A 60,948-nucleotide genomic window follows, 5' to 3' on the forward strand; every position below is an offset into this window, starting at 1 on the left:
CCAATGGGTTATGCCAATAGCACTCATTGCACTCATTATTCCTAGCCTATAATTCAATAAATCACTATATGGCAAGTATTAGCTAAATTAGATGTTTTTTTTTTTGTGGGGTTTAGTGAAAATGGCCAGATGGACAGAGCTGTCCTCTGCAACCAAGGAGGATATTGGTAAAATGGCTGAATTTGGTCAGTCGGTTTTGGGTATTGCTCATGTGCAGACACGGATGTGAATTGTCCAAAATACATCCACTTTTAAGCGTATCTTTTATAGCACTTTATCTATGTGCGTCTGTAGATTTAAATGACAGTATATACTCACTTAAAAATGTTAGGTTAAAATAACCCAAATGTGGGTTATTTTAACCAAATGCATATATCTTTTAAAGGCTGTTTTCAAAATGTGTTTTTTCAGTAGCATTTACATACATCAAACTTAACAGTTTTATTCCTATCTATATTCTGAAAGATTTTACATGGTGGTTTGTTTGTTCATACATCATTTGCCTGATTTTATAGAACATTTTATTACAAAAAAAATTTGAAAATATATATTTTTTCTTCTTTTTTTTATTTTTTCTGATTTATGGAGTGATAAAAAAGAGAGAGCCAAAATCCCCTCTGTAAAAACCTTTGACTCTAATATGTATTAAAAAAAGAAATGATGTTCAGATTTTTGTTCTAGAAATCTATGCAAAATAGTGCATATTTAATTAGATACCTAATTTGCATATTTTAACATAACATTTTAGAAAACTTGTAATACAAAAAAAATGTTTGCAAATATTAATGTAATCAATCAACGGGGGAAGTATGGTGATTGTATTAGTTATTTGCTGGGGTGTCTTGCCTTAAGGAGGATTGGAACAAAGTTAACCACAAAATATTAATAACTGCCCTAGTGAAAAATAAATATATTTATTTCATGCTAAGTATACTACAAATATTTACATATGTATGTACTTAATGTAAATACCCTGGAATTGTACTTTTGGTATACTAAATTGGTGTGCTTAAAGTCTGCTAAATTGTAACAAGTATTTAGTTATCCAGAAATAATGCTGAGGTCCAACTAAAGATAAACTTATATATTTGATTGTGCTAAAAAAGGAACTATTGCAGGTACACTTTCAATATCTTGCATTTAAAGACTGATATTATACAGTGATCTTACTATCCTTAATAATAGTGATATTAAAACACATCTTAAGCTTAATATGAATAAATGTGCATTGTGCAATAAAGAAGTACTCACATAAAGTTTAATTATAATAGTCTCATGCGATATGTCAGTAAATATGTTATTGGATTTGTAGTATACTTAGTGTGAAATAAATGTATTTTAAATACATTTTGGTATAGGATTTTGTCACTATAAGGGGAATACATTGCAGTCAATGTATGCTTTATTTCCTGCATGTAAGCTTTTTGGATTTCAATGCCTTTTTTATTTTTTTATATATAAATAATAAACCCCATATTTAATTATATGCTGGAATTTGCCTTTCTTGCCAAATAATGTTGTCATTTTAATACCTTTCTTCTTTCCAATATAACATACTCCTCTTTTTTTGATAATTATAATAGAACCTGAAAAGCAAATATTGTGCAAAAATCCCGTGCAGACATTTTGTTGATTCGTATTTAAATGTACAGTTTTCTATTTAGTATAGCCTATGTTCTAGCAAGTGTTTTATCACAAAAACCCTCCTCCACAGGCGTGTAGGTTTATCATTGCCTACCGGTTGTCTCTCACCGTCAACCTACACAGAAAGCGTGGAGAGATTTCTGCAAGAACTAAGACGTTTCTTATTTTATCTTGCGTCTTGGGAGCATAAATTGTTGTCTTCGTTGTGCTAGTCATATCTGTGGCAAGCAGTGACCCAATTAAGCCCCTCAGAGGTGCGCAGTTGCACAGACAGACTCGAACTTATGCATTTATATCCCTCATTAGCCCAGCAGGGTTCATCAGCGCTAACGTACATCACCTATGAAAGACTTTTGAGATAGACTTCCATGTACAGCAGCACCAAAGCTAATTACAGATAGAAGCAAGAATTCATGGATAATTAGGAAGAAAAAAATTCACACTGGAAAGATAAGGAAAGCATGACCTATGTGCAGGTTGCCTTGTAAGTACTGTAATTTGTCATAAGAATGGCTTGGGCCTCAGCAATATACTGTAAAAAACATATTTATTAAAGCATATGCTCATGAACATAAAGAAAGGAAACAACAACTGCAGAAATGCAGAACATATCATATGTACCATAAAATTGATAAAAACAAATCACTGTACACCCTACAGTGCTTTAAAATCACAGCTTTGCATTGCAACTTTCTTAATTTATTTCTTTATCTTATGTACATATACTCATAAAACACTGATGTTAAAAGTTATTCCTTATATTACGAACGATCTCTAGGATAATTTATCAGCTTCATTTGTTAGAAATATTACAACAGCAAGAAACAAAAAACAACATACAAAACTATTACAATCATTTTCAGTGTTTCCAGTGAAACCAGTTTAAATTGAGTGACATGAAACTGGATGGATATTTTGGTATGTCAAAAACAAACGCAGGCATTCCCACTTAAGGAAATGTTATACTCTTTAAATAAAGAAAAGGGGGAGCAAAATTAAATCAGATTTTAGTTTTTTATATATATATATATAAATATAATTGAATACCAATGATGATGTCTTCTTGGAAGCCTGCCATTTTCTTTCACAGTAAGATAAGAAAGCATTTTCTTGCTACAGCGTAGTACAGTCTGCTTTTTAAATTGCACTTCTTAAAACACAAACAAGTAGCTGAGAAGAAAAGTGTTAGAAATGTACATTAATTGGATTAATCAATTGTTTTTGTCACTTTTGTACTATTTTGTCAAAATACATGTTGCAACATTCAAACAAATATATCAAAGCCATAAAAAGGTAGCTTATAAAGTTTTGAACATTATTGCTGATAAAAGGACATATTCTCATGGACCACAGTTAGTCTGATTTGGTTTTGTCTTAGCAACAGTATTTAAGGTCAGATTTGTACATTAAAGACTAGCATTAGTTACTGACCATACAAAAAGGAATTGATATAGTATTCAGTTGATATATTTTCATACACAAAGTCATTTGGGGGAAAACGAGGACAAAGTGATTTTCTGCTGTGGCTCAGATTGCTGACTTTTGTTTTATACTCTTCCTGTGGGCCAGACCTCGCTTTGACGTGACAGCTACTCTCTGTATCAGCACAAGCCTTCATGTATCCGAGACGCACTAGCTTTGAATTGATTAGACTGCGTCACACTGACTGATTCTGTATCCTAGCTGTTTTTATGGAGTCAGCCCTATAAAAAGTACAGATTTCCAGCTGAATTCATGCTGTTCACTTCAGCACCACCGCACAGACAGAAACCTGTTGTGAAGTCGAAGGAAACAAGAGGGACAGCTCTGTTTGTGTAGATCTACGGCTCATGCATTCCTGAGGCCTGTGTGCAGCCAGAAAGCTGTTTGCTCAGATTGCAAATCAAAACGATTTACTCTTACACGTTTGTTGTGACAGATGTTCTGCCATTTTGTCAGTCTGCAACAGCATTTTAGAATATTGCGTCTGTAGAAATGTGGTACTTCAGTCATTTTGATGTCATACAAATCTATAAACAATGTACAGTGGTCCCACAAAGTATTTGGACACTTAAGCAGGTCAAATTATGATACATCTAAAAAATCTAAACATTTCACAAAAGTTTTAGATTATTAAAGAAAAAATCATATCATTTTCAGCATCATTACTCCAGTCTTCGATCCTTTAGAGATCGTTCTAACGTGCTGATTTGCTCCTCAAAAAACATTTCTGATTATCAATGTTGAATACAGTTGTGTCATTTTTTTTTCAGGGATCTTTGATGAATAGAAAGTAAAAGAAAAAAAAAAACAGTATGTATCTGAAATAGAAAGTTCCTCCCTTCAGATCCATCTTGAATACATGATACAGACAAAAATCTTTTTTCCAGTATTTTCTGGAATCTAGTGGAAACAGCCCAAACTGTCTGCAGGGTGCTAGAGCACACAGGGCCTGAGTTACACACTTTAGAAAAATCAAAAAGCGCCTTTTTTGGGGTGTTATCACAGCTTAGACAACAAATACTTACATGTTTATCACTTTTAGCAGTGGTTTATGTAACTTCAAAGTGTTTCCTGTAAAATGACACCAAAATTGTGTATTTAGACTACTGTAGCTATGTGGGTATGGGAAGCTTTTTAGTTTGGGTAGGCCAAATCCAGGCGGAAATCCCAAAATAATGGTCCCAGAGCTTAAGTGGATTCAGCAAGGATGCATAGGATCAAAAGTGACAGTAAAGACATTTATAAAGATACAAAAGCTTTCTATTTTATGTGTAAGCTTTCTATTACAAATGCTGTTCTTTTGAACTTTCTGTTTATGAAAGAACCCTGAAAATTTGTACACAACGGTTTTCAACGTTGATAATAATCTGAAAATGTTTCTTGAGCAGCAAATCAGCATATTATGATTTCTGAACGATCATATGACACTGAATACTGTATGATAAATTACATTTTAATATCTTGAAATATTGCACAATATTACTGTTTTTGCGGTATTTTGGATCATATATATATATAAAATTAGATATATAGAAATTCATCAATTTTAAGTGTGTTTTAAATGCAAATACTTTTTAGGGTCACTCGAACTAATCCAATTTAAAAATGTGTGACAGATATCATTCAACAAATGCACATACATAATTCAAAGTAAATGCAAAGACAGTCCATCTTAATAAAAATAGCTGAGAGAGACTGAAGTGATCTCAGGACAGAGTACTACGTGTTCCCCCTTTGAAAAGTGCTGGACTAAGGACTGGAGATCTTTGCACATGTTCCACAGGTCTGCTTTCCAACTCTAGGGATTTATGAGAGTTGAGAGCATATTCTTGTCTGCTTCTTGCTCTCTCTCTCTCTCCCTCCGAGGAAAGAAGGGGGGCAGAAACAATTAGGCTTGCTTTCTGGAACAGCTGGGCTGAAACGAGGAAAAGCCTGTTGGGTTTGAGGTGAGGGAAAGGAACCGAGCTGGAGAGGGGAAAATCAATCATGGCCTAAGGCTGGTAAAGGTGCACAATTAGCGAGATTGGATACATTTGAAATGATGGAGCTTCGGCTACACCAGCTCACCATTCCCGGTGGATACAGAGAGAGGGAGTGATGATTCCACTTGAAAGACCTAATTATTCATCATGACAGTTTCCATGTTTAAGAAGGAGCTCGGAGCTTTGGGCCGAGTTATGGATGCAGATAGAGATATCATCGGATCGTGGCTAGATTGTGAAATCACTGCTTATGCATGACGACTGGTGTCAGAAACGTTAGATTGCATTAGATAACATTAGAGACCTCTAGAAGCTGCCTGTAAACACTTTTAAATTCCTCAACCTGCATCAAATTTTTGCAAAAAATTGAACGATGCGTTTAAAAGACCATCACTAAAAAAATAACAATTACATTGAGCCGTTTTGTCTGAACACTGGAGATACTTCTTTAGTTTATGGTTGGTTTGGTGAGACAGGTTTTAATCATGCGGTGAATGTTAATTTCCCTGGGGTCTCCACCACAGATCAATGTGCTGGAAGCCAACATGAAGGCCGGTCAAGACCGATGACTATATAGGGATTTTCCACGGTGGTGTTGGCTTTGGAGACATGTTGGGAAGGTGAAGGTGGTTTTTGCAGGTTGGATGAATTAGTGCACAGAAAAAGTGGGTGGATGACAATGATCAAGAGACTTTATCATGTTTTTGAGATCATCTTGAATTGACTTCCTGAAACCACATGCATTATGTGCAAAACGTCCGTTGGCTTTGCTTAACCAAGCATGTAATGGCAAATTACACTGGATTACATCACACATGCTGCATTTGAATATCAGTCACACTCGACACCCATACGGAAAATATAATTTTTTCATGCTTATTTCACTGATGCACTGTTTAAAATGTTGAATTGTGTTTTTACTAGCTTTATTTAACATGTAGATGCCAGTTCCATTAAAGAATCTGACATGTATTTCATATACTGTTTCAAAAATCTGTTAATATAAAAACCAAAATTGATACTTTTCCCTCTCATTTAACTTACCTCATGACTGCGAGCTTTACAGTCGGTGTTGTAAGTGGCCCTTCAAACTCTACCCACGTCCCTGATACTTCCAGTACATCCTTTATTTCACTGTCACCATATACAAATATTAACAAATTCTTTACAGTAATCTTTTTTTGTTGTTGTTTTTTTTGGACCACAGTCCGGTACCTTTCTCCAAGATATGTGAGATGAACACTGACATCAATGTAGTTTATTATTAGCAACTAAACGTAGCTCTAACTTTACACGGTACCAGCCATTCTGACATTTAAAAAAATGTAAGTCATTGCAAAAAAGAGGAACATGCAATGTTTCCAAAATGCCTCAGTTGACACATAACTCCATATCACATAGAAATGATCAATTAAAATGAAGTCACTTCGAAAAGGACGTAATTATTAAAGAATTGTCTTTGAACTCCTACACATTCTTTCAACAGCGTTGGTCTCGTTAAGGTTGTAAACATTACAGCATTTTGCTTGCTCCTTTAATTGGGTGCATATCATTCTGTTGTTGTTGTTGTTGTTTTGTTTGTTTTTTGAAGAAGAAGAAGAAGACTTGATAAGCAATCATACATGGTAAATTGTCTTTGGGCTCCTTAAAAAGCTTGAGGGAGAGCTGGGTTGCAGTTCTGTGAGATCACAGAGTAAGGTAGATTACGTAAACACCCTGAGAGTCACTTGTCTGTATTTTCTTGATTTTTTTTTCTTTTCTTCTCATTTTTAAAAAATTATTATTATTATTATTATTTTAATAATTTGGGCCTGGCCCCGGCAGCCGGTAAGGGATGGTGGCGGATCATGATGGAGGGCGAGTTGACTGGCAACCGCCTCCTTTGCAGGCATGAGAACAGAGTTAATGTGGGTCTGGTCGAGTAGTATGTTATCGATGGAGAACATCACATGGCGTGGGAGGTGCGTGGCGAGGGAATGGCTCGTAAGGAGGGGAGGGAAAAGGTAGTGGTGGAAAGTGGTTGGCAAACGGGGGAAGGGGAGTTATGGACGATCAAAATCAACTAGGCTTACAGGATGGGATTCAGCTATAACGTCAGCAGGTTCCATTGGTAAATGGAAACCCAACAGGTTTTAGCTTTAGGTGGACAGACATAACACCCACCCGGCCAAGCCTCTCGCAAGCAGTCGCATTCGTTCATTCGCTCACTCACGCAGGCAGCATGGCCCCTCCCCCAAGACCGAGCACATGGTTTCAGGCACGAACTTGCAATGTGTTATTTGATGAAACTGAGTGTAGTGGGAGGTGAAGAATAAGACAACAGAAGACAGGTGATGGTAAAATGAACATTTATAATGACTGCTGTTGCTGTCGGAAAATAATAACCCTTAAATAAAAAAGAAAAGAGAAAAAGAAAAGGAACGACTTAATAGATATTAGCACTAAATTGCTGACTTCACTGGTAATCCACAAGTCAAGAAACACAACTCACTATTTTTTGTACAAACACAATGCTACAGTTACATTAAATATTTAATACTTTTTTAAGTCAGTTAATGGATGATGTTAAAACACTAAAATACTAAAAACAAAACAGTAATTCATCTTTCCAGTCATTCCCTTTTGTCTAGTTTCTTGATGCCATTTATTAATAATGTATAGTAGTTTGAAAATAAATAAGCTCATGAAGGGTTATCAGAAAACAAAGCTGGCAGCATAGAAACATTAGATGTGGAGCTCAAGCATGGTTGAGACGCATGGAAATGATCGTTCGGCATCACAGAGAAACATTTTCATCTCGTGAACAGATGCTGCAAATGGTCAAGACACCTAATCAACACGTATCACAATTTACACTCGACACGTCTGATATGTACACAATGAGATTAGCAACTACCATCGGTTCAAACTAATCTTGGTCTGCTTTAGCGGTTAGTGGTGCATTATTTGGAGGGTCGGATCCAGATTTCAGTCTCAGTACTGCGTATGTGGCTCTAGCCATCATTCTAAAAAAAAGAAGAAGGAGCTGCTTTAGTTTAGTTTAGTTCAACTTCATCATATCGCCGGCTCATAAGACCACTCCACAAAAGCGATTTTATGCTGCCAGCCCCATTACGATGAACACGTTTCTGGTTACAGTTCAACCAAATCTGACAGATATTTACAATGAGAGAAAATAATGAAATCGTGGAGGAAACAGTTTGGATCTTACTGATGTTTGTATGCGTGTCTTTTTTATTATAATTTTTTCGTCCCCAATGATGACTTAAAAAAAAAAAAGAAGAAAAAGAAATCCAATCATCTCAACTAGAATTGCACAGTCTCAAAAAGGTTTGGAGATGGAATGGAGATTTTAAGTCCAAACATTTGATGAACATAGAAGGGGAGGAAGAAGGTCAATAAAGTTCATGAGGGGTGAGAAGTTCAAAGTTCAGAAGACAGAAGATGGCTGCACGGCTGACGTTTACACACTCCTCAGCTTTTTTTGAGCATGTTTTTATGTTAAAGGAACAAAAAGAAACCTGCCATTAAAATGGATTTATTTTCTTTGCTTGCGCTTAATGTTTTCCATTGAGGAAATCAAATGGAGAGACTCGGGGGGTGAGGAGAGTGACAGTGCCCCCCAACATTATGGCACACAATCAGTGATGTCCTGGAGGTTGAAGAGATGACAGAGAATTAGGAAAAGCAGTTTATGAGAGGTAGCCAGCTTTGTTTTTACCGTGTTAATCCAGGTCTTGCTTTTACTGCTCGCTTTTTGGGTAATGTTGAGGCGTCATGACTGACATCATGTTATGGAGAAACATGCTGGCTTCATGGGTGCGTCCAATGGATGTCCAACATACAAGAGAACTCAAAAAGTTTGGAATGGTACTGTTTTTGTTTGGCACTCAGGAGAAAGTCTGGGAGGGTGTGAGGGGGAGGTCGGCAGAAGAGTGGGGAGTGGTTGGAAAAAAGGGGAGCAGTGAAAGTGCAAAAGGGAGAAAAAGGGAGAGTAAACAGGATACATATGAATGACATTTTTGTTATACTTGGTCTAGGTTAGAGAGTGTCGTACAAATAAAAACAGGAAAATAAAAAAGAGAACAGAACAGTGATATGACAAATGTTTTCTAACATTGCTGGTGCTTCAATGGGTACGAGCTCAAAAGTGACCCCGGGTTGTCGTCTTCTGATGGCGTGGGGTTGGGGGAGGCCGGGGGGGCGATGGGGGTTGGACTGGGGGGGCGTGTGGGGTTTGGGAAGAGCGACGAGCTCTAGCCATGCGCCCACATAAAAGCAATGACCTTCTCGACATCAGCTAAACCATAAGTTTGCATTCATCTCGACTTGACAAACGCGCGTGACAAACCCAGTGACCTGGGAGAGAAACGTGGGCGCGAAAACTGCTAAACGCATGCACAAAAACACAACTGCGCACAGGAACGTAGCTTAAAAAGCAACCATGACTAAGCACAGTGCAATTTTGATGTTAAAGAGAGAGAGAGTGGGAAAAAACAAAACAATATTCATGATATCAGACATGCCCTTTTTGGCACTTATTATCATTAATATTAATAATAAAAAACACTGTCAAAATAACAACATTTCCAATTTCTGTAAAAACTATCCTGCCGCTTTTGGTCAGCTTCAAACATCTGGCCAATCCTTTCTCATGCAAGCAGTAGTGTCATTGCATCATCGGAAAGTCCCGTCCCTTTCGTTTATTCGTGGAGATCTGAGGTAAAGGATTCAAGCAGTTTAGCGGTGTCATTGCATTTGTTCTCATTCGGAAACAGGGCTGTTCTTATCTGGGGTGGCGTGAAGCGTAAGAGAATTATAAAGTGCATATTCTCGTGATAATGGGTCAAGCTTTATGTGCAGTGATGGCAGAACAAGCTAAAGAACAGAAGCCTAATGATGTTGTTAGTACTGACACAGCAAACACAAACCCTAAAATCATGATCGAAAGAGTGATATGCAAACTCATGTAGTGGTGAATACATTCACGGCCATGTTTGAATGTTAATGTCGCTAAATTAACCCTCCGTTTCCAACTTTTCTCGTTGTTTTTCTTAGAAATGATCACAAAACATTGACAAGTCTGTACAAAATGAGTGCTCTTATAATGACGCTGAATATGACCATGGCTATGAATGATTTTGGTTTCTGTGGCCTAGTTTTCACAGGACAACAAAACTCCAGCTTGGTCTTAGCAAAACTAAAAAAAGAACAAGTTAAAAATGTGGAAAAAAGCTAATTTAATAGCTCGAACTGTTGTTGCCATGCAAAGATTTGTTCTCATAATGAATGCACATTGCCTAATTGTTTGTTTGTTTATTTTTTTGTATATTTTTTGTCTTCACTTTTTTTTTTTAAATCCACGCTTCACTTTGTATCATGCAAATATCAACGTGCAAAAAAGATAACATCTATCTTCACAAAATACATTTTCAGAACTATAAAAGGCTGACTTAAGAATGCTGATAACTTATAAAACTTTAACCATGCTAAGCTAACTCGGCAGTCTTCTAGCCCCGGGGATGTGTGTTAACGGCCACATGGCACCCTGCTTTTGTTTGGCCTGCGAGATGAATCCATCCCTTCTTTTTTTAACAAGGACTAGTTCGTTTAAGGGGGCAGAAAACTCACAACCTTATAGTGCTAATGTCTATTTTTTGCTTCTCTAGTCACTTTACCTCCACTAGTTGTATCTTAACTGTGGCTTGTTTGGCACTTTTCACATTTTTTTTTCTGTTTTTAAATTACAAAAGTATGTCTGCTCTTAACTAATGGTGTTTAAATCACATTTAAATCCGTAAAGATCTATTTTGGCACAGGTTTATTTAATCCATTGATATAGCAATTATTCGTTATCAATGTAGCATTTAGTTACACCTCTTACAACTACCACATCCTGCTAAATGACTGACCAGATATGTTTTTAATCTTAAATTTTAGTACATCACTTATTTAATAGCAGCATCTTCACAACTTAAAAAATAGTATATGCAAATCTACTCAACATCTAGGTAAATCCAAAGCTCCTACACAGACAGAATAAAAGGACAAGACATGACGACATGCTACTACGTATATTGCTTTCAGTACTCATCACATTTGATCTATTTTCCCAGTTACTAAAAAATACCCAAACAAAAAAGAAACCCCCTTATGTACTTTCAGTACTGAATACAAAAACAACAAAACAGAAAGCTGCTCCTTGACACTATGTTGGCACCTTTTTATAGTTTTCACATTGAATTGTCACAGTAATATCTTGCTTTTTGTGTGTCTTAATCAAATTGAATGGTCATGTAACGTTTCTTAACATAAAAATTATCTGGGGGATCTACCAAGACTGTTTCCACTCGTTCAAGCTCTGAAGTGTCTGATGAAGTACTGCATCATGGGTAAAACCGAATGCACAGATGCACTCTAAAATGCGGAGGCGCTCGATTGCCATCGCTTCCTCGTCTTGATCTTCAAGTCTGAACTACTGTGTCCCTTCATTTGAAAAGAAACGCTCATTGCACCTCGAAAACGTACTGGGAGTCATTGCCGTTTCAAACGTTCGTTAGACCTCCTCACCTAGGCTAGGGCACAACTGCTTGACAAACTCCTATCTAACCAATCGCATCACCTTTACACGCATATACACACACACGCACACCATACAAACACATTGATGGCTCATAGTAAGTCCCTTTTTGAAGGTGTGATGTGCTCGAACGTGATCTACGGCAAGCTTCTAGTTCTACTCTGTAGGCGCATCGCCCCTTTCGCATTGTCAGTTTCGTGAAAGGGCAAGCAGACATGCACTGTTACACACGACATCGCCACCCATGGAGAGATGTGAGAGAAAAGAGGGTCTCTGGGTTGATGTGTCAGAATGGGGGTGCACAAAGGTAAAAAGGGGGGTTGAGAAGAGGTGAGGGGAGGTGATGGTTTTTAGATGAGAATAAAGAAGCCTCCTTACCAATCGGTTCAGATTTACTCTCCCTGGTGCTCCAATAGCAAAGGAGAGGAAAGAATCATAACTTTAGTTAGGGGGAGAGAGAGCACAGTTCTGTCTTTCTCTGTTGGTCTAATTCTTCTTTGGGAAATGCTCTCGGTTTTGTGGTTAATGAGGATCAGTTTGGTAGTTTTAAGCTCATTCCAGCCGGTAAAGAATCAATATGGTGTTATAGCAGTCATTTAGACACAGAATAGATTTGGAGGACACATAGTTTAAACACAAAATATACCATCCTCTACCCCTTCACAATAAATATACACGGTTGGCTGGCGGTTAGTTAGTGCACACTTGGAAAGTTAAGGTTGGATACTACAACATGATGCCAAAAAACTGCTCAGAAGAGTCTGACCTCAACCTAACAAACCATCCAGGCTTCCTTTCCGCCCTGCACTCTTAAAAATAAAGGTCCTTTAGTGGCATCGATGGTTCCACAAAGAACCTTTAACTTCCATGGAACATTTCCATTGTACAAAAGGTTCTTTACGGTGGAAAAAGGTTTGTTAGATTATTCAAATGTTCTTCACACTAAGGAAAAAAATGGTTCTGTTTAGAACTGCTCAATGAAAGGTTCTTTAAGGAACCAAAAATGGTTCTTCTATGGCATCGCTGCAAAACCCCCCCTTTTCGAACCTTTATTTTTAAGAGTGTATGGTAAGCGATACATTGACTCCATGGAGGCTGTTAAAAATATGAGTACATTCCATCATGGTGATGCATCAACACGATAACTATATAGAAACCCTGACTTTTTTTGGCCTTCCATCATGGCCTCCACACTTCACAGTGCATTAAGACGAAATTCAGTGTACTCCGATTCAAAATAAAAGGAAAATAGGACCTTATTAGCAGCACATACGTCGCACATGGGTAGTTCTGACCTGCACAGGCAGATCTTCACATGGGCAGCCTGTTTGGTATAATGCAACCAGAACCAGTTTGGAACTGGTGACTCAGGACGTATAATAAAAAAATGTTGCGGCTATCATATTAGCCACAATAGAGCAGACCATGTTACTAAGCGGTCTGTGCCGATCAGAATTTGTTCGTAGTCATTCAGTAGTATGTGTTCATGAAACGCCTCAGAGCTCTGAGGGCCAGTTTCTGATTTGATGGGGAATATCTACGCAAATTTTCCAGCACATTTGCGCAGATATTCAACTGCAGCGGCTCAAAGTGCACAATGTCTTGCACTGCAGAAGGGCAGCATAGAGTAAAGACGGGATATGTTTTGGGACGTTACAGAAAGAGATTGGCTTTCATATAAAGTCGTATTCTGATACACTCCCTTGGACTTGTGCAAAGACCTACATTCTCATTCAGTAGATATGTGAATAAATTGACTAGTCCCGCTGTGAATTCAAGTCTGCGTATGTTTAGTTGCATTTTCAGCATTTCATTCTGGTAATAGTCTGCTGAGGGTGCGTGTGTTTTTTTGTATTAATATCACTGTACAGTACATCTGCCCCTATTCTCTCTGTTGGTGCCGACGGTGCAGTTATCACTGGACGTTAAATAAGACATATATTACATGGACACACGATTCAATCTACTTAAATAAAAAACTAAATCCAAAATATTGTCTTTACATTCATGTCAACCTGAATTCACAGATTAAGAAAAACAAAAAAAGGAAATACCTCAGTTCTTATGGGTGAAATCATATTAATAAATAACGTTGATGGTGATGATAATTTGTAATCATAATAATAATAGTAATAATAATAATAATAATGATAATAGTATTTGTATAAACACCAGACCTCGAATCCCATATAGAAATGCCACAAACTCTAGGAGCTCTGGTACAAAAGATTCAGGTGCATTCTGGCATCCTGGCCTATGTCCGCAACATGATCTACAAGCTTCCCTTATGCTAACAACATCTGTAGTGGCAATGCACCTGGTCGAACTGGAACCCCAGGTCAATGTCTAGAGACGCTGAGACCAGCCTTGCATCCCCTGCCCTATCCTGCCCAGCACGGGGCAGGGTCAGGCCTACTGGGATCGTGAGGGCTGGGGCGAGGGGGGCTGGGGTGGGGTATGGGGTGTCACAGACTGGGGGGGGGGGGATATATAATCAGTCTCAGACCCTCTTAAAGAGGAGGCATGGGCGAAAAGGGTGGGAGTTAAACTAAAGACTAAAAATCAAGAACAAAAATCTGTCAGCTAGGAGGGGATGGGGGTGGGGAAAGGGCCGATTCCTGGGATTGCTCCACCCCATTGTCCCCCATCCGACCACCTTGCCCACCTGCTGGGAACTGCAGCGCGGCAGCATGCCAGGTTGAAATGCCATTCACTGCTGTCCAGAAAAATGCACAAAAAAAACAAACAAAAATAAAAACAAAACAAAATCAACCAAAAAAGATTCAAACTTAAGAAATAAACCCATATTTACATTTTACACAATTTTTCTTTTTCAAATTTTCCACTTTGAGGGGAATTTTTTCCCTCTTTTTTTTTTAATACTGAGATTTTTCCCACAAAGAATGTGGCTGATTTTCGTCATTATTCGCGCCCTCCATCTTTCTCTGTATCTTCCCCATCCCCCACTCTTTCTCTCTCCTTTTTTCATACTCCCTGTTTTTAGCCCACCTTCTGCGGATTGGTGGCCCTCACACCCTGCTCGTATGTGATTCGCTGGCTGATAAGATATTGGGCTGCCTGTGTAGCGGCTGGTGATCCGGTAATGGTAACTTTACGGTTTCTGGTGCCAGGAACAAACTCTCCCTTTTTTGAGATCTGAATGCGGGCTCCCGTCAGTTCTTGGTACTCCACAAGCGTTTTGCCTCCCTTCCCCAAAATGGCGCCCACCAAGTTCTCCGGCACTGCAATCTCCACTACATCTTTGGCCCCCTCTGTCAGCTTCTCAGTGGCCAGTAGGGAGCTCGCCACCAGCGGGGAAGCAGCACTCAGGTAGCCGTTGGTGGCTCCAGTGGCGGCGGCGAGCGAGCCTAGCGTGAAACCTCCCAGGCTGGCCGCCGGGTGGCCGGCGCTGGTGGACGCATCATTGGCGTAGGAGGCTAGCAGGTTGGCGGCAGCGGCTGCAGCAGGGTTAGCACTTGCAGCCACAGCGGCGAGGACTCCTGAGGCGGCTGCAGGGTTGAGGCCTAGACCCAGGGAGTTGGTATTGTATCCGTAGCTGGCTAACGTGTTTAGTGCGGACGTGATAGCCAGCAGGTCATTCCCTGAGAAGCTGGACATGGTGGTGGGGAAAGCGCCCACTCCAGCCAGACTGGCCTGCCCCAGGAGACTGGAGGCTGTGGCCGCCGCTGCTGCGGCAGCAGCCGGCATCACCTCTGCTGAGTTGGCGTACGGAGAACCAGTAGGGTTGGAGTTGGCCACGGGGCCGGAGATGTTGGAGTAGCTGATGTTCAGACAGCTGCTGCTCTGCGGGTCCTCCTGGATCTTCTGCACGATGATCTCGACGGCCTTGCGGTTCTGCTCGGGCTCCCCGCTGATGGTGACGACGCGTTCCTGCAGGTTGATACCTTCGGGTTTCTGTGAGAGCTGGACCCAGGCACCGGACTGCTCCATGACGGCCTTCACGGTGGCTCCGCCCTTGCCGATGATCAGCCCTGCCGTACTGTTGGGCACTATCAGCTTGGCCTGAAGGAAACATAAGCAGAGAGGCTGGAGTCAGTTAATTAGTCAAACTAGAGCACATATGCTAGTCTATGAAATGCTTTTTGTCAGTTTTGGGATTTAAAAGTAGAAAGTGTGATTTCTATTTTTTTTTTTATCCACTGGGAGCCCATTAGTTGCAGCCCAACCAATGTATTTGAACACAAACAACTACTTTTGTTGGCAGCTGCGCCTGTATGTGTTTAAACCAAAGCCAGGCTTTTAGACTTTACAGTAATTACTTTGCTTCAAGTTGCCATTTCATCAATTGCTGTATCAATAAAGCATAAATCAAGGTTGCATCTGACAGAAGAGCTTAATTTTAAAATTCAATGCAACAGCGGCGTAGTGTTCTCAGTGAGTATGTTTTTTTGATAATGTCTAAGAAAGCAATTTCTTCTTTAATAGAGGGGGGAAAAGTGTAAACAGTGGTTACCATGGTTTCTTCCCTAACTTAGAAAGGCTTGCTCCTCTGATCAAGCAGTGACTCACGCTGGTACTTTTTACCAAAGCTTTACAGAGAACATACTGCTCTTGTTAAAATTTTGCAAAAAGCACCATTGATAAACGTGTTCATTAAAATGATCTGGGATTTCTTGCCCAAAAGAATATCTGAATTTGTTCCCATGTTGGCAGTAAAAATTATTTGGTTTAAAAGAGTAAAAAAAAAAAGGTTTGAGACAATGAGCCAAATCTAGAATTTTGAACTATTACAGTTGTTTTTTCCACTTTTATCTGCAAAATAGCATAAAATGCAACAGATCTGAGTGCTGGTATTGGCTAATTGAAATAAAGCTAAAATAAAATATAAATATCAGATAAAACACTGAATTGAATTAAATAAGTTGAAGTACTAAATTTACTAAAACTTAAATAAAAAAGATGCCAAAAATACATACCAAAATTACAACAAAAATACACTTAAATTAAAATGAAAACTTTTTTTAATAAAAGCTCATTCAAAATATTGATAAATAATATAAGTGTATAAATAATACTAAATTGCCACTGGTTTATCTGAAATGCAAAACAAAATTTGAGATAGCAAATTATTATATTAATACAAAAATATTATTATATTAATTATCATTCAAAAAGAAGAAAGCCCAGAAAATGATGTATTAGAAGATAAATATAAATATATATATATTTGCTTGTGTGTTTTGTTCTGGTACTTCCTGAGCAGTGAATCACTAGGTAAAAAGAGGCTCCTCCTGAAAAGCATCGACTCCCAGGGGTCAGTGTTTCCATGGAAACTCAAATCCAGCATTCAAGAGGGACTGAAAGGGAGTCGGAATGATGCATAGCAACCAACCAACCACCCTTCCACCCCCCACCTTACATGCTCGCAACCATTCACTTAAAATTAACAGCTACTTGTGCCATAACAGTGCATATGCTCATACACGCTAGCAACAATTCTGTAAGAAAACATCACACTTTTTGAATCTCATTTGTGTAACTTGACATATTCACTTATTAATTGAACCGACAAATTAGCGCTTGATATCTTTGATCATTGCCGGATACATCTACGCACTGTAGCATTGTGAGAAAACAAAATATGCGGTGTGGTGTTCGCTTTGACAGTTAATTACTCTGTATAATGAAAAGCTCCAGATTTGACAATGCTGGATTCAGAATATTTGCACTGTCAAAATGACAGATAGAGAGATGAAAATTGTAAAAAGGGGAGACGAGAGGACCGGGTAGATGTGAGCGAAGAAGGATGTGTGTCTGTGGGGGCGTGTTTTTGTATGTGTGTGTGTGTGTGTGTGTGTGTGTGTGTGTGTGTGTGTGTGTATACGAACAAAGCGAAGGAGAGACTAGAGGAAAGGAGAAAGAGGTTGGGGAGGGGTGGTGATCGGCTCAGCCTTTACGTTTGTTTCTTTTGTGAGTCGCTTCGTTCTTTTCACTCTTTGCCTCAAGGTCTGCTGAAGCGCGCTGCCCACAGACATGTCTTTACAGAGACTGTTTAGCCTTGCCACTGTAGCTCCAACTCTCATTCAGCTCAACTGAATTAGCATAGAAATGAAAAACTGCCGACAGGAAATTTCATGGACTCCTACATTCACCTTTTATCTAGCTAGAATAAACAGAACCTTGCATAGGGAACATTTTGAGCAAAATAATCATATTCACGATTATCGTTTAATGCATTGGAAAGCAGATTTTTGGCACCAGTGATGTACTGTGATTGATCGGTACATACAGTGCAGTCCAAAAGTGAAAAAACACATCCGCACAATTTTCTAAATGATCTATTAGCAGATTAAAAATTGTGACCTTTTGTATAAAGGAGTTCACATAATGTCACAAATTGTTTAGTGACCCCCAAATCTTTTTTTCTTTTGTCACTTTTTAAAATCCTAAAGCTTTTTGCCAAGCTTAAATTAGATGGTCTTTAAAAAATTCACTATTAATATTTACACTTCTAAACTCCAGATCTTGACTCCAAATGTTCATATATTAAATGTTTTAATTAAATAAGTATACTGTACATATAATATTAATAAGATTTTTTTTCCAAATAAAAAGACTATAATCCCTATATTAAAAGTTTGGGGTTGGTACGATTTTTTAAACGTCTCTTATGCTCAATAAGATTACTGTGAAATATTTTCTATTTTAATATATTTTAAAATGTAAATTACATGTGATGGTAAATTTTAAATCTAATCTTTTGTAATAATATACATTTCTTTACTGTCATATACCTTGCTAAATAAAAGTACGTCCTGGCAAATGAGATCCAACGTCCAACTAAATGCTTAAATGAAAAGAAAAAGAAATGTGTCTGAAAATAAATGTTTAATTACTTTATCTGGTCGATATATCCATCTATTCAAAAATACTATTACCAACACTCTTTACATGTACACTATCCACAATATGGCACAGATGATAGATTATTTTCAAAATAACTATTAGCATAATTAAGTGGCATTTGTTGCTACTTTTAGAAGATCCAGCTCCTTCCTCTTCCTTCTCCGCCTCTTTCTTTATGATGCCATCATTTGCTATGATGGCATTTGGCAGGAGAAGTGCTGATAGAATCGAGCCTGTTGGGTAGGAATCGAGCAGCGTCGACACATATTCAAGTTAATTTGCCTGAATGCATCCAAGTGCTGAGCTAGAGGAGGTGGATGCCTGCTTCATCTATCTGTAAAAGAGTGAACGGAAGAGGAGGCTGAGACGGAGAAATAAAGAGTGCGAGAGAGAGAGAGAGAGAGAGAGAGAGAGAGAGAGAGAGAGAGAGAGAGAGAGAGAGAGAGAGACGCCTGCTGCTGCTGCGCCACCAGTCATCTGGGACTAGAAGCCTTTGATGAATTGTCGGGAGGATGCTGCAGGGGGTTGTGGGTAATGGGCAATGAAAGATTGGTCAGCCATGAAGGACATGTATGTACTCCTTATGCAGACTGTGTTACTTTGTTCTATTACAACTACAAAAAAAATATAATAAAATAAAATAAAATAATGAGAGCAGCATCTGAGGCTAGCACAAATTAATCAAAGGATACAGTCTCGTTCTGTGTGTGTTTTTGCTGAACGGGCAGATGAAGCCCCAGGAGTCTTCGTATCCGGCTGCACGTTATAAAAAACGTTCTGCCACTGAAAAAAGCAGTTCAAACTTCCTCTAAACTCTTTCAACTAGGGCTGCATGATATTGGAAAAAACTTTGCGATATTTACTTTTTCTGCTATATATATTGCGATATGAAGAAATTGTTTTTTTTAGTGCAAACCATACTTCTAGGGCTGAATGATTTGAGATTTGTTCATTTTATTTATTCATTTATTTTGTATCTGGGTGTTCACACTAAGGTTTACTGTTTACAAGAACTAACACAACAGCTAACTCTTTCAGTAACCATAAAGTGAACAGTTCTCTCCACTTGAGTTTGCATAGGGCACATTTCCACTATTTTTGACCAATTCAGTATAAAATGATTATTAAATAATATATTAAACAAAATAAATGTATTGTAATATTGTTTAACTGTTGTAACCATATGACTGTTGTACCATAAAATAAAAAATTGAGTATTTAATAAAAATAGTTTTATTTAATAGTACAAATTTAAAATTACAATACTAATATTTGCGTCTTTATTTATTCATTTTCAAAAGTAAACCCATAAAGCTTTTATTTTGTCGGGTTTCTGGCAAATGGATGTATGTAAAACACGGCACTTTGCACACGGGCAGCTTGTGGACCAGTGAAGCACTGCATCATGGGATGTGGATGAACAGTGCCACTCTGGAGCCGTATCGCGATATAGATTTTATTCCGATATACCGTGGAGCCCAACTTTCTACTGATGTGTCAGCAAACTGTACACAGTCCTGAAGGTGACAAGGGGTCTCAAACAATGACCCCTGGTGCATCCCACCCGACTCGGGCACACAGCAACTGTTTCACCCCTCCCAACCTCTGTCCCCGGAACAGTGCCTGACTCTAGAGCCGTAGCTGTTTGCACTTTGAAGTCTTAAGCGCTTGCCTTTGGGTTAATCGCCTGTCTCCTGATCCTGGGCTTAGCCCCCCATCTCTGTACAGCATCTGCCTGTGTGCTCTGGCTGCTGGCATTGACAAAGAAAAAAAGACTCCATACGAGTTAAAAATAACTCCCTGTCCTCCTCCTCCTCCTTCTCACCTTGGTCTTATGACTGTCGTGAGAGGTTGTTGTTTGCTAGCGAGGGTCCTGTATGTGTGGTCACACTCTCAATTTTCACTCCCTATAATTCTTTCTGTCAGGCTCAGGCGAGAAAGTCGTTTTATATTTTGAGCACAAGAGCAAAATGCAACGGGCAAGGGATTACGCCATTTCAGCTTCTCAATGAGTTTGTAGTGCCAAGGAACCTGTATTAAATTTCTTTTTTCTTTTTTTTTTATATGATGATGCTTAAAAAAAGGATACAGTTGGAACCATATCAAAGCAATTTACGTATTTATGATCGCAATATACCAGTTTATTTCATATATAAACAAACTATTTTAACCCTCAGCTCTTTAGACTGCATTAAATATCCCCGAATCACATTCACAACAGCCAAAAATTACAGTATGTCCTGTAATGGACGAGCTCATAGTACTCTAAGATAAGGTCATTCATTTGAATAAACATCTACAATGTGACAAACATTCTGAAATCTTATTTCAGGCATAATTCACCCAAAAATGAGAATATTGTCATCATGTACTCAGCGGTTTTTTCAAATGACTTTCTTTCTTCTCTGTAACATAAATGCATAATGTCTTAGTACTATTTTGAGGTCCTAAACAACATTGAATCCCATTAACTTTAAATTTTATATAAACAATCTTCTTCAGAATACCTTATGTGTTCCACAGACAAAAGAAAGTAATGAAATGAGTGACAGACTGGTAAAAGACTTTAGTAAACTATCCCTTGAATTTTATTTGCATAATTGAAGATATTTAAATAATGGATATCTACATAAAATAATTTTGCAACAGAAAATATGATCTTGGCACAGAAACATCACAGATCTCTTCAGAACTCAAACGCAGAGCAACACCAAATAAAGTATGCGCCTTACAAATGTATATTTAATGAAGATCTAATTTATTATTGATTTTTTTATGCCATTTCGGACAGCTCAAGTCCTGCATCCATCAAAGAATGTTACAACTCATCTCTCCAGGGGTCTGGCTCAGGATTAGAGATGCGCGAGCTTCGGATAGAGAACATCCTCTCACACATAGACAATACGAGATCACCACAGTCCAATATCAATGGGATGACCTGTTTTTAAGGAAGGGGTGACACTTGCTGTGAGACTTGATATAGACATGTCAATTCTTCTGAACTAGCCAATATGATCCCTGATAATAATGCTCAACATTCTGACTTATTAATATCCTCTTGTATCATCCACTGGACATGTGGTTTCAGAGCTTTGTGTGACATATATTGTAGATTGACAACTGTATTTTTATGACTTTTTAGTGTTTCTGGTTATAAAATAATGTTTTACATAAATTATTAGAACACAAACAACTGACTAAGACAGACATTTTTATAGTGAATAAATGTTTGTCTTGACATTTGAGTGGAAATTGTGAGTGCAACATGTCTTGAAAATATATATTTTTTAAAGCTGAATAAAACTAAAAGAAAAATTAAGAGATTACACTCACAAAAATCCATTTTAGCCAATTAAATACATTATTTTATATAAATTAAAAAAATATATAAACTTTTCCATGATTTTTCAAGACCACAATTCCCTGATATTCCATATTTGCTATGACTGTGAGAACCCTGTAAAAGTCCTAAGATATTGTGCACAAATTCCACACACACTTTCCACAAACACGCTGTGACTGTATAAACAAACAACTAACAAAACTGCCAGTCTGCAAATACTAAAGACACACAGCACAGACGGCATCTGTCCTTTCTTTCACCCAAAAGAGATTTGAGCCCAGCATTAGATGATGTACTTCCTTGTCCAACAACCAATGTTGTGTAAGACTCTCCCTCTCCATTGGCTCTTCTGGAAATGAGATCGATACTCCGTGGAGAGACAGTGACCTTTTTCCTGGCCGGCTGATGGATTTGAAGGTTAAAAAAGGCATAAAATATTTTAGCCAGTCACCATCCCTCCAGAGACCGGAGCAGGGAAGGGAGGGGAGGGGAGGGGAGGGAAGGGTCAGAGAGGTTTTTTTCTTTCTTCAATTTTAGACGTTATAGCAATTTTCCTGATGTCGCTTTTAATTTAGGAGATGAGCAGGGAACACAGCAGTGTTTCGCTTGGATGTCTATGTGTGTGTGTGTGCGGGCGTAGTGCTCCAATGAGAACTTTTATTAGATTCACGATGCAGGATAATTAAATAGGCTGGCTTTGGTGGTGTCGTGAAGGGAAAGGATGGTTTGAAACAGCACAGCCACTTAAGGCAATCCCACTGATCAATAAAATAGAAGTAAAGCTGTGGGTTATTATGGCAAAGGCCAGTGATGCATGGAGAAAATGATAGAGTGAAATAGAAATAGAGATTACAGAGAAATTGTTCAATTTTTTCCAAAGTCATAAGCGAAGCAGGAGGAACCGTTGACGGCGTTCCAGTGCCAAATCAAAGTGTTCTATATAAATACTATGTGAATAAGCTTCAGAAGTAATTGCGTAGCTGGTCTTTAATGAAAGTCCAGAATATGCGTTTCTTTACTCTTTATTGCTTTGGAAATTATTGTGATTGCCATATGCAGTACTATAGATTTTCAGTTGAATATCTTACATTGGGATTGATTTGTTTGGGTACGCAGTAAGTGCATCGCTTTGCTTGCATATACAGTATCTGCCAGCTCTTCAGTGACAAAAATGCCCAACTGCAATGATTCACTGTGTCTACCTATAGACACCATATATAGTGACGCTCGCATTCCAGTGCATTAATAGTCCATTTCCTTTGTAGATAAGAAAAAACAGGATGTGGGAAGCAGGCAGAGGAATAGATCAGAGGAAACCTGTGCTGACAAGAGGAAGCCACTGAAGGCTGGCACTGAGTTTAGTCAAACTCTGTCGGAAACTATGAGGCGTCCATAACAATGAGCCATCAAGATGACCAGATTGATTTCCTGTGCTGATGGGTGGGTGTGGAAGGGTGGGTGGATTAAGTTTGGTGTCAGCCGTGCTCCTGCCCTGACCATTTGGTTGCAGACTTAGCGGTTGACGTTCCTGACCCGAAATCAGCAGCTGTCGCTTAATATGACTTTTAATTCTTGCCCTCTATCTCTCAATCAGTGTGTACTGCAATGAGATACATGCCACGACAGCCGCACGTGTGGTGACAATTGGAAAAGAACGCAAAGGCAATGCAAGATCATATGACCTTAATCAAGCCAAAACCGGACTGGCACTGGCAAAATTCAGACTAGTGAAAAGATAGTTCAACTAGTACCAAATGAAGTAAAATAAACAAAATATTGACATCAAAATATACAAAATGTAATGAATGGTGTATATATATATATATATATAATATAAATTAAAATAAATATTGTATACCAAAATACCATATTTAGTAAAAAAGATATATATAATCGTAAAAATAAACATATTGTGTAATAAATTTCATTATATAACTGAAAACATGTACCAATGCCCATCTATCAGTCTGTCTATAAGGTCTGATCAACAGTTTGATCAACTTTTTCAAGGACGGTTAGTTATGACTAAACTTTACATCCTCATATTGAACATTGAACATAATAAATCACCGCAATCTAATCTCTCTGCATCCCTGTATGTATATATCATACAAATATAGCTTTTCATATTGCAGAGTGCTGCAGAATGCAGTGATGCTGTCCCAGCAGAGACAATAGTGTGCACTAAATTGAGATGTGTTGCTCCACTGATAAGCCCTATAATTACATGCATAAATAATTAGGTCGACAACTCTGCAGGGGTAAGCATCTTGGACTTATGTTCTAGGAATTCAGGTTATGGCCCTGTCTTTACACAAACTGCTCAGTAAGCACAAAGAAGAAACTTCCTTAATGGACAGGCTTAACTAAAAATTAAAAACAGAAAACGGTAGCATGTCGTCAATTATTCATGAACACAGCCAACTCTCTCCCTTTCTCTTTGTCCTAAGGGTGATTTAATTAAGCAAATGATAAATAAAGGAGAAGAATCATTGATGTGGATGACAACAATGCAGGAGCCCAGCAGATCAATGGACCATAATAATGGAGTGACCGGTGGCGATAATCTCCTAAACAGATAGCCGGTACACAATCAATGACTTGTCTAATTGGAACACACTCAGAATCTTCGAGAGTTTGTTTGCTTGTATAACGCAAATGCCAAACCAAGTGGGGCCTGTTGGGGACTGAGTTAACACAGTTTATTAGAAAGATGATACAATCAAAATGTCCCTCCTCACACTTCATTTCATTCTGTGGCTATATTCATGGGTCCGTTTGCTTGTGCTTTTTGTTATAACTTATCAAATGGGAATCAGATACAAAAAAATCTGATTTAAATATAGAATGAATAAAAAAGAAGTTCACAATCTTGTGCATGTGCTCTGCTGCAATTCTGCAAGGATAGAGAGGAAACTGGAAATGGAAAGAAACAGGAAATGGGGCGAGTTAAAGGAAGTGAAGCCTCACCTGTTTGACACGGTCAGGGTTGACTGTGGTCTGTGGCTGAAGTATACTAACTGGCTCTGTTTTCTGAGCGCTCTGCGGCATCTCCCGCACCTTCTCCGCGATGAAGTCATGGACGCTATTCAGCGCCTCTACGGTGCCCTGGATCAAGCAGACACGCTCTGTTGTTCCTGAAGGACACACAAAGAGAACTCCACTTTAACCTCAGCGTGATTTACAGATGCCGTCCAAAGTGTGCTGTAAAATGATTAATAAGATCGCAGTGCTGTGATGAGGACCAAAGGAGCATGTTTTTTCTCATTCAAATGTTTTACATGTGAATAAATGAATACTTGTTTTTAAATGAGTAATTGTTTTTGATTTTTTTTTAAGGAAACATTCATTCAAGTTGCCTCATGGGGGCAGCCAAATTAAAATCACATGACCAGCCAAACTTATACTCAAACACTCTCTTTTACAGATTAAATTAGTAATGTCATATATATATATATATGCACACACACACATGTGAACATAATATATATATATTTATGTATATATATACTATACCAGACAAAAGTTTTGAAACATTACTATTTTTAATGATTTTTGAAGGATCATGTGACACTGACTCAGATCATGTGAGCAATGGCTGATGAAAATTCAGCTTTGCATCACAGAAATAAGTATACTAAAATAGAAAACCATTATTTTAAATTGTACAAATTTCTGTATTTTTGATCAAATAAATGCAGGCTTGATGAGCATAAGCAAACTTCTTTAAAGAACATTAAAAATAGTAATGTTTCGAAACTTTTGACCGGTACTGAAAAAAATGAGTTATTCTAAATTAAAATGAATGATTCTACATTTAATATCAATTAAATCAATTAAAACTGACATTGGCCACATCAGATGACCAATAAATGATACGCTACTGTTCAAAAGTTTGAATTTGGGTTGGAATAAGATCTCTTATTCAGCAAGGATGTATGGTTTCTACAAAAATATTGAGCAGTACAACCGTTTTCATCATTTATTATAATAAGAAATGTTTCTTGAGCACCAAATCAGCATATTAAAATGATTTCTGAAGGATCATGTGGGGGGAAAAAAGCACTTTAAATTTTCATTGACACCTTATATAAGCTCCCTAGTAATCTTTATAAGTATATTATGTCCCATGATCCCATTTCTGCAGTAACCCATAGTTGTTTTACTGCTGCTGGTTTAGGACTGAGGTCGCACAGCCTGTTCTTGCGATTGATGGTGTTTGGAACTGAAACAGTGATGGAATGCTTTTTTCCTTACATAGAAGCAACATAAAATATCATCACCAGAAATGGCTGATAATGGAAGACTTACTTTCTGTTTTACTCAACTAAATCATTCAATATTATAGTGCACTCTTTGTATGACAGGCATGCAAAGAGTATCAGAGTAATATGTGTTATCAGAAAGTGAATCAATCAGTCATTAGACTATCAATCACATTACACTAGAGACTACAGACATTGTGTTAGGAGGCAAACAAGCAGCATTAGGGCATCTGCCCATGTAAATACCATGGATCTATGTACATGCACACTTAAGTTATGGGAGCAGCTGCAATAACAGTCGCCTGGCAATGCTACTATTTTTGGCAGCCTATTCACAGAAAGCCTTCCATTAGACGCCCCAAAGTCTCCACTTTCAATTAATTCTGATACAATATCGGCGTTTCGACTCCAATTCCACCATCTCTCCTACAAAACACGAGGAGGTTCAGTGCATGCACACACATACAATCACCATTGTTTAACTGCAGACTCTAAAGGAATTAGCTGACTGCGGTTCTATGATTGGTTACTAATCCTTCTACACTATAACATTTTGCCTGAAAGTGTGCTTCTGGGATACTTATCCTACAAAACACACACAAAATCACATTGAACCATAAGTGAGGCAGTCAAATGTTGCCATTCAGATTCAGAAATAAAAACAAAAGCCTAAAGTAGAAGTGAAGAGGGGAAAAACACAACCAGACTGATCCGAAGCCAGGATCTCTTGGCTCCCGAGAGGCTGGAAGCGAAGCGGCCCTTATCGGCACGGCGCAGTAGGGTTTTCCGGCTTCCTTTAACCTTCTATTGTTTTCTAGCATGAAAATAATTGGGTTTGGTCCCAGACTAGCTATATGAAGCCGTGTTAATACGCTCAAATTGAGGAATCTCAGGATCATGGATGGGATCTTACAATAAAGAAAAGGAAAAAAAGCTTCGCTGAGCTCCCGACAGCTGGCGGCCCAAGAGTAATCTGTGACGGACCAATCGGGGTGGTAGATTATTAGAGCAGAGATCACCATTGTTTTGGCAGGGAGAAGAGGGGGGCAGGGTGTGGACAACACCAGTCAAACAACTGTCACCGATGGATGACTAGTTTTGAAACATTACTGATGTTTATGGCGCATGTATATACGGTATACACACACAATGACCATTACATGAACTCAACATGTTAAATACCAAATAGCAGCACAGGCGAGGTTATAGCATACAAGCAGAAAGCTTATGTGATGTGTTGACTGCCTGGATGAAGAGTTCCTGGAGAGATTGTGATGTGTCTGTTGTGAGATACTCAGCGGGATATGGGAAAGAGGTCACTGAGGATCATCTTCCCTCTTGCAAATGGAAGGGACACTTTCTAACACATGTTTAAGTTTCTGCTCATGGAGCTCATTGAAAGTGATGGGCAGTTTGCTTTACCACCCATCCAAACACATAAACACCCCCTCAACAGCGCTCTGCCTCCTCATTAAGACTGGGATGGGCAATATTATATGTATACACAATATATTTTATATTATTTGGTTGACAATATAAAATGAAAATGAAACATTTACTTATTAAATGAGAGAGAATGGATCAAACAAAAACTGGGCTGGAGCGTATACACAAACTACCGTTGAAAAGTTTGAGATTTTTTTAAAGAATTCAAAATAAAAGTAAAGACTTTTACATTGATACAAACTATTCTATTTGAAATAAATGGTTCTTTTGAACTTTCTATTGATCAAGTTCACAATATATTTTATTGTGTATCACAATATATTTTAAAGTATATTCAAATTAGAAAACAGTAATCTTAGTGTAACATTTCACTATATTACTGTTTTTTACAGAAATGCAGCCTTGGTGAGCATAATAGACTTTCAAAAACAGTCAAAATATTGATGTTGAATGTTCTGGCATCTTTGATTTTATTATAATTAATAATATTACAATATATTACATTACATACATTACATATAATATATTTTTGTTTTAATTCTTCTGTTAATTTAGTAAAATAAAAAGCAAAACGGAAGTTTATATAATATGTTCATGATATGAACATCATGAAAAGGATAAAAAAAAATGTTTTATATATTTTTCCCGCATAGCCCTAGTACATAGTGAACGGATGCCAGTCGCGCAGGCGGCAGTTAAAAATTTAGATTCAGATACAGGCCCTGTGAGTCTCTGTGCGGCTTTTGAAATTAAGGGTTTGGTCTCCGTCCATATAGACACAGATGCAGGCCAGAGACTATCTATTAACCACCATTTGAGTTTAGAATAAGTGTGAGCTTTGTGCTAGTAGCATTGAAGGAAACACAATCAGCTTCCATACAGACCAAAAGTTAAAACTAAGAAAAGGCAATGTGAAGGTGTTTTATATAGTTGCCTAGGGAATGCCTATACTTGGCTCTGTTCACTCTTGTACTAAATTGTTTTTATACAGTTGTTAAGTCCATGAGTCATTCATTCCTTGTTCTTGTTGCTAGATGGAGCTCCTCTTTGGTGATTTAGCTACTAAGAACATCATTATTAATATTATTATTATTGCACAGGCTATCCTATCTTTCTTCACAGGAATGGCAATCTTTTTTCCCAACAGCATGTAAAACAGAGGAGGGGTTGAGGGCCTGCTTTCTGTAGTTGTGTGAGTGATGGAGTGTCTGGAAAGCTGTTCTAAAGAATAACTCCATCATGACTTCAAAACTTGCAGCAACAGACAATGTAAGTCTATAAGGGCCACTAAACTAAACCACATGCGCATGTACAAAACATGAACATCTACTGTATGGAATGTAATGTTAGCTCATTAAAAAAAAGAGCCAATTAAACCTAGTAAACAGTGCAGCAATGTGAGTTAATGCCTAGATCCTGCAAATTTATTAGAGAGAGAACAGAAACATGGTGGCTCATAACATGGATGGATATTTTGGTCATTTTGTTTAATCAGGTACTAGGATAAATCTTATGAGTACTCAAGGAAGGTGGAAAGAGGAGTATAGGTTTGCATTATTTTGTTGGTCTACGTACAGACATCCATAGCCAGACCTCGTTTTTTAAGGTGTGTCAGGTTAAAAATAGTCCAGCAGAAACGTGTCACAAGACATCGCTCTGTTCCAGCTCTGTCTAGCTGTTTGAAAAGGAGAAAGCGTCCTGTGTGAACGCCCTCTAATCTCTCCTCAGAGCGCTGCTGCGGCTGCTGCCACGGATGGAGAGTCAGGGTTGCTCCAAATTGCTGTCAGAATGAAAGTATTGTTGAAAATGATGCAAAAAAAAAACAAAATAAGATGCCTTTTTAAGTTTTTACATTTAATTTTGTCGATAAATTCGTTATTGTGCTGTATATCGTTTAATTTTATGCAAAATAACATAAAGGGGCGCGATGTGAGTCACCGAAACGAGTGTCGCGTCTGTCTTTTCATGTGAGGGAAACGCCTGATGCCTTTTAAAAAGATACATAATATAAATACTTAGGATGTTAAAATATGTTCTCAGAACTGTACACTGGTTGTTTATGGACAGGTTATGGAGCCAGTCACAGCATATTTCGGCTAAGAGTGAAACGAGTGAAATTCCCCTGCTGAACATGATACAAGCTCCAGTACGAGATCCATTATGGTGGAAACGGGACAATAGAGACTGGTCAATTACACTTGAATTACTTCTAAATGTTTATTTTTTACTTGTAATATTTGTTAAGCGATCTTAAATGTATTAAAAACTATATAAAATATGCTATACTGTCAAAAAAAATTGAAAATAAAGGAATTATCATGCAAACCAGTGGCTGTGTAAAGTATTTTTTTTAAGTTAATCGTAAACACTTAATTCTTGTATAAAAAATAAGCTAGTATTATAGTAATAACGAATAAACACATTATGCTGGGTTAAATAAACAATCCAATTTGCTGGGTAAAATTAACCCAATATGTGTTCTGTCCTTGTCCTATATTTACCCAGCCCAGTTTTTTGTGTCGTTTCCAAAAACTATGTTAATTTTTTTATATAACAATAAATCCCAATCAAATTTATAGCAGTATATGTTGTTTCTCAAAATTATAAAAAAGAGGTTTTGAGCAGGTTTTGAAAAGAGTAGATGTTTCCTAAACCAGATGGCCAGTACTTGTCCATAGGGAGAATAGTGCACTGTCATGTAGATCACAAATGCTGATCACAAGTCCCACAACACCGAAGCTGCGAGATGGATTGACCCATTGATTGACAAGATTCAGATTGGGCTCGAAACCCATAGAAATGACCACAGCAGGCTCAATAACCAATTAAACTGCTGCATACCACATGACAAACGAGACCAGCTGCTGGGACACATGGAGAATCTTTCAGAAGATACACCGTACGGGCTTGTCCAAAAAATGTCTCTACAATACGAGCAAATTTTGACAAGCTTCCTGATTGCCTCCCTCCAAAGAGTCCAACAGCGGCCTTAGAGATTTTGTGAACATACGACCCTGCCCGTGGACGAGGTTACAGATGTTTCCTGGCTTTGGTGTTAGGAGAAGAAAAAAAGCGGGAGAAAACGAGAGCGAGAGGAAGAATGAGTTGGGGAGGAGGGGGGAATAAAAAAAACTAGCCATCTCCCTTCCTCAGTGACTCGTATTTTCCTGTCCGCCCATCAAAGGGCGGCTGATTGCAGCCTCCACGTATGAGTCCCACAGGAGCACATGGGTCATTGTTTCAGCATGGAGCACCCACTACAAGATGAAGTGTTGACTGCAGAGACGGGGAAATTAAAACAGGGGACACCTGGGCCCTGTTGGTGTCAGTGTGCACCATTATGTTAATAACTACATGAATGTTTGGGAGAGGGCCAGTCCAGGCATATGACATAAGACACATCACCACAGCAACTGGCCGGCCCTGAAAATATTGTGGGGCAGCTGCTAATGACGTAATGTGTTTTTATTTTAAAACAGAAAGGATGGCGTGTTGCATGTGCTTATGTAATCATGAACAGTGAAGAGGAAGAAGAAAGATGGGGATTGGAAATTCGGAAAGAGTTTCCATTCAAATCTCTTTATGCTGTTTGAACCGGTATTTTATAGTCTGTCAGGGTGGATGGACGCTCCAAATCCAGACGTTGCTTTATGGGCCTAAACTAACCCATGTAAGCAGTCACTAGGGCAGATGGGAATCTCACTTTCCAAGTCTTCTTAAAGGGACAGCTCACCCAACAAACCTTTGTTCCTTGTGTCTTTGTTCCAAACCTTTATGACTTTCTTTTTTTCTCTGGAACACAACAAAAGTTATTTTGAATACTGTTTCTGTCCATACAATGAAAGTTAATGGGGTCCAAAACAACATTGTGCCCCACTGACTTTCATTATATGAACAAAACAAACCTTTTCTAAATATATATTTTTGGTTTTCCACAGAAACAAGCAAGTCATACAGGTTTAGAACAATATGAGGATGAGTAAATAATGACAGAATTGTAATTTTAAGTGAAGTTGAATCAGTTCAGCTTTGCCTTTCAATGCAACAAGCCTCTCTAAACAGCAGAGGAAGGATAGAAGGGTCTCCAAAGAATAACAAAGGATCTGGAAGAAAGGGTGAATTCCTCTTCAGTGATGTCACTCTTATTGAGAAGTGCTGGGTTTGTCCACCCCTTTTCCTCAGTTTGACCTAAGCCGTCCCCAGCCCCCCACATCTATAGTGACGTCGCCATGGTTACGAGGCCCATGTCGTGCAAACAGCTGAAGAGATGCCTGGCCTGGGCTGGGATCCTGTCCTCATCGTTTCCCTAATGTTCTCTCTCACCCTCTCAAGACCTTCCTGCGCACCCCTCCAAGACCTCACAGAAGGACAAAGAGAGCAAGAGACAAAACAACGGGCAGCGAGTGAGAAAGAAACACAGTGAGGAAGGGAGCGCGATAAAAGGGAACGCAAAAGAGATTCTTTATTCAATATGTCCAAACCACCAATAAAGAGAGGAAAGAGGGGGTAACATTACTCAGAGAGAAACTAAGCTCTCCAAAAGAAAGATGAAGAATGAAAAAAAGAGGTAGGAGATGGGAAGGGGGGGTCTCAACTTTCCTGCCAGGTGCCTAACACTGTTTCAAAGGCTCTGGGGAGCTTTTCCACTTTGGCTTAAAAGAGGATATTTTTCTCAACTGTTGTAATCTGCGCATTTAGATGTGATGTGATATATTTAGGGCTGTCAATTTAAGAAATGTAATAAAAAATTAATTAGTCACGCCCCCCTGATCATGACATAAAATTCATTATTGGAGTAATGAAAGAAGATCTTCCGTAATGTTCTTGAGTCAAACAGCATGCATTCTTACATTTAAAAGCAGCTGGGAAGAATGAAACAGAATTAAAAAAGAGCGCAAGGATCTCAAGACATGTTCTTCAAAGTGGTGCTCAAGTGCGAGATGCTGAAAAACAAACCACATGGCAAACCTAAAATAATAATAAACATTTAAAAACTAAAAAAAAAAAAAAATTGTTTTCAAAAATGTGCAACTCACCTACATCTACAAGCATCGGTAAGATTTTTAAAATATTTTTTTCTTATGATCACCAAGGCTGCATTTATTTGATTAAAAATATAGTAAAAACGATAATATTGTGAAATATTATTACAATTTAAAATTGACACGACAACTTAACAACTTTTTTCTATTTTAATATATTTTAAATATATTTTGTAATGTATCCCTGTGATGGCACAGCATCATTAATCCAGTCTTTATAGATTATTTTTGTAACAATGTGTAAAAAAAAAAAAAAAAAAAGCAATACTGACCCCAAACTTATGAGTGACCTGAACCCTTCGAATGGTAGTGTTTATCTATTAACATCTAAAAAAAAAATGTGTAATGTTATGTCTTTGAATTATCTTTATTTCTGGGTAAATATATATGACAACTTGTGATCATTCAGAATAATTTTAATGTCTTTCATGATTTGTTATTTCATGTAACTAATTCAGTTAAAAAATGTAACCGAGTGACAGCCCGGATATATTTCTTACATTTCACATATGAAATGTATAAAAATAAGGACTGGGTCCATGAGCTAAGACACTGACTCACTGTTGATGAGGAAATGACTCAAGAGGCAGCCGAGGCCAACTCCACGGGTGTGTTATGCAGATTTCTGAAGAGGGAACTGCATTTGGAGATGGCTAATCTCAAGGGACAGAAGAAAGAAAGGGGCATGACTGCCAAAACGGGTCGTTTCAAAAGACATCTGAGTCTGTAATCCTATGTGACTCGGTTCTTAAACTCACATTTCACAAACTTAAGCCCTGAAGATCACAACCAGCTATTTGCTGTCATACAAACCATAAGTCAAATAAGAATGTGATGTTATTTCTGGACGAATTCTTTACATTCTGACAGACAGCTCTCTCAACGTGAACTCAAACGCGCAAACTGAAAGTTTAACAAACATAGCCTTAGCAGCATTTCACTAACACTCACGACTTTGGCGTTTGCATCATCGATAGCAGCATGAGTTATGTCTTCTAATAAAAATATCAAAAGGTATTTTCAGCAGATCTTTTTTCAAAAGAGTTACAGCCCATGATTTACGACTGTTGATGCTTAAACAGACCAGTTGCCTTAGCCTTGCAGGGGAATGGAGAGAAGGTGTAAAATCCATAGATGCTTTAGTGTTTGCTCCTTGTTAGAGGCGACCCTGCTTTACAGCCAATGAATTTACTGCTGAAATGATTTCGAGTGTTACACAGACTATGGTTTCAGTCAGACCTTCCACACACTTAAGAGGGACTATGTGTATTTTTAATTGTTTCTAGTCATGTGCATTTAACACAGGAACTGAGACTCCATTACAAATCCATTGCATCTGTGTTTGAAGATTTATCAAAACCATCTATCCTCAAGAGGATCCAGTGGATGTTAAGTTAGCACACTGGTCCAGCTTACTTTTTAACGAGCAACTAAATAACTCCTTAACTCCTCAGCCAAATACAAGAAGACGCACGTATAACAGCTTGTTATACTGTATGCACACTAACACGAGCACAAAGCCTGACCCAACATGCACATGCAGTAATACACTCATGTTCTGAAATGTTTGATTGTCTCACACCTACACAAAAACTCTCTTCATCTTTCACCATGGATCAATTCACCTCAAAACGTGCTTGAATTAAGCTACAAGAGCAGAGATTTTATCACACTTAAACTCACACATGTACTGCCTGGTAACCCAAAGTGCATTTGCAATCTCCAACCGCCGGTGTGGTAACCGGAGCTGGTGTGAATTCCAGGCTTGCACAAATGATTCAAACAGTGACTGATGGTCATCTACATTAGGGTATAGAGAAGAGAGTAACCCACTGGCCGCCATATTTCAGTACATAGTGCGTGGACGACCCAATTAAGATCCCTCGTCCACCTCTTTTCATCCTTTAACATGAATAATGAAGCTGTAAGAAAGCTGTGGAGAAGTGCAAACTGAGCAAGAGGATGGAGAGGTTGTGTCACAATGCCTTTGTTATCGCATTCCCAGTTTGCCCCATAAGAGGCGCGAAACTCTTGGGACACTTGGTAAATGTCCATCAGTCCCTTTGTTTTGTCTACTTAAGCATTTTTGTGCCTTACAAATATTTCTAAATTACCATGTTTCCATATTCAGGTAAGTGACCAGATAAGGACAAATATAAGAAAGAAAACCTGTTTCTCTATTTCATATAATAATAATATATTAAAATTTTTTTTTTTAAATAAACAGATAAATAAATGTATTACTGTTGCAAAATTAATATTGTACCGCAAAAATTTGATAATTTGTATTTATTTATTTAATAATAATAAATTATTTTCCCTTCATATTGGTCATACTTTTCAGGTCTGAAAATACATAAATCATTGTAAATACAGAACAGATAGGCCTATTACATCCCTGCATGCATAATAAAGTCTTATTTATGTTTCAGTTTGAATAATTGCAGCTTCAGTAAAACCAGCTAGTCAGTGTAACTGGGAATGTAATGTAATTGCCTTATAATATGAGAGATACTATATGAAAGCACTAAACAAAAAGAGCTCAATTTGAAAAATGAGTTGAATTGTGAACCAACTATCTCAGTAAAAAAGCTTAGCAGTGCACTAGCTGCATTAGCACATTTTGCTAACCATAAAGTGCAAGTTAATGAGAGTGGAGGAGGATTGAGAAAGAAAATCGTATTAGAAAAGCTATTAGAGCAACAGGAAAACATGGCATTATTATTATAATATCAGAATGCTAACCTAGCTTAGCCTGTTTGCGACTCTCGAAACACTTCCTTCTTAAATCTGCATCTAAATGCTTTTCCTGTCCACATACTCCATGTCCTCAACTCGTTGAGCGCATCTCCCTGTGGAGGTATTGGGTTCCACACAAGTGCTCGGAGCCCAACACACACCTGTCTCTGCTTGCCTGCTGTCCATCAAAGATGTCTAAACACTGCCCGCCTGAACGATAGGCAGATTGAGTCAGCTGGCATGGCTATACCAAACAACCTACAACAAGACCATCCAAACATGCTGCCGCTTTTCCCCACAGCAGTCATGTCCGAGCACCGCTAATTGCTAAGAGACTTCTCCGGTCTGGGCCTCCTCCACTGGCCTGTGAGTCATCTCTTCCGAGCCGATTGAGGCACCGAGGCCTGAAGGTCCAGGGCCAGCTTACTCCTCTGGTTCTTTATCAGCGCTTTCAATGTCTCCGAACCCTGAGCCAAGATTTAGATTCCAGCCCACTCCTTATCGCAACTTCTTTTACTTATTTTTTTGTCTGCTACAAGAGACAACCAGAGCTTTCTGTTTTTTTTCTTCAGTCCCATGTTTTCAGTTTTCTACATTTCATAATGTGTATTAATCTGCTTAGAGTTTACTCAACAGTTGACCTTATCCATAGCAACGGGAGAATGCCTGCCGTTTTACATCATGCACACAATCTGTTCCCCATTTCGTACAGCTGGAATTCGAGTGAGGCAATGGGGTTGAGGAGCCAAGCAAGGCCGGAGAAGTTAACCTAAAAATGAGACACCCCCACCACCTTTTAAGGCTCTCAGCACCATGAGAATATACTGACGGGCGGGCAGAAATACAGAGTGTTTGAAATGAACATGCACTGAATGCAACTGCCAACATATGAATGGATCTCGCATGTGCATGTAGATATGCAGACAGAAGGCTTTGAGTAACACAGAGCTAGCGGTCCAAGAACTGCACTCTGGTAGCAGCCACGTCACTTCTCAAAAGTCGGGTCGGGTTGAATTGAAGAACTGGCTCCATTTCAAATCAAAGTATGAATCTGAAATTAATTGGCTACATGCACCGCACAAGAAGTTGACATAAAATTTGAACTGAAATGACCAGGAGAGAACATTTGAGAAAAGTGCAACAGCGCCCGCCCACATTTTCAGCAAAAGATTTTTAAAAAGACTTTGTTAAGGAGATAAGGCTGAACCAACCAGCTATGAGGTGAATCACAACACAACAAACTTTGATTTGAAACAAAAAATTTTTTTGAAAATCAGACAAAAAGACAAAGATACAAGACTGCTTCAATGAGGGGAAAAAACTACAATCCCATGAAGCATGGCGAATGACAATCAAATTAAAAATGATGGATATATATAAAACTCTTAATTATACATATATAAACAAATACAGTTTACATTTACTGCAAAATATGCATATATGCAGTGCACCATGGGAGTGGACATGCACTAATGTGGACAGGCATGTGCTTGTGATTTCTTTGCAGAAACATGGGTAATGTAGTTTCTCACCAGGATGCCTGCTGTTAAACAATTATTTCAAAAATATATGGCTCCAACAAATGCATACACCGTTGATTAACAATCTCGTAACTCACAGTGGCTCTGTCTTTAATAGTTTATAAGTTATTGTTAAAGGGATAGTTCACCCAAAAACGAAATGTTTATGTTTATCTGCTTACCCCCAGGGCATCCAAGATGTAGGTGTCTTTGTTTCTTCAGTAGAAGACAAATGAAGATTTTTAACTCCAACCGTTGCAGTGTGATAGTCGTATAATGCACGTCAATGGGGATATTTTAGAGTATGAGAGCAATGAGAGTAAAAACACATAGACATACGAATCCACATAAACAATGCGGCTCGTGGCGACACATTGATGTCTTAAGACACGAAACGATCGGTTTCTGCGAGAAACCCAACAGTATTTATGTTATTGTTTTACCTCTTATCAGACGAATGTCATCTAGTATTCCCAGCGCCATAACTTCCGGCAAATTAGGTCAAAATACTGCCGCGATCAAAGATATATATATACGTAGATGCCTCATTCGACCGATCCGCGCAGGTACTAATGAGGAATCTATGTATATATCTATGATCACGCCGGTATTTTGCATATATTTTGACCTTATTCGCCGGAAGTGATGGGGCGTGGATGGCTGATGCAGAGCCATAGAAAAAAAATGAAATACATTTTTAAATATGGATATTTTTCTTACACAAACGCATCGATTCGCTTCAGAAGGCCTTTATTAACACCCCGGAGCTGTGTGGAGCACGTTATTTGACGGACAGATGCATTTTTTTATGGACTTCAAAAACCGAGCAACTATTACTTCCATTATAATGCTTGGATTAGCCTGGACTTTTGTAATATAACGTCTGAAAGAAGAATGTCATATACACCTCGGATAACTTGAGGGTGAGTAAATCATGGGCTAATTTTCATTTTTGGGTGAACTATCCCTTTAAGTATAAATTCCCCTTTGGAGAATGGGGATTTTTACTCCTGGAACCCAGCTGTTGCACTCTATTGCAGTACAAATTCAATTGCAATTCAATATTGAAATTGATTGCAATTGTCTTGTTTTACTTTTCTACTTATACTTTTAAAATGTGTTATTTGAATTTCTTTCAATTTCAGTTCATTTTCAATCTACTGCATCCTGTTTAGTACCTAAATTTCAAGTAAGTTCAAATTTAGAAAGTAAACAAGAATTTAAAATTTCTGTTTAATTCTAAACGATGCACATCCCTGCTGCACAGACAATCATGACACTGCCTCCGGTCACCACTAGGGAAGTCAGCTTGTGCAGTTATATAGACACAACCGAGAATCATTTGACTTTGCTGTACAATTAGGATTCAGCTGCAAAGCCCCTTTAGGCCGCCTTAGGTAAACCTACAGCTCATGTCTAAACGGACACGATCAGCACTGCCTGTCAGGAGAAGTTTCATTTCGCTGCGGCTGCCAAAATGCACACGTAACCAGAGCCATTATCCAGCTCTGCTGAGGGAGTTTCAGGAGTTAGCAAATGCCAGTCCGAATGAAGAAGCTCCCCGTTAGGAACACAGAAGCATTACGTTCATTTCTACGGTTAAAGGGTGTGGGTGTCTTCACAATCGACTTGGCTTTCATCCTCCTTCCTGAAATTTGGCATAGAGCTCCTGGCGCTGGCCAGTCAAACCCTGTGCAGTAAAGTGCTAACATTTCATGACAAAGGAGGCTCTGAAACGCTGCCCCCTCTGCCTGCACCTGCCCTGCGTGGGCAAGGGAGGTGAAACAGTGGGTACGAAGGTTGAAAGCACTGATTGTGAAGTCTTCAGTGCACGTGTGGATCTTCCCCCCTCCGCTTCCAGTTTTGGCATAAAAACTGAGAGATTAGTAGTTAAAGACAAACAGGAATGACTGAAAGATCGGTCTTTTTAAGGTGTTCTATCCTTGTTTATTTGCTTGAAGTTTTTTTGGGAAAGCCCAAGTGGTGCATCAACTAAATGTTTTGGGGAACATTTGGCTTTGGCGATAGCTGAGAAGCAAATAGCAATTAGCAATCAGCAAAATAGCAATTAGCAATCTCCTTTGTGTCTGCGGTCGAAGGTTTCATGTGACTGAAAAGGCAACATCATACAGCCTGGCTGCAACAAGAATAGCAAACTATAATCTGCATCTTTGTTTCACTTGTCTAGAAATTACCAACAACAAAAAAACAAGGTCCCTAAAAACAAAAACACTTACCAAGCATTCTTTTAAACCTCTGGCAAATAAGTAGCATATTCATAACCCATGGTATTTATATTCACCACTGATACATTTGCATATTTATTTAATTTATTTTTCTCATTGATTGTATGTATGTATAGATGCTATCTATCTATGTGTGTGATGATTATAAACAATTAAATAATATTTTATATTATATCATATTCATATAATATTCATTTTATTATATAAAACAATATACAATAAAATATATTTAATATTTTAACGAAATAACTATGTAATTATTTAATAATTTACTTTTTTTTATGATTTCTTTTGTTGATGGCAAAAATTACAGGCACAGCTGTATCTTCAGAAACAACAAAAGGTATCAAATCAAAGTGACAATTGGTTATGGTCAATGGGTAGCACCCCTCCCAATCCTCATGGTACATAATTCTAGAAGGCCATTGTCACATGACCATCTCAGGAGGTCCCCTTGTGGAACAACTGTTCTCCTCAGCCCCAAAGCTGACCCACAAACAGCTCTACCAAACTATGATTCAGAGCCAAAGATGATCAAATAGGCTGTACAATATCTCTGAATATATATCAAATAGCAGCCTTGCATTTAGATTTCTGTGCACACAAATTCCCAATTGTATAACTCTCTAACCCATAGTCGCCGCATACACATGCACTACTCCTACAGGGCTAAAAGGGTCGAAGATAATTAGCCGTGGCCGATCTGCTGCAATTAATACGAGCATACAGCCGGTGTGTTGAAGGGAACGTTTCGACAGCTGACGGGGGACGAAGGAGAAATAAATCACTAGTCTGGTGAGCTCAAGGTGGTAGTGAGTGTATGAGAGAGGGAAAGGGAGTTTGGGGGGTCATTCAGTGGGGATTAGAGATTTTGGGAGGCAAATGGGCGGAGCGGGAGGCAGCTGCGGAACTCTGTGCCTTTAGAGGCTCTGTTGAGGCACAGAGGGGGAGCTTTGTCCCCTCTATGAGGAGGCTGGATCTGCTCCAAAAAGAAACCCACCGCCAACACTCAATACTCTTCTTTGTCATCCCTCACCACCTTCCGTTTTAGAGGAAAGGTGCCCCCCTATTCTACACAATGCAGCTTTCCATTGTCCTAATCTTATGTAAGGGGCTTTTCTTATTTAAGCCCCAAATGTCTCAGCGCAAATGCTAAATTGCCCCAATGCAGGACACAGGCATTAAATGATTTTGCACTTATAACCTCATTATGCAACGGGAGGGCGTGCCACAGCAACCGGCAAGCCAGGTGTCATTATGGTGGATCTACGATTATAGAAATGTGCTGGAGGCCTTTGTGTCTTTTGATTGTGCTTCAGTGAAAAAATAATTATTAATCAAATGGCTTGATTAACATGGTGATGTTTGATTTTGATTAAAGATCGCGTCTGAATAATTATTTGGTGTATTAAGTGTCAGAATAAAAAAAATGCTATCCATTATATATTAATCTTGTATATTTATAATTATTTTATTGACAATTTTGAGAATATCTATATTACTTCAGATCAGAAATCTAACAAGAAAATTGTAAGAAAATGTAATATATATTTTACATAACATTTACTAAAATTATTTTACTTTAATATAAATATATATATTAATGCTACAACAAAAATATAAACATTTTAAAGATACGGTTGGTGTTTGTGTTATGTTTTAATCGGCCAGTGAGAGCAGCATGACATCTGCCACCGCTTTTTTTCCCTTCGCGGGAACTTCAAAATGGAGGCCATGCCATTATGCGACTGGCTGTGCGAGTCTAAGGCCTCTCTACGTGACCGGACTGCGAGAGTATCCATCCTTACTGCGGCTGACTCTCTCTCTCTCAGACAACGCATCTGTCTCGCCCTAAGCCCAGAGGCAGACATCGGCACAGAAGCGAGAGACATCTTTGTCGCCTGTCTACCTGCCTGCTGTAGCTGGGGAAACAGAGAAAGACGGCTATAATGATGATGGTAGAGGGAAACCTCTTGCCTCTCGAGCCGTCACTTTAATTCCCATCTCTGAGGCAACCGAGTGTAGAGACTAACAAAGCATGCTTTGTCTCTAAGGGGGGAGTGAGAAACCGTAGGGAGGAGGGCGTGTCTGTGACAAAGGGGGATGGGGGGTGTCACCCCCGTCAGCTCTGCACCAAACCCCAAGGGAAGTCCCACCTTCACGGGACAGATCCTGTGCACCTTGCGTGCAGCTATAATACATGAGAGTCAAAATGTACAATCTAGACAAAGGTGGAAAATCTAATGCTGTTTTTAGATCATTTATAATTTATTTGAATAATTTAAAGCCTTTGTTTACAATAACAAAGGGGGGAAACGTGTGTAACAATATAAAGTATAAAAAATATATATTATGTATATATATATATATATATATATATATAACGCTTTTTAATCTTAAAAATGTGAATAAGATCATTTTTTTTCAGTATCACAAAATCACAATTCCTGTATTCGTGCCAAAAAATACATCCACTTATCTTAATCGATATACATTTACGGAACATTTATAAGTGATTTCATCCAAAGCGACTCTTGCCAAGAATTGCACATAATCTTCTCTCGCCAAAAGTACGTAAATATCCATGCATATAGATAAATCTGTCAAGCTCCTGAATTGCTGAGCTTAGAGCATGGGGGGTGGGTTTTTACTGATGAGCTCATCATAAAATGTGCAGCAGATGACAGAGAGAACGCAGCGAGAGAAGAGGATGGCTGTCTCCCACTGACACATTCATCATCTCTACTCCACTGACAGACTCAGACAAAAGCACAGAGACAGGCCCACTTATGTAACACGTCAGGACTCCCACTGACACCCTGGATGCATTTTTACAACAACAAAAAAAGACTTGTTCGATACAACTACAACCACTACTATGAGTTTACAGACATTTGCTATTCAGTATGATTGATGACTATTTATTTAACAGCATAAGTCAGTTTTCAGAGACTGATATCTAAAGAACTTGCTGGTTAAGATGCTGATGTATACATAATCATTTTATGATGGCAATTGTATGTTGAGATTTGTATACTGAAATTAACTATATAAATGTATACATACTATAAATGAATAACATATGCATAATTAAGGCTCTCAGCAATAATAAAAACTGATATATGTATGTAGTGTTAAACAAATTCAGTCAAATTAGATTTACACGGTGCAGAGCACTCTCACTTTTGCCAGTCTCCTATTCACTGTTGTTTTTTTGTCTCTGCATCATCACACACACACACACACACACACACACCAACACCTCCTCAGGCAGATGGGAGACCAGCCTGCGCGCCTGCACCTCCCCCCACACTTGAGGAGCTGTGTTGTCAACAATGTCAAAAGCTTCTATTGTCATTAAGAGTGGCCCACCACTACTCTTTGTCCTACCCAGTTTAGACCCATCATTGACAATTCAAACAATTAGATATTCAATCACTCCTCCCCCTTCACTGTGTCATCCCCCTCTCAACTTCTTTCCATGTCTGCATCTTTTTGTCCCAGTATTTCGGAGAGACATAACTGCACCGCCATAAATATCTAAAATCCCTTGATAAACTCCGACAGAGACACCAACACTCACAACTTAGAGTCTAATATGAGCGATGACAGGAGTGTCAGGCGGTAAGCTCGGTGTCAGAGGTTATTATATAGACCACGAGAAGGACTTACAGATGGGTCAAACCTTTGGAGGGATATTTTTGGCTCTCAAATCCAAGATCCTCCTTGTCAGAAGCCACTATTCTGCACATCGCCCAAGCATGGGACAGTTATTGAGGTCCTAAGCTCTGTGCCCATAAGCTCTCGCCCACTCGGTGCCTGGTCTAATGATGCAGAGTCTGAGGGATGACAGACAGGGAACGCCGCTCAGACCTACAGGAATGCTGGATTAAAGGCTCTCAGATTTACAAAATGGTTTACCGTTATCTCATAACTGGCTTCAGTTTCCAGGACTGACATCAGCTCATTTGTTTTTACAGTTTCCATGAGAAACTATTAAAAACAATCCAAACATGTTGCATGATGAGAATGTCTATTATAACAAACGCTATGCAAAATTCTGGCTCCGGACAAAGAGGACCATATGCAGTCACTGCGCCCGCTGGAAGAACTGAATCAAGAATTAAGAAAGCTATATATCCGCTACTTGAATATGTGTATTTTACATTTGTTGACTGATTTGATGACGCTAACATACTTTGGGCCCTATCTTGCACCCAGCGCAATTGACTTTGTACACCGACGCATGTGTCATTCCTATTTTGCACCCGCGCAAAGCGCGCTTTTCCCTCCACAGAAGCACGTCGCTAAACTAGTGAATGCACTTGCGCTCCCTGGGCGGTTCAGCGCAAAAAAGGAGGCGTGTTCCGGCGCAAACAATCCCTGGTGCTATTTTGCTGTTCCATTAAACAATTGCGCCACTGACCAGAAAAAACCTAGTCTAAAGTCAGTGGCGCGTTGCGCGTTGTTCATTATGCTATTTTAAGGGCGCATGCTTGACCATAATGTATAGCGTGCACAACGCGCATACACTTTGCTCATGTAATCTACACAGATGCAACAGTTATTTTTGCAAATCATAAATTGTTACACTAAAAAAATATTAACACATGACGGAAATCATTGTGGTGTGCCACGAAGATGTGAAAAAATAGGCATAAATCTAGCTTACAGCTTACTGAAAAAACTGAAAGACTGAAAAAAAAAAGACTGTGAAATCACCTTTACCATAATGTACAACATTACAACTTCACTTCTCTGTCTTTCACTGCTCTTACAAGCACATCAGTCTCCTCGGCTGTGAACCGCTCCTGGCGTGCGCCTGGTAAATACGCCATAATAATAGCAATCCATTATGGAACTTGCGCACCTGCTTTTAAAGGGAATGTTGGATGACGCTCGGATTGGTTTATTCACGTTACGCCCAAACCACACCTATGAATAATGAAGCTACTTCAGACCAACCCATTTTAGATTTGCGCCGGGCGCAAGAGCCATTTATCCCGCCGGGAAAATAGCAACAGCGCCGAGACCCGCCCACAAAGTTACTTGCGCTTCGCGTTTTTACACTTGCGTTTCAGATCGTTAAAATAGGGCCCCTTAAGTTTAAGTCAATTCAGCAGTCAATCAGACGTTTTTCCAACAAAATTTGTGAAGAAATTCAGAAGAAAAAACTGATTAAAGTAATAGTCACACTATGTGGTCATACCGATTCATAGGCCACTATGACTGGCTTTCTTCTGAGGTACACAAAAGAAGATTTTTTGTCCATACAATGAGTCAGTGGGGGGTTTTTTACTTCCCAATGTTCACTCAATGACCTTCTTTTTCTTCCTCAGAAGAAAGAAAGTCATACTACAGGTTTGGAATGACATGAGGGTAGGTTAAAAATGGTAAATCAAATGACAAATAATTTTTTAAGTGTGGGTCAGCAGATAAGCCTCCGTTTTCTGAGCCAGTAATAGGAAAGCTCGCATTTTAATGTTCAGTTACTCGCATCCCCTCTCGACGCTATTGAATCGAGGTGCAAATTATCAAAATGATTTAGTCAGTGGACTTCCTGGGTGGAAGGAGATTGGCTTTCTAAAATTGAAGGGAATGCACCTGCTATTCTTTTTAGTTCTCGTGGTGAATTTTATCCTTTTTCCTGTCTATTTGCAGTGGCAGGATCAATCAATAGTATTTGTACTGAAGCCTCATAGACATGCACTGGAGATGGTGGTCAGCCGAGGGGGAGGGTTAGAGTAAAGGACACGGCACTGCTCCCATGATGCAAAAATTGATCCCTAGAATAAATTTGCAGCGTTCTATTAATGGCAGGTCCCTCTGAGGTTTTTTGTTACATCTGACTGAAAAGCCACACATTACAGCATCAAAAGTACAACACCCAAGAGGAAAGAGAAATGAAAGAGAGGGGGTAACCAGGAAGATACCCTTGTGAAAAAGATCTACACTTTAGCTTTTCTATAATAAGTACTTAAATAGCATACCTTGAAGAATATACTTTTCGAACACACTTAATTATGTGAAATTAAATAAAAATTTATTCGAATTTCGATATATATTAAATGCAGTTAGCTGTGTGTCTGTATTTAAATATATTTGTAATATGTTTGTTATGATGAAGTTTTAATACAATTTAGTACAAAGAAAGAAAGAATTCTAAAGATCTTCCTGATGATCATTGAAAAAGGTCTAGTCATATCTAATTGGAAGCGTCAGCAGGCTAAGTGGGCAACATGCTAATTATATCACAAATGTACTCTGATGTACTAGCATCTTCATCATTTTCAAGATCACTGTCTGCGCCATCACTCCCATCATCCCCCCGGTAAGTGTTTCTCTCTATATCGTTCTGTCTATGATGAGACTCGGGTCAAACTCGCTCTGGAAAGCAAGGCTCTTTTGTACAAGACGGTTTGACTGTGTGAGTCTCAGGCACTGGCTGGCACTGAGGGCTAGCGGTCACAGAAGATGACGTCACGTGCCTGAAAAAGAAAACAAAGCCACAGGGATTAAGGGTACCTCGTCTCGCCTCCACAGCCCAGATGCTGACTAGCCCGCCGCCTCTGACAATGGTGCTTTTACATGCTAAAGACAATTAGCATGTAGGCTAGCACATAGCACTATATAAATGGAGTTCACAGACAGACTGATTAACAAGCACTAAAATGTGTTGAGTCATTCCTTAGAACGCGCTAGCTTTAAGACATATTGACATTTTAGCAGTTGACAATTTCAAGTAGCATTGCCGCTAGAATACTAAAAAAACTGAGCGATTTCACCTTCTGAACATAATAACACTCCTCGACTGTGATCTTTCAAGTTATGACACAGTCTTCCACAGGCCGAATCCAAGACACAAACAAAAGTCACATAATTACTTGCTAACATTTGCTAATTTAGTAGCAATAAAGGCTAACTTAAGTGTTAGCACTCCCTTACAAAACCATTCTATGGTGGTACTATAGTACACTGATGGTAATTAGAAGGTACTTTCATATGTATCATGATATTTACATCTAAGAAACACCATCCCAAAAGATGTAATATATATTAATTACACGTTGTAATGTTAAATTAAACATTTTACTTTAAAGTACATTGTTTTAACACTCTTTTATCGTGCTTTAAAGAAATGCACAGATTTTGATGTGTTGACTAACATTCAACACGTAAATACATGTATGTACTAACAATGACTAACATACTAACATGTAAATTACTTGGTAGTGTGTTATTCAATATTACATTTAAAGTAAATATTTTAAATGTACTAAACAGCAACGTCACCAAAAAATTGGTTTATTACAAATATATTTAAATACATGACATACAAGTTTCAATGGAAATGACAGGAAAGTATATTTTAGGTTGCCATTAACGCTTGGCAGTACATTTGAACCATATTGCAAAGACAATTTAAACAATTATGAAATTACATAAGATATACTTAAGTGTGTCAAAAATGTACTCACTTAACTCAAATTTATAAGACATTAATTTAACTGCAAATAACAAAGTTAGGTGTCGGAAAATATTACATTCAGTTTTTACTTGGGTAAATTATAAGTACATTATTTCCGTACTTAGTAAAAGTATGCCAAAGTGCACTTCTTTTTCACAAGATGACTCAGCTTGTATTAAACCAAACAACACTATAAGGTCAGGTCATCATAAATAAAAATGTGAGTGAATGAGGCTGAAGAAAGGGAGCAAAAACAAATAAAATAACACAGAAATCTAATTTCTACCCCTAGATTTGTAATATTGCGGCTTTTCATCTTTTGGCCACAAAGCTTAGGTCTTAAGCAGATTACACAGCAGAGAAATCAGTAATGTTGATAATGTGTGGGGGAGGGCAGCGTGGCTCTCAGGGTATTAAACATTGAAAACTGCAATCACGGTGCTAGATTAGGGGCGAGCTTTAATATTGTGCTACATACTGCTGAACGGGACAGAGAGGCTGGATGGGGATCAGTGACTTGGAAAGGGAAAAGTCAGAATGTACACACAAACACACTGAGGAAACCTGAGAGGAAGAGCACTGGCCAATTATAAAGAAAAAAGGATGATGCAACTCTCTGGACTCATATCTGAAAATGCTGCGAGAAGTCTTGTGTGTTAAAATGTGACTTTTGCTGCAGTTTTCTTTTTTTCATGCAAATGACTGTGGAACATAAGTCTTTAAATTGAATGTGTTTTTGAGTAATCAACCCAAAAAAGAACATTCTGTCATCAACTTTTTTTTGTCCATACAATGACAACATTTTAAACTACATTTAACTTAGCAGTGTCTTGTGGTGCCTTTAAGATTGGAACAGTGTTATTTACAGATGCAAGGTCGTTGTCAAATACGGCTGCTTCCCAATAAATGCTGCAGGAGCTATATTTGGAGCGAAGACAACTAATAAATACGTTCTGCAGAAATAATGGATGTCTGGCCAGTGCTGCTTTGTCCCAAATTAAATGCCAGTGCGGCTTCTATCACAGATAATGTCTTGGGAGATGTGATGTGCCCTCTAAAACAGTTTAGTGATTTAGATATACCGGACACTTCTCTCCTAAAAAGCGAAAGAGTTCCCTCCTTCCCCACCCTGAGAGCAGCACAGCAGGTGGATCTTTTGACTTGCACCCAAGGAAAAGCTCAAGCTAATTTCCATACAGATGCCTCCTTCACTGGAGAGGAAGAACCCCCCATTGAGCACTCGAACAACCTAGCACAGCACCGGCAACTACTCGCCTACGTTCCTCTCCCTTAATTCAGTAGCCATCGCAACCCCCCCACCCCCCCCACCCCCCCGCTCTAGACATTGGAGCACTCAAGGTTGCCAAAACCAATGAAAGGGGGGGATGGGTAGGAGGTGTCTTGCATTTGGCATCTGCCATGGCTGGCCATCGCTCTGTGCTCTACATCCCAAGGGGAGAGGGACAGAGGTGCCCTGTTGGACGTGCCAACGATGGGAGGATGAGCAAATCGCACAAAGCCCTTTTAAGTAAGAGCCCAGTAGCCCCCCACCACTTCTCGTTTCCTCTGTCACCCCATCCCTAAAAACATCTGAAAGAATTCCAACACACACAGACACAAAACATTTCTCTTTTTCTCTCTAAATATTAATAGTACTAGAAAAGGAGCATTCAAACATTGTATTGGCATTCATTTGAGCTCTGAACTTGAGTCTCTCAGCTCATTGTCCTCACTTGATCTGGCACTATGTGCAACCTGAGCTCTGATAAAGGCCATATGGTGTGGCTGCAAGCCCAAAGGTGACAGCGTCCCATATGATTCTCATTAAGAAAGAGTCGCATTGACTTTGGGAACGAGGAACCTTTGGTAATGTATTAACATAGACTAATAACATGGATTAATTAAGATATAAAGTAATCCAGGTGCTTTAAAATGTGTGCTGTTTAATGATTTGAGTAGAGTATAGAGTAGTGCAGTAAACAAGAGGAGGTTGATGCGGGTTCCTATCAAGGCTTTCTGGAATTAGGAGACTTACCCGGGTAGAAGTCTTTGGATTTGGACAGCTTGATGGTGGCCCCTGTCTCTTTCTGTAGCTGGACAATGGTCTGACCACCCTTGCCAATGATGGAGCCTGCGGCGTAGCTTGGAATCAGCACCTTTAAGAAGTACTCGCCTTCCTCTGGAAAAAGAAAAGGAGAAAAACAAATGAACTCTGCAATAGATTTACCCAAATCTGTACAATAATAATAAACAAATAAATAAACAAACAAAACAAATATAATTTTGCAATTGATGTAAAGAAAAAAAATTCTGTAATCTAACATTTGCAATAATACTACTAATAATAAATATTTGCAATAGATTTAAATAAAAACAAATTGGTCACACTTTAGATTAGGGTCCAATTCTCACTATTAACTAACTATTAATTACAAGTAGTTGTTAAGTTTAGGTATTAATTAGGTTGGATTATGGGATGTAGAATATGGTCTTACCTAATAAAGCATTAATATGTGCTTTATAAGTACTAATAAACAGCCAATATCCTAGTAATATGCAAGCTAATAAGCAACTTGTTAATAGTGAGAATTGGACCCTAAGCTAAAGTGTTACCAATTTCTTTTTTTAATAAAATAATAATTATTATTATTATTATTAAATCAATATTTGAAATATATTTAAACTTTTTATGTAATCTGATATTTACGTTAACATTTAAGATTGCACTTAGATGAATGAAATTAGTTTTGCAGACATATATAAATGATGTCTACAACTTAATATCTTTGAATTGCTTTTTTTAATGGATGAATTTTAGCAGTGAGAGTGTAGGACAATCAGCCAACAAATGCCCAGGATACATGGGAACTTCTTTAATAATATATACTGTTTAAAAAGCATCCCAGGTGGCACCTCATGAAGCTGGTTGAATGCCCAGAGTGTGCAGAGTCTGTAATCTATGCAAAGCATGGCTACTTTAAAGAAGCTAAAATAAGATTGTTTTGATTTTTTTAAACATTTTTGGCCACTGCATAATTCACATGCTTCCATTTGTGCTACATCACATATTTGATGACTTTACTGTTATTATTTTGTGATGTAGAATAAAGTAATAAAGAATGAGAAAATGTGTCCAGATTTTAGCTGGTATGAATTTATATAAAACTTAATTTCCTATAGCTTTAAGAGGGTCTAGTATCACATTTTTAAAGTAGCTTTACCGTATGCTGATCAGAAATATCCTACAATTACCAAGTTGGTGAACTGAAGTGAAGATAAAATATGGCTGCACGCTTTAATGCCTGACTTGATGCATATATTGTCTAAGTGGCAATCAGAGGAGGTAGCTATAAATAAAAGTCAAGCTGAAATACTAGACCAGCAAAGAACTACAAGACCACTTTAATAAGATCAGTGGATTTAACGAGTTGTAATTAAAGCTGAACCACAAGTATTAATGCTTAGGTTAAGCAGGGCTGCTAACAGTCGAGAGCAGAACAAAAACTCTAGTGCAGGTTAGTAGGACAAGAAAATCGCAAGTTGTGCAAGTAGGAAAGGATCAGGGATGAGGGTATATTTTGTTAAACATGTCAATCAAAGCAAATGCAAGAGAAGGGGAATTAGTATTAGTTGACTCCTTTCCAACGTAGACATTATAATGTGTAGAAGTAGCCATTTATAGTAAGTGAAGAGCATGGCACATATAATATAGCACAAGACATCCTGATTTCAGTTCCCTCTTGAGGAAGGTCAGCAAAGGTTTTCTTGAAAGTGGAGCAGTGGTGGGGCAGTAAAGTGCTTCATCTACTGTTGGGCTCTACCTGGCTGCAGCATATCCAGGTCAGCAGAAGCACAGTACATGGTCCCTACACCGTGACTTTAACATGACATTGTATCCCTCTGCCTGGGCCACTTGGGTACGCGCTTAATATTCCACCACAATTAATCTGTGTCGGCTCCCAGAAGACGGCCGCTTTAGATTAGATTGTTATTCTGGAGAAGCAGTTTATCTTGTCAAGCTAGGCTGATGGCTAGGCTAAGCTACAAGCAGTTGCAGCCTAATACTGATGATTGGGTAAAAATGATATAGACTACTGCACGGAGAATTCATCTCAGAATGCAGCTGGACAAACAAACCAGCTAACAACAGCGGCGGGGATGCGTGGCATGTTTTGGTCGAAGGCCCGACTTAACTACATCACTGACAAAGTAATGACACATGTCTGTAGTTACGTGTGAGCCAAATTAAGAGAAGTGTTAGTTTTCTGTTAACAAGATGGACGTCACAGATCAGATTGTTTGGAGCTGGAAATCATAGAGAGGGTTAGTAGTAATACAGCAGATTTGTTTTAAGGTTAAAGAGGTAGTTCAGGCAAAAATTCAAATTCAGTCATTATTTCCTCACCCAATTAGCCCCGCACATGAAATGTGGACAAAAATATAGATATACTATATCGTGGCCACGGATTAAGTATTCGTTCTCTCGATTTAGTAAATCGTGGCCATGATTTACTAATTCATTCACTTGATGCAGTAAATCGTGGCTACGTTAAACTAATTTGTTCCCTCGTTTTGATTGAACTAAAACAAGGGAACAAATTATTACAAAATGGCCACGATTTAGCAAATCAAGCTAATTAATTATTATATTTAAAATGAGGTAACGAATTATTCGCTTCCGGTGATCCTGTAACTGATGAGCCCGCATCACTGATTCAGTGAGTTGAACTCAAGAACTGAATTTGAATCTGATTTGTGAAAGAATTCATTAATTAATTGAAAAGATCTGACTCAACAGAATGATTCTTCATGATTATTATATAATTTAAACAAGCAAATGCCATTTTCAATGAATAATGAGTTAGGGCCAGATTTACTAACAGCTTGCGTCAGCAGAAACCCTCTTTTGGCGTTAAAAAACTACTGTCAGAACACACAGTGAATAAATAGAGCTAAAAAGTCGTGGAAACAGTTGTTTTTGCTGACCTTTCAGATGCAAAATTTATGGGAGGAGAGTATTTAAATGAATGGTGCAAGGTGATTTACTAAGGTTTGCGCTCATCAATTTACTGGTGTTTGTAAACCGAACGCTAATTTGCGTTACTCCTGGTAGAATGCGTTGGTCATGGAAATGATCCTGCTGCATCTGTTCTTTAATTTGTGTCATTAGTAGATCACACACAGAACTTTCCACTCCCATCTGCACTTTTTTGGAATGTAGTAAATCGTGGCCATGATTAGCTAATTCATTCACTTGTTGCAGTAAATCGTGGCTACGTTAAACTAATTTATTCCCTCGATTTGATTGAACTAAAACAAGGGAACAAATTATTACAATATGGCCACGCTTTCACGCTAATTTGCCCTGTTTAGTAAATCTGGCCCTTAATGTCTGTTTCAAAACATAGTCTTCCATGGTGCTTTTTTGTCATTTTGGAACTTGACAATCACAGTCCACTTTTATTATATTTAACATAGTGGCCTGGATATTCTTAAAAACATCACATTTTGTTTTCCCACTGAAGAAAGTACGTCATGAAGGATTGGAATGACATGGGGGTGAATAAATGATGTCAGAATTGTATTTATTTATGGGTGAACTATCCCTTGTAAAAGTAGGCAAAGGAATGATTTTAACAATGTTTAGGTCTTCTTGAGGTAATCTCGTTTAGAGATCGACCGATATTGACTTTTTATAACCGATAACGATACCAATCATTTGCATGTTTATGTGCACGCTAACTGATATACAGAACCGATATTTATTATTTGTTTTATTTATGTTTTTGACAATTATAACAACATCACTGAACTGAACATACCGTTTTATTTAACACTTTTTAAATACTGTTTAAACTTTTGCAATGTCACTTGCATACAAAACACACTTCTACATCAAAACAAATGTTTAATATTTTAAGCATTTATGTAACATATCTCATTCGTGCATTAATGGCTGTTATGTTAAATAAAGTGTATTAATTAAGGGCATTAATACATTTGAGCACTGTTGTTGACTCATCTCCCCTCAGACACAATGTTTTAATAGCGGTCTTGTATGTATTTCTTAAAAGGGCCAAAAGATAGCATTGTTTATCGGTAAATCCGATATTACAAAACCGATACCCGATTATGGGAAACTGCTTAAATATCAAGAAAAATTCTCTAATCTTATTAGAATCACATGCCAATAGATCTGGACGGCCTCATTAGCCTAAGTGGATCATAGAACCATTGCCACCAATAGTCTCTATGATCAACTTAACTCACGATGCTTTTGAGAAACACAGCCCTGGATGTGTAATGAAGCGGATCTCTAAAGAAGTATAGTCTCATATTTAGCCACACTGGATGCCACCAGATTATGAGTTACATAAACAACAAGGGAATAATGGAGGTTACTGTGACATAAATAAATGTACTCAGGCTCACAAAACACCTCTAAATGACAAGTCCAGATTTTTCAGTCACGTACTAAAAATTGCTGTTGTTTTCACACATTATAAACAGGCGGTTCAAACTGTTTCTACAGAACACTACAGATACATGCTTTTCTGCAATGACCCAGATTTCTCACAGAGCTAAGGCTGTCCTCCTTTTGATTTGGATGAGTCTAAATTTAACCTTGATTAATATGGCGTGGGGTTCATAAATAATGTGTATCATGCATACATAAGTATTCTCTCTTCAAAAAGCATCTAACTAAAGTCTGTCATAAATTGGATAAAGAGGCTGCATCTAGACCGGCTATAATTGACATTATCTACTCTAATTAATGTAACACATTAGACACATGCTATTATGTCAAGCATCACATTTTCATAACAATATTAGGCTGTTTTAAAGGTTACACATTTTATTTGAATTACGTGCAGCAAAGCATTGTGGCGGTTATGCAGTAAAGAAGCAAACATTATAGAGTTAAAGGTAGACTCTGGTTTGCAGATAACAAGATCTATATGTAATTTTGGCAGAAAATTAAACATTACCGTGAAATCCGACAAAATCTGATGAAAATGGTGGATCATGGATGGCCGGTTGGTCGCATCTGTCTAAAAGAATGTGAATGAGAAAATTAATCTTTGTGGAAATGTCAGATAGAAAAACAAAACAAAGTGACACATGACAGAGTCTACCTTCAAACCTCCTGCTTCTAATCAAGAACATATTTGGGATTGTTGACGTCATGGATAAAGATTCAGAATTCAGTAATAATGAACTTTATAGTAATGACTTCTTGGTTTCCAGTTATTTTCACTATTATATTAAATTAAACATGACCTGATGACAATGTTCTAGATTCAATGGCATTATTGTAAATGCAAAGATTTTTCCAGGTTCAATACTCAATTAATAGCACTTGTGGCATTATGTTGATTACCACAAAAATGAATTAATTTACTAGTGCCTAATTTTCTTTAAAAGAAACAAATTAGTGCAGGAGGCCCATCTGTAAACATTGATATACTCACTGTTTCAACAGTACAGCCAAGAGCCACAATATGCATGCTAACCTGATTTAAGAGTGGAAAAACCCTAACTAAACTTCTCTGGGTACAGTTATAGAAGAACTTTTAACAGAATTCATGTAAGTATTGTACTCTAAGTGCCTCGCTGATTTTGCTTTTTATAAAAGAAAATGAGGAACCAGTCGATAATCACAAAATATATATCAACATAATGCCCCAAATTATGCCACTGTTGATTGGGCTTAACTTGAACCCGGAATATTCCCAAGCCTATAAACCATATAAAAGGCATTCTCAGTTTATTCTCTTCTAAAACATGGAGCATTTAAAGCCTAAGTTTGAGTTGGATCAAGCTTCTTTCCTGTTACTTGTCAACACAAAGCCCTGGCTGAGAAAAATCAGTGGATTACACTACACGCATATCCGTAGCAGTGCCTTTGAGGGAAATGAGTCCCTCCCATTGTGCTACACCGGGAAAAAAACAAGAACAAGTTGGTCTGCTATTATTCTCATCCACCAACTTCATATCTTAATAAGCCTCGTCTTGCGTCTACATCTGATTACATGCATTATACTCACTGAGAAGTCAAAATAATTCATAAAAAGGCCAAATAGGTATTACTCATAATAAACCAGAGGGTGTAAACACAAATCATCGGTTGCTAGAGACTCCCAAGAGACCTGTGGTTCAAGAATAAGCAATGTCAGCTTGAGGATTGAAGGCCTGAGAGTTTATGTTGGGGGCCTTACAAAAACAGACACAAAGCAATGAATATTTTTTTCATTTTGCTTTAGTTTTTTAAGTCTTTGATAAACAAATACTGCATTAGATGTCAAATTTAGCATTTGTGCTTAAGCATAACAAACATCTAATTTTAGTGGAGTGATGAAAGGACCACTTTCCCTGCACGGCTGTCCGAGCAACTGCCTGACCAAAATGGCTTCCGATATAAACATTGCACTCCGAATAAAACATCTACTCGCTTTCGGCTGCACACGAGAGAAAGCAGCATGCTTTGTTCTAACAAGCGCGAAGGCTCGAGGAGAAGCTTTCGCATTGCTTCTTTCATACATCTCATCCATATTCATCTCAGGTCCCGTCCTCCATTCCACGGCAGACAAGCCGAGAGAGGCGAGCAAATCATCCAATGTGGGGCTGCCTTTCACAACGCCCTCCCAAATCCTCGCCATCCTGCATGAGATTTTTTTTTTTTCTTTGACGCAGTGCATTAAAGAAAAAAACTGAAGCAGCGCCCCCTTCATTTTGAAGTGATCGTACAAGTGATCAATAGGCTGAGGGTTGCATGGATAATCAGTGACTTGCCGCTATTGATGGGAGATGGGAAGAAACGATTGCCCGACCTATAATCATGATTAGATGCGGAAAAAACAAATTATGGGGGAGCGGAACGCAGCGCACCCTAAATGTATTTTCTGCTGAGCCTATCAAAAACTGCTGTAGAAAAAACCTGTGCACTTAATCTGAAAACCAGTGGGAGTATTGCATTGTAGGATGTAAGTGAACAAGGTGGGCGACAGCGGCGAATCAGTTATTGGTCCCCCCGTATAAATGTCTGAGGGGGTGGGGTGAATCTTCAAACACAGCTGGCAAATCATGTTTACGTAACAACCCCTTCTAAGACGGATCCTGCGTCTATTTTCTCATCCTGCGGGCAGAAATGCACAAGCAAGAGAATCTAAAAAAGAGGCAACTCACTAGTGCCGAGCAGCATCCGAAAATGTCTTTATACAGTAAAAACAACACAGGATTGTACACACACACACACTTCCACGTTTTCTTAAAGCCTCAGAGGGTCACAGTCCCCTCACGCCGTCCAGCTAGGACATGTATCCCCTAAAACAACCTTTTGTAAATGGAAGCACTGTCCTGTGCCAGTCCATCCATTTACCAAATTAAAACATTACATCTTACGAGACAGCTCGGGAACGTGGAGAGAGGCTCTTTGGTGAACTTGAAGTCGAAGCCTTAACGATCAATTGGCAGGAAAACGATTCTTGTTTTTAAGCCAACTGACTTTCAGCTTAATGTCTATAACTTTGTTTTCAGGCAGCCACATCATGATTTAATCTGCTAAATAAAGTTAAAATATGCAAGTCATACAAAATATGATACTAACCCTACATGTATGAAAACATTCAATCAAAGAGTAAATGTTGTAAGAAAACAAATGAGACCTATTATTGTCGTACGGCTGTTATTGTCAGATGCTTTTCCCGTTTTCAGTATGCTATGCTGGATCCTTAGTTTTAACTCAAAAGTAGTCCAAAAATATGACTGGTTCAGATTCACACTAACTTGCTTGTGTAACTGCTAGGGTTTAAATATGAACCACAAAGCAGAAACTACGGGTAGATGTCGACTCTAAACATGCAACCATGTTAATATTTTTCTCTTGAATACAAGCCATATTCAACTCTTTTAATATAAATATTAATTCCCTTCTACATATTTATCAACGTGTCTTACCAACTCTTACAGACACAAAACACTAAATTAATAATAATAAACAAATATTTCGGCATTTGTATTTGTATCATTTTCCAGAATTCCTAATATTTAAGTTAAAAAATACAGATTAATTCATATAAATATAGATGCTTAAAAATAGAGCAGCAATGTCATATTACACTACTAAAATAAGTTTTGTAATATTAGTACATCCTACTACACTACTGTAACTGCATGTGATACCATATAAATACACTTTTTAGAATCAGGGATCGTCCGATTTGGGTTAATGAATTTCCATAACTTTTATATTACGTAACTAAGGGTTTTCAAAATCATTTTATAGAGATTGCATGCACCTAACAGGCGAAATGTAATAGCTAAGTATAACAACACAAAATTGTATATTACCAATAGAAACTTCCATTTTCCTTCCATGACATTTCAAGATTTCATTCATTTCTTTGTCATTTGCAGGCCTGGAAATGGCAATATTAAAATGTCCCCTCCATAGCTGTGAGAACCCCACAGAATAATCTGTCTTGGTAAATAAATTCCAGTGAAGCCTAGATCTCTTAAGCATCAAAGTCTTTTCATTTGAGCAAATGGATCTGCAGCAGGTTATGCCTCCCACGGGTCCAGCATGCTTCTTCTGACTGACAATTCATTACGCTTTCTGCATCGATTCTTTTACATGTAAACATCCGCCAATCACTTTATCTATGCGCCATTATTAACCCTTTAACTGAAACTACAAATATTTGGGTTTGTAGAGATTCTTGCACTTTTTTAAAATTCTGGCCTTTCCTGAAAACAAATATTGACCTCAGCCAATCAGTTGAGATATATCATTAATATTTCCAATATCAAGATGCTTTATATCTTCTGCTTTGCCTTAACTGTTATGCAGTTCAAAATGACCCAAAATAGACTGGTCAGAAAAACAATGTTTTACATGTTTATTCTGCTAACAAACTAAGATCTACAAATCGGCTGAAAAGAAATGCTTATTTTGTTGAATTAACTGATTAATTAGATGACTAGTCTGCGTAACAGTTTATCAGACAAGTGTAGTAGTGCACACAAGACTTCTTATGGCATCTACTGGAATGCATAATAAACAAGGAAGCATGGGTCCAGTATAAACAATAGACTACGGTAAAATATAGAAGGATCTAGTAAGCACTGAAATTTCCAATATCAGTGATGCAGGTGAAGCATGCAAATGTGTTACGGAAAAAACAACCTTTTACCTATTTTTTAATGTAATATATTATATTGAATATTGCAAATGGTAAAATAATTCACAAATACATGTGATATAACAATTCCATATGCCTATATCTCATCCAAATATTACAATAAGTTATTATCCATAACTGGAGTATTCGGGGCAAAATTTCAAAATAAAAGATTATAGATTCAAGGCACCGGAGCATAACGCAAGGTCATCCGTGGTGATAGCAAGGATGCGTAAACGCACGAGCCATGTTTTCTAATGTTTGGGTACGTGCTCATGATATTAGCCTATATTTAGGCATATACAACCCGTCGTTATTCCAGACATAAACCTTTCGTTTTGGACTAGAGGATGTGTATGGTAAACGACTGTCGTATGTGCGTACGACTAGACGCAAGCGCCAATTCAGGGTCACTTAAAATGGACGCGAACTGTAAATATGAATTTAAAATCTCAGATGCACATGTGTGGTGAAGCATGGCCTCGTTAGAGATGCTTCGCGGAAATGGAAAAGGAATGAATATGCCATGAACGGTTTTTGCTTTCATCTTCCCCATTGGGAGTTACATCAAAGCACTTGTCTTTGGGAAGAATCGCTAATTCAGTGGCAAGTGAGTTGCCTATGTAGACAGCATTGGCTCGTACTTACCTCCTGTGTTTGTGCGTTTGGTGCTGCTGGCCTCCGTCGGGGTCTCCAGGGGTCTTTTGCGGGAATCGGGGGGATCAGACTCCATGTGCGGCTGTTGATTGTGATGATGCGGATTGGAGAAAATCCCGTTTTGCTGCACTGCCCCACCGGCCATCATTTTTTATAAAGAAGCTTTAGGCTCGGTCTCGTTTTCCCTACACGCGATACGCAGATGTGTTGTTTCTGAATGTGAAACCACGATGATATGAATGTGTGGGGTGCGTCGATCCTCCGTGGCAGCCTAGATACAGAACGAAAGACGCATCGATATCCAGTGGCTCGATTTTGCTCAGATTGTACTGATATTATTAATAACAAGTGATGTGGGAAACGTCCTCGCTCGTGGCTCTGCGATGGCGCTCTCCTGCTGAAAAAAACGTATGACCTCAGTGGTCAGCAGAACTCAAAAGATTCACTGCTAAAAATTGGGAAGATGCGCGAATAATAAATAGCAACGGGAAATGTACAAGAGGCGACAGGGAAAAACAGCGGATCCCGCATGCAGGTGTGTAAACCCTGCAGATAGAGCTGGATGGTGTTGAAGCGCTGGACGGGCGCTTGAAGGAGATGCGATGTTTTCGTAGGCTCTGACTCGGAGATGCTGCAGTCTTGCTTTCAGAGCATCTTTGCGCGTTTCTGCTGGAGCGCGGAGCGGCGGTGACGTCATGCGAAGCGGAGTGCGCGGCTGTCAAATGTGGAGGAACAGACACGCCCCCCTCTGGCCGCGATTGGTCGAGGTTTGATTTTCCTCGGCAAAGCGAAGTATAAATCCTGCTTGTCACATGACAACACAGGAGGAGGTGGTGGTGGTGGTGATAAAAATGCGAGAGCATCATTGAAAAATAGGCGCAGGGTTGTGAAAAATAAAAGTCGTAGTTCTAAATGCGCAGCTCGTCTCCGTCTAATACCCAATAATTCTACCACAGTACATTATTATTATTATTAGGGAAATTGTTGTTGCTATAAAACTTTTTTAAATGTAGGCTACATTTAAATATATACATATATTTATATAAATATTTTATATTATAGCCTATATATTTTTATTGTATTTTATTATTATTATTAATATTATTATTAACAATAAATATTTATTATTATCATCATTATTTAATTTTATTTTTAATGTAGTTTTATTTTTTATTATTATTTAATTTGACCTTATTATTATAATTCATCATTAGTATTATTATTGATGTTGTAATAATAATATTGTTGTTGTTGTTATAAAAATGTTTTATAGATTTAAACATATTTATGCAAATATTTTATATTGTATAAATATTTAATGTAAATGTATTATTGCTATTATTAACAATAAATATTTTTTTCATCATTATTTAATTTTATTTTCAATATAGTTTTATTTTTTATTATTATTTAATTTGACCTTATTATTATTATTCATCATTAGTATTATTATTGATGTTGTAATAATAATTTTGTTGTTGTTGTTATAAAAATGTTTTTATAGATTTAAATATATTTATGCAAATATTTTATATTGTATAAATATTCAATGTAAATATATTATTGCTATTATTAACAATAAATATTTTTTCATAATTATTTAATTTTATTTTCAATGTAGTTTTATTTTTTTATTATTATTTAATTTGACCTTATTATATTATTCATCATTAGTATTACTATTGATGTTGTAATAATAATATTGTTGTTGTTGTTGTTGTTGTTGTTGTTGTTGTTGTTGTTGTTGTTGTTATAAAAATGTTTTTTATAGATTTAAATATATTTATGCAGATATTTTATATTGTATAAATATTTAATGTAAATGTATTATTGCTATTATTAACAATAAATATTTATTTTTATCATCATTAGTTAATTTTATTTTCGATGTAGTTTTATTTTTTATTATTACTTAATTTTACCTTATTATTATTATTATTATTATTATTATTATTATTATTATTATTATTATTATTATTATTATTATTATTATTATTATTATCAATCATTATTATTATTATTGATACAATAATAATTGTATTGTTGTTATAAAAATGTTTTATAGATTTAAATAAATAAATATTTGTATATAAATATTTTATATTGTAGACATATTTAATGAAATTGTATTATTACTATTAAGAATATATATTTATTATTATTATAATTATTTCTTAAGTCTTTAATGTGGTTTTATTATTATTATTATTATTATTGCATTATTTGAGCTTTGAAAACTTAGTACCAATGTACAACATACTACTCTTGTATATCATACTACTCAAATAATTTTGACAACTTTGAATTTAAATAACAAAAATAATAAATAAAAAAAATCACATCAAAATAAAATCATAAAATTGAGTATAACTGAATGAATGTTAACTAGATGGACAAAATTATGTTAAAACGTAGTTAATACATATTTTACAGCATAGTGTCCTCAGTGCCCAGTAGAACTCTCTGTATCCTCTTGCACACTCACAC

General features: G+C 37.9%; 1 protein-coding gene across 2 annotated transcripts; it reads right to left on the minus strand.

Annotated features, from left to right (window-relative positions):
• Nucleotides 1–14,522: 14,522 nt before the first annotated feature.
• nova2 (NOVA alternative splicing regulator 2) lies at nt 14,523–59,172 on the minus strand. Of its 2 annotated transcripts, XM_079824158.1 has the most exons (5): nt 58,453–59,108; nt 53,614–53,676; nt 48,660–48,803; nt 24,869–25,035; nt 14,523–15,711 (listed from the first exon to the last, which is right to left on the minus strand). In XM_079824158.1, exons 1-5 carry the CDS (start codon nt 58,607–58,609, stop codon nt 14,689–14,691), a joined length of 1,554 nt encoding a protein of 517 aa, XP_079680284.1. In that variant the 5' UTR covers nt 58,610–59,108; the 3' UTR covers nt 14,523–14,688. The 2 variants fall into 2 exon arrangements, with proteins under 2 accessions (XP_079680284.1, XP_079680285.1); XM_079824159.1 differs by lacking the exon at nt 53,614–53,676 and having other exon boundaries at nt 58,453–59,172.
• Nucleotides 59,173–60,948: the final 1,776 nt, after the last annotated feature.

The sequence above is a fragment of the Gobio gobio genome (assembly GCF_949357685.1).
Source record: "Gobio gobio genome assembly, chromosome: 8".
Taxonomy (NCBI): Eukaryota; Metazoa; Chordata; class Actinopteri; order Cypriniformes; family Gobionidae; genus Gobio; species Gobio gobio.

Excerpts from the sequence above, each read along its gene's own strand:
- nova2 (XM_079824158.1), bottom strand. The coding sequence starts at position 58,609 with ATGATGGCCGGTGGGGCAGTGCAGCAAAACGGGATTTTCTCCAATCCG. Across the intron at positions 53,677-58,452 it reads CAAACGCACAAACACAGGAG|ACAGATGCGACCAACCGGCC; the intron begins GTAAGTACGAGC and ends ACATTCTTTTAG. Across the intron at positions 48,804-53,613 it reads AGATTTTGTCGGATTTCACG|AGGAAGGCGAGTACTTCTTA; the intron begins GTAATGTTTAAT and ends TTCTTTTTCCAG.